Below are 72,089 nucleotides of genomic sequence, written 5' to 3' on the forward strand. Positions count from 1 at the left end.
TTCTTTAAATAAATAAATGAGTTTTCATGATTATGTCCCTCATGATTTATATGCATTTATGAAGAATTGTTTAAATTGCTCCATAACATGCCTAGTTGAGCATGCCTTGATGTGATCTTGATGTTGCATGATTATGCTTTTGAGAGAAATTGTAGGGTGAGCCTATATATGTTGTAATGAGCATGATATGCTATGGAGAAGGAAGTGCCTCCAAAGAAATGAGAAATGGTAAAGTTTTGTGCATATTGAGTGGTAGATGTTATTTCTACTTCTTTCAATATGCATGAAAGTCTTGTTGTAATCCTTTTTATGTGGAGTTGATGTTTCCTCCTTGATGTGTGCTGTAGTAATGATATTTCATTCTTGTTGTGGGATGCTAGTCCTAGAGTCTTTACTCTATAATGTCTGAAGTGTCATTCGAGGACGAATGTTCCCAAGTGGGGGATATTGTAACAACCCTCAAAATGAAATAGTATAATTAGAGCTTCGGATGGGTGTTAGTAGTTGATAAACCCGTATAAATGTTTGAAAATGAGTTTATAGGTAAGTTTAGTTGAGTTTGAAGTCAAACATCAAGGGACGACCAAGACGTTCGAAAATTAGTCTTTTACGTGTTAGTGTGTTCTAGTATGTTGTTCATGATTTTATGTGTTGTTTGGAGTCTAAAATCCGTGGAGGTGACCCTAGTGTCTTAATAAATGTTTTTATGGTCAAAAAGTTTGAGTACGACTCCCCGGGGAAACCCTAAGGGTCCCCGAAGAGGACCCCAACCTTAACCAAGCAAGCTGCCAATGCAGCTTGAAAATGTGCATGGAGGGAGCATGTCCGCATCACGGACTAGCTCCACCATGGGCCAAATTGTTGGTCCGCATCGCGGACTTGTTTCGCGATGAAAATGCAGAAATTCATAAATCGATTTTTACTTCATTAAAGGGTCCAACTAACTGAGGGGTAGTTTGGATACTTTGGGGAATTATTATAAACGGTTATTCTACCTATTTTAGGGTATTTTAGTTGATTAAAACTTCAAAACCTAGAATTAGGACTCATTATCCAAATTGAACCTTCCCTCTCCAATAAATTCTCTCTAGAACTCCATGGAAGATATGGATGAAGCTTCAAGCTAGGGGATGGGTTCCTACTGATTTCTCCTTCAAATTCCTAAAGAAATTAATTACAAAGGTATGGGGATTTCATTTTTGATTCTCCTTTCAATCAAAGAGCCAAATCAAAGTGATTTCAATGTTTTTCAATAACACTAAAAGCCCCAATTTCAATTCTAAGCTTGGGTTCTTGCAGGAAAGTATTTCAAATGATGATTTATGTTAATATTGATGGTAATTGATGGTTTTAAGATCAAAAACTCCATGAACCCTTGCATATCTTGAAATCCTAATTTTTGGGTCTAAAGTGGGTCTATTGATTATGATCTAATAATGTGATATTAATGTGTAGATTGTTATGGGCTATTGATTTATGTATTATTCTATATGGAATTATGAGGAATTGAAGGTCTATTGTGTTATATTGGATTTTGGCCTTGAAAGGGCAATTGTGACCTAAGGTTTATGATGATGATGAAGTTGTGAATAGATTATTGATTCTAGTATTGTCTATGTATATGTTGTAGATGTTAGAATTGTGAGGTTTGATCCCTTTCAAAGTGGGGAGGTGTTTACTTTGTAAGCATGTTGTGATCATGGCCTTGTAGGCAAAGTTGAATGATTGTTGTTTTGTGTAATGTTGATTATGTGAAGGTAATGTGATATGAAGTGAATTTTTGTATGGTCTAAGAGCATGAAAGGTGACCTTGTGTAGACACTTTATGTGTTATGCTTGGTTGTTGTATGTTTTGAATAACTTATGATGAAGATAAGGTTAGGATAGACTATGTTTACCTACTCTCACACCTAGTAAAGATTGAATGAAAGAATGTGAGAATGAATGAAAAGAATGGGAGTTAATGCTAATGAATGAAAGTTGGATCTATTGCAAGGATAGTCTCATAAAGTACCCCTTTAAATGAATGGAATTCCTAGATGAAAGGTTTTCTCATCTTTGAATCCAAGAGCTACCTTAATGAATGAATGTTGGGTTAGGATGAGTACTACTTCGTAAGTTGAGATGAGAGTAATTAGTAGCAAATCCTTATCCCTAGATGAATGAATGTTGGGTTAGGATGAGTACTCCTTCGTGAGTTGAGATGAGAGTACTTAGTAGCAATCCTTATCCCTAAATGAATGAATGAAAGAAATGTCCAAATTTCGTAGGGGAGTAATGTCTAGCACCGAGAGGATATGAAGATGGGTGGATACTCCTTCGTTAGTTGAGATTTGAGTATTTAGTAGCAACACTTAAGATGGGTGCCCCTTCGTTAGTTCAGATGTGGGTACTTACAAGCAATCCTTCTATCCCTTAACTATGTGCCCACATAGGAGTAGCTAGTGGTCTCTACCACGTAAAGGCTAAAAGAATGACCCTACCTTAGGCAAGTAGGGATCCCTCATTCGGCAAGGGTACTACCTGGATTCCATGTCAAGCTCCATGGTCTATGTCGATTAAGGCTCTTCCCCAACATTAATGAATGAATTAACTAGAGTCTCTTAAGGGTGTACTACTTAGGATAGGTGGTAGAATGGGACATCATCTAGACATTGCACAAGTAGACATTTAAGGGAGATCTTGGTGTTTCTTAGTAATGATAATGAATGAATTAGTTTAATTGGGATAATTAATGAAAGTGTTGGTCTTTGAGCATGCTAATGTGAAAGTGAGTCATAATGAATTGAATGTAAGTGCCTATGTTGAATTGAATGTATGTGATGATCTTATGTCATTAATGAATGAAGTTTTCTAAATGCATTAAGTTGAATGAACGATTTATGTTTGGATGTGAATGGAGCTTGTCTTGTGTAGCCTTAAGGATCACTTGGGTGTGGTATGGAGAGGTAGTATGGGCTGCCTCACCATGTCTTACTTAGGTGAGTCTTGGGATGACATTTGATGAGTGTTATAGTTTTATGAAGTGACTTGTTGGCTTATGTGCTTATATGTCTTATGTCATTAATTGGTGAAGGTTGAGGTACGTATGGTAAGTGCAGTTTGTGTGACCTTAAGGTGGTGCCTTAGTGTGGGTGATGGTATGGAATGTTGCCCATACATTGCACAAAGGTATTGCTTAAGGGTTACTTAAGCTGGAGGTCCAAGGCAAGAAGTTAAAAGGTAAATGGGTTATGTATGTTTATGATGGATTGTGAAGCATATGACTTTGTATTGTTGGTTGTGACTTATAAGGTGCCTATTATGTTGATGTTCATGAGATTTTATCAAAATGTCATGAAAGCATAGCTTCCAAACAAATGTCCTTTTTAGCATGTTTTGCATATCCTCATACTTAGTACGTGTGTTGTACTAACCCCTTTCTTCTATTTTACTACAAGTGTAGGTTGTGGTAACTAGGAGGAGATTGTGCTTTGGAGTTGCTTGGATTGCTTCACTCTTCCAAGTCTTTGGTATGTCCTCAAGATTCGAGGAATATGTTTAGAAGTTTCTTAGTCATTGTAATAGACACTTAAGTTTAATTTTATTTGTAAAGGGCCGTGTCCCTTAGTACGTTTTATGTTCTTGTCTAAGATTGGCTAAATAAACTTAGTAGTTCCGCTTGCGTATTGATGTTTTCAAATGTTGATGACTCTTGAAGTCTTATAGTTTTATTAAATAAATATTTTAAATTCTTAGTGATTTTTATGATCTATGCAATGAATGAATGTTAAGGCTTGTATAAGACCTCTGTGAGGTCGAATACGCATGTAATGGCTAGGGGGTGCTCTCGGGTCGTTACAAGGAGTGACGATAGCCAAGTGGGCCACTAAGGCGATATTGACGATCTTAATAGGGTAAATGACCCAATCTAATTGGGTGGAATTTGTGCAATCTGTCTACTGTCAAACGAAGGGATTGCTATATTCCATGTTACTAGCACTACACTCCATCTCTTTCAAATAAAATGACTTTATGGTTTATTGGCACACGAATACCCTCTTGAGCATATGCGGAACTTCATGGATGTTTGTAGTCAGGTTGTTCCAATTATCTTTGAAGGATGAAGCTAACAAATAGCTGGCTGAGTTACCGAAGAATTCCATCACATCTTGGGATGATCTTACTACGGTATGCAATGTAATATTCATTCCCCTGTTGAGGATGATGATACTCAAAGACAACATTCAAGGTTTCAAGCGATTGAAGGTGAACTAATCCACAAAACGTGGCTAAGGTTTAAAATCTATTTCTTCAATGCCCGACTCACGGACTTCCAAACAATGTGCTGCTACAATACTTCTATAGAAACCTTGACTCAGTAAATAAAGGAGTAGCTGATCAATTGGTTCGAGGATGAATAATGTTGCAATCGTTTGAGGTTGCTTCGTCTCTTCTTGATGACATGAAGAAAATAAATCAAGCATGGTACACTTAAGAAGACCAAGTTTCACCTTTTTGTTTTAGGATGATGCAATAACATCTTAATAAGGAAAAATAAAGGGATGAGCACATCAGTTAGATTTTATCCTAAATGGAGCTTCTACAAAAACAAGTACTAGAAAATGTGGACAAACCCTAAAAAGCAAGGGGAGTGTTTAGAGTTAAGGACGGTTCTAACTCGTGCTACTCAAATCTTGGGGAGAATCAAGGTTGGACCTCTCACAAAGTTGAGGGTTTTCACCCAAGCTACTTGAAGCAGGGTGGGAATCAAGGTTGGAACTCTCACAAAAAAGAAGAGCAGAAACGATACTATCAACAATGGGCCAAACAATGTGGCCATTGGAGAAAAGAAGATGATCATGAAGAGGACCACACACAATTGAGTGATAACCCAAAATCAAAGAGTAGTTCAAGCAGTCTAAGAGTGGATGCTTTGTTGTCTCGCATCTTTGACAAGGTTGAGGCCTCAGATGAAATGCTAAAAGGGATGAAAGTTGATTTCTCCTCATTAAACAATAGAGTTAACTCTCATGCTGATGTAATCAAGCAACTTGAAGGTCAGTTGAGTCAACTTTCAGCAGAATTGGAACCCAAAGTAATGGGGAAAGGCGAAGCCATATACATAACAACTTTGAGGGAAGATGGTGACATAAATCTTGTTGTGGTTACTCGAAGTGGAAAGGTAGTGGTAGGTGATATGAAGGATAATGATGAAGCACAAGCTCATAAAGAAGAAGAAGATATTGATGAAGAAGAAATTCCCATCCAACAAAACCTTGCCAAGGAGTTACAAAAAGATAAAGTAAAGAGCACCTTAATCCCAAAACTGGTGCGACCTCTTCCCAAAATAACCCCTCCATTTCCCTAACGTCTCAAGAAGAAAAATGAGGATGAGAGGTCCAAGAAATTCTTACTAGTGTTCAAGACACTCTCTATAAATCTAACATTAGTGGAAGCATTGTTTGAGATGTCGGGTTATGCCATGTTCATGTAGGAGTTAGTCACAAAGAAAATAAGATTGGACTTCGAGACAATTGAAGTCTCTCATAGTTGTAGTGAAATTATGACTAATGAGATGATTGAAAAGAAAGAAGATCTAGGAGCATTCACTATCACTTGCACTACCGGTATGCTCCAATTTAACAAAGCCCTATGTTATTTGGGGGCAAGTATAAATCTAATGCCATAAGCAATCTATAAACAACTTGGGCTGGGTGAATCAAAATCCACAACAATGAGCTTCTGATGGTAGACCAGTCGATCAAGAATCCCATGGGGATACTCTATGATATCTTTGTAAAGGTCGATCGATTCATCGTTTCGTCTGATTTTGCCATCCTTAATTATGAGATTGATGTTGAAATACCCATTATTTTAGGAAGACCATTTTTAGCAATCAGGAGAGCGCTAGTGCATGTTGAAAGCGGGGAGTTGAAGTTTCGGGTGAGCGAAGATGAAGTCACCTTTATTGTGTGAAACTCAATGAAGCACCCAAGAAATATTCATTTTGTATCGACAATTGATGTAATTGATGAAGCCGACGCTAGTGTAATCCATTTGATGTGTATGAGTGAGTCTATTGAGGTTGTGCTTGGAAACTACTATGAGACCGAAGTCCAAGGTTACAATGAGGTTGTAGTTGCCTTTTTTGGATTAGGGGAATGTTTATGGAACCCCTTAAAACTGGATATTGACCTAAATAATCGAGTAAAGCCTCTCGCCAAGATATCAAAGGAGGAACCACCAAAGCTTGAGTTGAAAGTGCTCACCACTCATCTTCGGTATGCTTTCTTGTGGGCAAATAATACCTTACCCGTAATCATTGTAGCTTACTTTCTCGAATGACAAGTAAAGTTGCTTTTTGAACTGTTGATAAGATACATCAAAGCTATTCGGTGGACTATCGTTGACATTATGGGCATTCCACCAGGCATTTACACTCAGAAAATACAACTTGATAGTGAATGTAAACCGAGTGTTGAACACCAAAGGAGATTGAACCCACTGATAAAAGAGGTGGTGAAAAAGGAGGCATCACGGTAGTTCCAAATGAGAAGGGGGAGCTTATTTCTATGAGACCGGTAACCGGATGGAAAGTATGCATGGACTACCGAAAGTTAAATTGTTGAACCCAAAAAGATCCCTTTCCCATGCCCTTTATGGATCAAATGCTCGATCGGCTTTCAGAGCGAGGATGGTATGCTTTTTGGATGGGTATTCTGAATATAATCAAATCTCTATTACTCCGAAGGACCAAGACAAAACCACTTTCACATATCCATATGGAACTTTTTCTTTCAAAAGGATGACATTTGGGTTATGTAATGCATCAACAACGTTTGAACGTTGTATTCTGTCTATTTTTGTTGTTATGGTAAAAGATTCAATGGATGTCTTTATGGATGACTTCTGAGGTGTGGGTGATACTTTTGAAGCATGCTTAGAATGCCCCAGTCTTTCAAAGATGTGTGGAAACATATTTTGTCCTAAATTAGGAGAAATATCCTTTCATGGTTAGGGAAGGTATAGTTCTTGGTCACAAAGTGTCACAAAAAGGGCAAGAAGTTGATAAGGAAAAGATCGAGGTAATTGAGAAGCTCCCACAACCAATCGCAGTAAAAGGTATTTGTAGTTTCTTGGGGCATGCTGGTTTTAATTGAAGGTTCATCGAAGACTTTTAAAAAATGCACACCCCTTGTGCAAACTTTTGGAGAAGGAGGTGAAATTCAACTTTGATGATACATGTATGGTAGCCTTTAAGTGCTTGAAAGAGAAATTGATCTCTACCCCAGTTATCATTAGTCCCGATTAGTCAACACCCTTCGAAGTGATGTGTGATGCAAGTGGTACGACATTAGTTGTCATGTTGGAACAAAAACACAACAAGCTATTCCATCCCATTTAATATTCAGTCGTGCAACGAATTTTGAGGCAGAAAGGTTCGTGACCCCTCCGCGACGTAGAGAGAAAAGTTTTGTTTCTGAGGAAAAAATCCACGTCACGGACCTGGTACCCTGTTTCTGCCTGACTTTTCCTTCTTCATTTCCGTACCCCCATTCACCTAAATTCGATTCTTTTTCTCAATTTCTCTTTAGATTAAGATACCAAGTATATGTGCACAAGAATCTAATCAAACACATCTCTAAAATCGACATGATTTCCTCAAGAACTCATAATTCTCATATTAAATCAAGAATGAAAGACAATTTCAAGAACACAATTCAAGAACATCAAACCTTCAACTTTATAGAACAAATTTAATGCTGAAATTCACATGATTGCCGTGTGGGTGAATGTCACGACCCAAGCCTAGGGCCTAGACGTGACCGGCGAATGGGGAACCCGAAGGAACCCCAAACAAGCCTCATAGCGTATCATTACACATCCTTGGTCGCGGAAGCAATTAAAATGACCATAAGCAATAAGCATAATCAAAGGGGGAAATCGGGACTAAGGGAGCAAGAGAAAAAAAGAAGAAATGGTACATAAATACCATAGATGAGTCAAGCTCAAGCATAATACACAACTTGTCCAACACCACCTCTAAACATGAGTACTTAGCGGGGGCCAAGACAAACTACCGGGCTCACCCTCATAGTCAAAACATAACTAAAAAGAAAAGTCTTATACATAGCAAAAGATCATGAGCAACGTCCCCGGAATGGAGGACTCACCAATAACCTTGATAGGAAATCGTATTAGCCACGCGGAGGACGAGGGTCAAGCGGTGCTCCGGTCCCTACATGGTGACATCATGTAGGCATAGAGTATGCGTTAGTACGTTTGAATGTACTAAGTATGTGGGATGCAATGCAATGCAACAAGGGATGGACATCATAGGCAAAATGCATAATCGTACCCGATAGATAGCATATTAATGAGATGATATGTATAATGATGCTTATATAAAAATCATATTTAGTAGGGCATAGTATATGTGTAGTGAGTGACCATCAATATAGTATTTCCAAGGCCTACCACCCCCTTGGAGAGGCGAAAGAGGTACAAACCCCTCAATGTGGTTACCCGGGCCTACCACCCCCCGAGCTAGGGACCAAGGTACAAACCCCTCGATATGGTTATACGGGCCTACTACCCCCCGTACTAGGCAACCAAGGTACAAACCCCTCGATATGGTTATACGGGCCTACTACCCCCCGTACTAGGCAACCAAGGTACAAACCCCTTGATACGGTTACCCGGGCCTACAACCCCCCGAGCTAGGCTTGATCGACTCACACACTATATAGAGAAAATCATATACATGTATCCATTTCATCATCATTTCAATACTTATATAATCATCCGACTCATAGGACGTACATTGGACCTTCCATTTCATAAGAATTCTATAAATGACATTTTATCAAACATATGGTGGGCTACTTGTTCATGTAAATAAAATCATGTATTTTAAGAGTACTAAGTCCAACCAATTTCAAAATCTATATAAAACAGCCCACCAACAACCTACATATATATATACATATATAACAACCTTCATAATTTGATCATGGAGGCATGAAAACCATAAACATCATATAATCATTCCTTTTCATGATAACATACAAGAATAGACCATAATAGGATGTGTAGTAATAATTCCATAATTCAAGAGTTCATAAATGATCATAAGGACCCATAAACTTGGAGTAAAATAGAGGATAAATGGTTGGGCTTGTGGAAAGGAAGGTTTCCACAATCAAACCCACATACCTCAACTTTGGAGAATTCTTGATGAAGATTGGAATGGAGAATTGCTTGAGATTGAATCTTGAATCCGGAATTAAAGCTTGGGATCCTTGAATTTGGTTGATGATCTTGGTGGAATTTTGGAGAGGGTTTAGAGAGAGTTTTTGGATGTTTGAGAAATGTTTTAGAGACTTGGAATGAACTAATGATATATAGGGAATATCATATGCCCTTTTGGAAAAAAAATTGTCCAACACTTAGAAAAATTAATGGGGCGGGTGAACAGTGTTTCGGCTTACTGGAAATGGCACTTTTCTGCCGGCGAGGTTTTACGAAAATGGTTATAACTCCTTCATCCTAACTCGGAATGAGGCGAAACAAATTGCGTTGGAAAGCTAACTCACAAAGCTTTAATTTTGATAGTTTGAGCTCCTTCCAGTTCCTTGTGTGCTGAGAGATATGCCCCTTTAAAGTTGACCCTCAAAATCGCATTTTTTTGCGATTTTCGAAATTTGATACGGTTGTTCTAAAATTCGGGTTAGACCCATTTCCCACTCAATTTGACCCCCTGAATAAGAATATGAAGTCGAATTTCTGAAATGATGCACGGATTTTGAGATATATGGAAATTACAATTTTAGGTGTTTCCGAAGCACATTTTCGGGCATTTTTGGGGTCGTTTCAATATCTCCCCCTTGGGAACATTCGTCCCCGAATGTTAAAGAAACATACATGAGAGACACAAACATGGTAATTTCAGCCAACATAAGGATGCAACAATGCACTTACACCTTATTTCAAAAACCTCAACATAATTGTAAAACCACAATGAACCAATTGTCAACTTAAACATGAATGTATGCAATGACATTATCATGTTTAGTGATGTTCAAGGAGAAACTACCTTCTCCTAGTCATAACACACCAACATCAACATTTCTCATGTTCATAGGAGGAACTACCTTCTTCTAGTCATTACATAGTCCATACATCATTAAGCACATATGCAAGTTTCCATGTTCAATAGCACTCTTTCAAGGAGGAACTTCTCAACTCCTTACTAAGACATGCTCATACCTTATTTTCATGAAGTACAATAGATCACTTATAACCAATGCACTACGACATGAGGGAAACAACTCATACAACTCATCTTTCTTCAAAAACACAAGTTTTTATGGAAATGCGCAAACCTCATTAATTCACATAAACATGGGAGGAACTACCTCCTCTACTCTTTAGGAAAGTTTCCACCACATAAGGAGCTAACATTCCATTTCATAAGAACACATTCAAGCATGTTCATTTAATTCACATCATCAAGTCAAGTATGCCATATTACACACAATGCACAACTTAGGAGAAAAAAATCTCCATTTAAAACACACATCATACAACATGAGAGAATAGGACTACTTCTACGAACTCAATATGCATGCAACTTAGACATATTCCGTTTCATTGGAGGAATTTCCTCCTTCAACTCAAATCATGCTTATCATATGATCTTCGGCCAATTATGCAATTACTTCTTAAAAGCACATTTAAACCATTCACCTCATGAATCACATAGGTTACTTACTCTAATTGCCTATCAACATGAGGGGCATGAAACATGAAAACTCATTTTTATCTCAAAACATGAATTCTCAAAAACATACCTTTCATAAGGAAATCATCAGAATATAAAAATCACACATGACTTCTAAAACATAACATAGGCCCATCTAGGAACTCTTGGTCTCAAGCTAGAATAGGAATGGAAGAAAGAGATGAGGATGTTGGGATTTCAACAAATCATGCTTTTTAAGCACACCATCCCCTCCTTAGGAGGAAGCCCTCACTACAACCCTCAAGAAAACTTTTTCCAAGCACTCCTAAAGACATAACCAAACTCACATTTTGCCATTTTTGCAAAAGTCTATGGTCCTCAACATCTAGCCATGCCACCCTTATATGACACAATCAAACACCAAATCCATAATAGGAAGAAATTGTACCCAAATGTCATCCTACTCAACAAGGTGATAACTAGTACACACTCAAGGGCCCCATATTCTTCTAACCATCCGAGCCCTATCATCAATAAAAACACACCAAGTATGCAACCCATCCATACTAAGAGTCACATCAAGGCTTAACATGCCAAGTTTCACTAAGTCAACAAGAGTATTCCTAGGGGAACAAGGTAAGAGATATTCTTCACAAACCCCTTTTTTTTTCTAACTTTAAACCACTAACCGGGGTAAAATCCGAAAAAGGTTCTATTAACTCATCCGGAGAACTCTAAGCCTCATAGCCTCATAAGGCATCATACAAGATAAGGTAGTACCGGAAATCAACATAACACTTACTCTCATATGAAATTACCACATACCGGTACCTTCATCCCAAAAATTCTTCCAAGTCAACCCTAGTAGCATCCTTTTCTAAGGCCGTCACTAGGATATCACTCAAGATCTCATATGAATCTACCAATTCGGGTCTAGATTGCTCCAATTCACTAAACCACATAAGGTGAGAATTCAAGCAAACCTATCTCATAAACATCAAGGACACTCAATAACCTTACCATCTAAGCATATTATCCCGCATTGGGGTAAGCCTAAACTATCTCATTACACAACATGATTCTCAAACCAATGAGGATCTCACTCCTACCCTCTTTAAAGGAGCTTAATCACTCAACATCTCTAGGTACCACTTAAGAATCACTATTCGTCAAAATCCAACACATCATAAAACTCATAAGGACTAAGTTGAGTTATACTAATCACTCACATATGGCCATAACTAAACCCATGAATATTAAGGACGACACAAAAAAAAAATTCGCGATATTCTCTTTATCAAGTCACGAAAGACAAGTATTACTAAGATTACTCCTACAAGGTTCATCACCTTAGATAACTCCTTTATAAACTCTAGAGGATCTTCCTCTATCTTTGGCCCATGGAATTTCCGCAATTCAATAAAACATAAAACACATACCGGAACCCTTAAGATCCACTATCACTCACTCTTTGAGACTTACGGGTAAACATCCTTTCTTGGTTAAACCTTAGAGGAACTTAGAGGAATTTTGACCAAGAAACCTTTCTCTTTTTCACTAAAGTTGGATTAAGACAACTCTAGACCATGTCAACCCTTATCACCACTTTTGGTGGGGTCTACCAACCAACTATGCCTAGGTATTATCTAAGCACCCTACTTAAGTGACCATACTTAAGATCAATCTTAAAATACAACAACTAACCCTTTGAAGTTGGTCAACACTTATACTTCTTATTCTTCACCTTAACTAGATGGTACATGCAACCCTCAAAGTCAACTTCAAAACACAACATAATCCCGACCTAGGGCATATAATTTCTTTTCCCATCTCCACTCTCGGATAGGCTCCTTTGGGAATCAACAATTTGACCATATGGGTTCTACCATCAACTAAACATAACCTCACAATTACCTTGCTAGGTAGACACACTATCTCCCCCTTTGGAGTAAGCCTACACAAGTTCTTCTAACCAACACAAAGACAATTATGAAGCATTAATCACACAAAATACAACTTCATAATCTATTCCATCAAAGCTCACAAGTCACATAGCCATAATTGGCATTACAACCACTCGCTCCTTCTAGCAAGAACCCTTCAACTGGTCCAACTTTAAACACCATAAGACAAGGAATAAGAGAGAGAGCTTATAGATCTATGGCACGACTTAGAGAATGAAGAAGTGAAACATTTCCTAAAACGTCTCATAGCCTCCTACTCATAGTTGTGGTGCACAACACAATCATGAATCGGACTCTAATCAACGCGGTGTGTTGGACTCCGAGGATCTATCAACCTAGTGCTCTGATACCAAGTTTGTCACGACCCAAGCCTAGGGCCTAGACGTGACCGGCGATTGGGGAACCCGAAGGAACCCCAAACAAGCCTCATAGCGTATCATTACACATCCTTGGTCGCGGAAGCAATTAAAATGACCATAAGCAATAAGCATAATCAAAGGGGGAAATCGGGACTAAGGGAGCAAGAGAAAAAAAAGAAGAAATGGTACATAAATACCATAGATGAGTCAAGCTCAAGCATAATACACAACTTGTCCAACACCACCTCTAAACATGAGTACTTAGCGGGGGCCAAGACAAACTACCGGGCTCACCCTCATAGTCAAAACATAACTAAAAAGAAAAGTCTTATACATAGCAAAAGATCATGAGCAACGTCCCCGGAATGGAGGACTCACCAATAACCTTGATAGGAAATCGTATTAGCCACGCGGAGGACGAGGGTCAAGCGGTGCTCCGGTCCCTACATGGTGACATCATGTAGGCATAGAGTATGCGTTAGTACGTTTGAATGTACTAAGTATGTGGGATGCAATGCAATGCAACAAGGGATGGACATCATAGGCAAAATGCATAATCGTACCCGATAGATAGCATATTAATGAGATGATATGTATAATGATGCTTATATAAAAATCATATTTAGTAGGGCATAGTATATGTGTAGTGAGTGACCATCAATATAGTATTTCCAAGGCCTACCACCCCCTTGGAGAGGCGAAAGAGGTACAAACCCCTCAATGTGGTTACCCGGGCCTACCACCCCCCGAGCTAGGGACCAAGGTACAAACCCCTCGATATGGTTATACGGGCCTACTACCCCCCGTACTAGGCAACCAAGGTACAAACCCCTCGATATGGTTATACGGGCCTACTACCCCCCGTACTAGGCAACCAAGGTACAAACCCCTTGATACGGTTACCCGGGCCTACAACCCCCCGAGCTAGGCTTGATCGACTCACACACTATATAGAGAAAATCATATACATGTATCCATTTCATCATCATTTCAATACTTATATAATCATCCGACTCATAGGACGTACATTGGACCTTCCATTTCATAAGAATTCTATAAATGACATTTTATCAAACATATGGTGGGCTACTTGTTCATGTAAATAAAATCATGTATTTTAAGAGTACTAAGTCCAACCAATTTCAAAATCTATATAAAACAGCCCACCAACAACCTACATATATATATACATATATAACAACCTTCATAATTTGATCATGGAGGCATGAAAACCATAAACATCATATAATCATTCCTTTTCATGATAACATACAAGAATAGACCATAATAGGATGTGTAGTAATAATTCCATAATTCAAGAGTTCATAAATGATCATAAGGACCCATAAACTTGGAGTAAAATAGAGGATAAATGGTTGGGCTTGTGGAAAGGAAGGTTTCCACAATCAAACCCACATACCTCAACTTTGGAGAATTCTTGATGAAGATTGGAATGGAGAATTGCTTGAGATTGAATCTTGAATCCGGAATTAAAGCTTGGGATCCTTGAATTTGGTTGATGATCTTGGTGGAATTTTGGAGAGGGTTTAGAGAGAGTTTTTGGATGTTTGAGAAATGTTTTAGAGACTTGGAATGAACTAATGATATATAGGGAATATCATATGCCCTTTTGGAAAAAAAATTGTCCAACACTTAGAAAAATTAATGGGGCGGGTGAACAGTGTTTCGGCTTACTGGAAATGGCACTTTTCTGCCGGCGAGGTTTTACGAAAATGGTTATAACTCCTTCATCCTAACTCGGAATGAGGCGAAACAAATTGCGTTGGAAAGCTAACTCACAAAGCTTTAATTTTGATAGTTTGAGCTCCTTCCAGTTCCTTGTGTGCTGAGAGATATGCCCCTTTAAAGTTGACCCTCAAAATCGCATTTTTTTGCGATTTTCGAAATTTGATACGGTTGTTCTAAAATTCGGGTTAGACCCATTTCCCACTCAATTTGACCCCCTGAATAAGAATATGAAGTCGAATTTCTGAAATGATGCACGGATTTTGAGATATATGGAAATTACAATTTTAGGTGTTTCCGAAGCACATTTTCGGGCATTTTTGGGGTCGTTTCAATATCTCCCCCTTGGGAACATTCGTCCCCGAATGTTAAAGAAACATACATGAGAGACACAAACATGGTAATTTCAGCCAACATAAGGATGCAACAATGCACTTACACCTTATTTCAAAAACCTCAACATAATTGTAAAACCACAATGAACCAATTGTCAACTTAAACATGAATGTATGCAATGACATTATCATGTTTAGTGATGTTCAAGGAGAAACTACCTTCTCCTAGTCATAACACACCAACATCAACATTTCTCATGTTCATAGGAGGAACTACCTTCTTCTAGTCATTACATAGTCCATACATCATTAAGCACATATGCAAGTTTCCATGTTCAATAGCACTCTTTCAAGGAGGAACTTCTCAACTCCTTACTAAGACATGCTCATACCTTATTTTCATGAAGTACAATAGATCACTTATAACCAATGCACTACGACATGAGGGAAACAACTCATACAACTCATCTTTCTTCAAAAACACAAGTTTTTATGGAAATGCGCAAACCTCATTAATTCACATAAACATGGGAGGAACTACCTCCTCTACTCTTTAGGAAAGTTTCCACCACATAAGGAGCTAACATTCCATTTCATAAGAACACATTCAAGCATGTTCATTTAATTCACATCATCAAGTCAAGTATGCCATATTACACACAATGCACAACTTAGGAGAAAAAAATCTCCATTTAAAACACACATCATACAACATGAGAGAATAGGACTACTTCTACGAACTCAATATGCATGCAACTTAGACATATTCCGTTTCATTGGAGGAATTTCCTCCTTCAACTCAAATCATGCTTATCATATGATCTTCGGCCAATTATGCAATTACTTCTTAAAAGCACATTTAAACCATTCACCTCATGAATCACATAGGTTACTTACTCTAATTGCCTATCAACATGAGGGGCATGAAACATGAAAACTCATTTTTATCTCAAAACATGAATTCTCAAAAACATACCTTTCATAAGGAAATCATCAGAATATAAAAATCACACATGACTTCTAAAACATAACATAGGCCCATCTAGGAACTCTTGGTCTCAAGCTAGAATAGGAATGGAAGAAAGAGATGAGGATGTTGGGATTTCAACAAATCATGCTTTTTAAGCACACCATCCCCTCCTTAGGAGGAAGCCCTCACTACAACCCTCAAGAAAACTTTTTCCAAGCACTCCTAAAGACATAACCAAACTCACATTTTGCCATTTTTGCAAAAGTCTATGGTCCTCAACATCTAGCCATGCCACCCTTATATGACACAATCAAACACCAAATCCATAATAGGAAGAAATTGTACCCAAATGTCATCCTACTCAACAAGGTGATAACTAGTACACACTCAAGGGCCCCATATTCTTCTAACCATCCGAGCCCTATCATCAATAAAAACACACCAAGTATGCAACCCATCCATACTAAGAGTCACATCAAGGCTTAACATGCCAAGTTTCACTAAGTCAACAAGAGTATTCCTAGGGGAACAAGGTAAGAGATATTCTTCACAAACCCCTTTTTTTTTCTAACTTTAAACCACTAACCGGGGTAAAATCCGAAAAAGGTTCTATTAACTCATCCGGAGAACTCTAAGCCTCATAGCCTCATAAGGCATCATACAAGATAAGGTAGTACCGGAAATCAACATAACACTTACTCTCATATGAAATTACCACATACCGGTACCTTCATCCCAAAAATTCTTCCAAGTCAACCCTAGTAGCATCCTTTTCTAAGGCCGTCACTAGGATATCACTCAAGATCTCATATGAATCTACCAATTCGGGTCTAGATTGCTCCAATTCACTAAACCACATAAGGTGAGAATTCAAGCAAACCTATCTCATAAACATCAAGGACACTCAATAACCTTACCATCTAAGCATATTATCCCGCATTGGGGTAAGCCTAAACTATCTCATTACACAACATGATTCTCAAACCAATGAGGATCTCACTCCTACCCTCTTTAAAGGAGCTTAATCACTCAACATCTCTAGGTACCACTTAAGAATCACTATTCGTCAAAATCCAACACATCATAAAACTCATAAGGACTAAGTTGAGTTATACTAATCACTCACATATGGCCATAACTAAACCCATGAATATTAAGGACGACACAAAAAAAAAATTCGCGATATTCTCTTTATCAAGTCACGAAAGACAAGTATTACTAAGATTACTCCTACAAGGTTCATCACCTTAGATAACTCCTTTATAAACTCTAGAGGATCTTCCTCTATCTTTGGCCCATGGAATTTCCGCAATTCAATAAAACATAAAACACATACCGGAACCCTTAAGATCCACTATCACTCACTCTTTGAGACTTACGGGTAAACATCCTTTCTTGGTTAAACCTTAGAGGAACTTAGAGGAATTTTGACCAAGAAACCTTTCTCTTTTTCACTAAAGTTGGATTAAGACAACTCTAGACCATGTCAACCCTTATCACCACTTTTGGTGGGGTCTACCAACCAACTATGCCTAGGTATTATCTAAGCACCCTACTTAAGTGACCATACTTAAGATCAATCTTAAAATACAACAACTAACCCTTTGAAGTTGGTCAACACTTATACTTCTTATTCTTCACCTTAACTAGATGGTACATGCAACCCTCAAAGTCAACTTCAAAACACAACATAATCCCGACCTAGGGCATATAATTTCTTTTCCCATCTCCACTCTCGGATAGGCTCCTTTGGGAATCAACAATTTGACCATATGGGTTCTACCATCAACTAAACATAACCTCACAATTACCTTGCTAGGTAGACACACTATCTCCCCCTTTGGAGTAAGCCTACACAAGTTCTTCTAACCAACACAAAGACAATTATGAAGCATTAATCACACAAAATACAACTTCATAATCTATTCCATCAAAGCTCACAAGTCACATAGCCATAATTGGCATTACAACCACTCGCTCCTTCTAGCAAGAACCCTTCAACTGGTCCAACTTTAAACACCATAAGACAAGGAATAAGAGAGAGAGCTTATAGATCTATGGCACGACTTAGAGAATGAAGAAGTGAAACATTTCCTAAAACGTCTCATAGCCTCCTACTCATAGTTGTGGTGCACAACACAATCATGAATCGGACTCTAATCAACGCGGTGTGTTGGACTCCGAGGATCTATCAACCTAGTGCTCTGATACCAAGTTTGTCACGACCCAAGCCTAGGGCCTAGACGTGACCGGCGATTGGGGAACCCGAAGGAACCCCAAACAAGCCTCATAGCGTATCATTACACATCCTTGGTCGCGGAAGCAATTAAAATGACCATAAGCAATAAGCATAATCAAAGGGGGAAATCGGGACTAAGGGAGCAAGAGAAAAAAAAGAAGAAATGGTACATAAATACCATAGATGAGTCAAGCTCAAGCATAATACACAACTTGTCCAACACCACCTCTAAACATGAGTACTTAGCGGGGGCCAAGACAAACTACCGGGCTCACCCTCATAGTCAAAACATAACTAAAAAGAAAAGTCTTATACATAGCAAAAGATCATGAGCAACGTCCCCGGAATGGAGGACTCACCAATAACCTTGATAGGAAATCGTATTAGCCACGCGGAGGACGAGGGTCAAGCGGTGCTCCGGTCCCTACATGGTGACATCATGTAGGCATAGAGTATGCGTTAGTACGTTTGAATGTACTAAGTATGTGGGATGCAATGCAATGCAACAAGGGATGGACATCATAGGCAAAATGCATAATCGTACCCGATAGATAGCATATTAATGAGATGATATGTATAATGATGCTTATATAAAAATCATATTTAGTAGGGCATAGTATATGTGTAGTGAGTGACCATCAATATAGTATTTCCAAGGCCTACCACCCCCTTGGAGAGGCGAAAGAGGTACAAACCCCTCAATGTGGTTACCCGGGCCTACCACCCCCCGAGCTAGGGACCAAGGTACAAACCCCTCGATATGGTTATACGGGCCTACTACCCCCCGTACTAGGCAACCAAGGTACAAACCCCTCGATATGGTTATACGGGCCTACTACCCCCCGTACTAGGCAACCAAGGTACAAACCCCTTGATACGGTTACCCGGGCCTACAACCCCCCGAGCTAGGCTTGATCGACTCACACACTATATAGAGAAAATCATATACATGTATCCATTTCATCATCATTTCAATACTTATATAATCATCCGACTCATAGGACGTACATTGGACCTTCCATTTCATAAGAATTCTATAAATGACATTTTATCAAACATATGGTGGGCTACTTGTTCATGTAAATAAAATCATGTATTTTAAGAGTACTAAGTCCAACCAATTTCAAAATCTATATAAAACAGCCCACCAACAACCTACATATATATATACATATATAACAACCTTCATAATTTGATCATGGAGGCATGAAAACCATAAACATCATATAATCATTCCTTTTCATGATAACATACAAGAATAGACCATAATAGGATGTGTAGTAATAATTCCATAATTCAAGAGTTCATAAATGATCATAAGGACCCATAAACTTGGAGTAAAATAGAGGATAAATGGTTGGGCTTGTGGAAAGGAAGGTTTCCACAATCAAACCCACATACCTCAACTTTGGAGAATTCTTGATGAAGATTGGAATGGAGAATTGCTTGAGATTGAATCTTGAATCCGGAATTAAAGCTTGGGATCCTTGAATTTGGTTGATGATCTTGGTGGAATTTTGGAGAGGGTTTAGAGAGAGTTTTTGGATGTTTGAGAAATGTTTTAGAGACTTGGAATGAACTAATGATATATAGGGAATATCATATGCCCTTTTGGAAAAAAAATTGTCCAACACTTAGAAAAATTAATGGGGCGGGTGAACAGTGTTTCGGCTTACTGGAAATGGCACTTTTCTGCCGGCGAGGTTTTACGAAAATGGTTATAACTCCTTCATCCTAACTCGGAATGAGGCGAAACAAATTGCGTTGGAAAGCTAACTCACAAAGCTTTAATTTTGATAGTTTGAGCTCCTTCCAGTTCCTTGTGTGCTGAGAGATATGCCCCTTTAAAGTTGACCCTCAAAATCGCATTTTTTTGCGATTTTCGAAATTTGATACGGTTGTTCTAAAATTCGGGTTAGACCCATTTCCCACTCAATTTGACCCCCTGAATAAGAATATGAAGTCGAATTTCTGAAATGATGCACGGATTTTGAGATATATGGAAATTACAATTTTAGGTGTTTCCGAAGCACATTTTCGGGCATTTTTGGGGTCGTTTCAGTGAACAAACCCAACACTATGAAAGCTTTCATACCTCTTAGGTATCAAACCAATGGTGAAAATCCGCAATAAAACTCAAGAACCTCGACGAGCGCTTTGATCATCTCCTCTTTTCTACTCTTTTCTTTTTTTTTCTCTTCTTTTATTCTCAACTAAAACCCTAGGAGTATATTAGGATTATAAAACTGAAACTAATCTGATTAGTCCCCAAAATCATTACTAAAAACGAATTAAATATGATTGTGTAGCGAAAAGACTAAAATACCCCTTACTATTTTCGGATAACTTTCCTTTACTGGACAACCTGACTTTAAAAGGGCATATCCCAGTCATCCAAACTCTAAACTTAGCATACTCGGTGGAGTTGGAAAGATAATTCAATGAACTTTCATTGGATACCTTGTAGCCCACCTAAAAAAATCTTGTACTTAGAGTTATGGTCGTTTGAAGTTTACCCAAAACTTAAAGGAACTTAGGAATGACTTGAATAAACTCTCTTTAGTTCTTCTTGGGACTCAAGGTGCTACATCTAGTGACCTTAACACCCAAGAAATATTAATTTCCATGGTAAAATCCTAATCACAATGAAGGATGGTTCGAATCTTTGTTTGAAAAAATTTCTGGGGTGTTACAATATCCCCCCCTTGGGATTATTCATCTTCGAATGACGACTGGACTTGGTATTGATTGGGGTTACTCTGACCAAGGTCTGATTCTAATGGTACGCTTTAACTATATTCAAGCTTAACCCAAATCCTTAAGTTCGTGTTCTATGCCTCTCTATAGGGGATATCATCCCAACACTATTACTCTCTACCACCACATTGGGCTCATACTAAGAACCACCTAATGTATCATCTCCCCCTTAGGTCTAAAGCTAGCACCTGAAAGCTATGGACCTATTACATCATCTCTAACTGGTTTACATCCTCTTTTACTCTAACACTCGGGAGAAGTTGATCTCATGACTTCCGAACTCCCCATAAGCAGGTACTAAGACCTCTTTTAAATTACATACCCTCTCGGTAAACATCTTACTGCTCTTTTTACTCTTGTGACTTAGCCACACTTCACTGCTCTTATCTAAAGGTTACGGTCTCTCACTTGTACTACTCACATTCATTGCATCAAAAATCTCAATTCCTCACCTACTCTATGTAAAGTCTTCTAGATCAAATCTCAAGACTAACATCATCACCCCCATGTTGCCATTCTTTTGATCATGACACTCATCTCGAATTCAAGCTTAATATTTATGACTAAGCTCGAATATCAATACGATTTCTCACCTACTATGTTATACACCACTACTTCATCAATTCTATATCCTTCTTAACATCATGACCCTCTCAAACAAATCATAATCCTAGCTTAGATCTCTCACTTCATAAATACTCTGCTCTATTATTCAACACATTAATTTAGTCTCCTCTAACATGATGACACATAGGTATCAACTCTATTCTGGTTAACAAATATATACTCTATCTCATCTTGATTATTAACTCTTACTCTACCAATAAGGAAAACCTCCTTATCAATACCTTAATGGGTGCCTGACTATAATAACATAGCATGCCTCATCACTATCTCCCGTTCTAGGATTACTAAACCTCTGCATAATTTCCTCTAACTCTGGGCCCTTTGACTACTACTACTCATGATCTCGTATCTCATGCTACCTTTTTGGGTGAAAATCTTACCCAAGCTCTAAACATATTCCTCACAAGGATCTAAGCCGAAACAAGGCTTAAGAAATAGAGTACAACTAGCTTTTGGCTCAAATGCACGATTCACATGAATATGGGTGCATTCCTCTTAAACTCAACACTTAACTCACTCATGGGCTTCTCTCAAGCCCCTCTGGAATTTTATGACTTCCTCATCATTGATAAAGAACTGACTTTGTTTTCAACCACCTCTAGAATGGATATGAGAACGCACGAGTTAGAATAAGACTCTATAACATAGCTCTATTGCATAATTCATAGTATGAAAGAAGGGAAACTTTTCCTAAATGTTTGTAGTCATTTATTTATAGAAGTGGGGCCCTCACAACCACAAATAAGATCCTACTTGACATGGCTTCATAGACACCCTAGGACTCTTGAACTCTGTTTTCAAACACAAAGTTTGTCACGATCCGAGTCTACCCCATGGACGTGGCCAACACTCAAGAACTATTGTTGGTCCCCAAGCGAACCCTTATCCTGACAGACTACAAGCAGAAGACTAACTTAAGCATGCAAAATCTTAAAAAGTGAATAAATTCAAATACTCAACTTTAAGATAATCTGAACAATACTTAATAGATAACTTTGAATAAAAATAATATATTCAACTCGCCATAAATAGACAACTTAAGTGTTTAAAACATTTTAACAAATAAACGAACAGACTTCTGAAACTTTATCGTCTATCTATGAAGCCTCTAACTGACAAAGATGGAAGTCGGCACAAGACCCACGACATCTTATCAACTGATATAATTGAAAGTACAAGTGGAACCCTCCGGAAGCAAGGAGACTTACCATAGCTAATTTGAACTGCATGCGGTATCAACGAAGCACCAGTTGATGATCCTGAGTACCTGTATCTGCATCATGAAACGATTATGCCAAATGGCTGAGTACATGGAATCTACGAGCATGTAATGGGAATTCTAAAGCATAACATAAGCTTGAACTTGTGGAATAGAAACATTCTTACCTCTTCTTAACTCACTCAACTCAACTCAAAGAACCATAGTTCAAATCAGAGAGAATAGGGCTCAACTCAATGATATGATATTCAATACAGTGAAATAAGGCTCAACTCAATTATAAGATACTCAACTCAATGAAATAAGGCTCAATATCAACAATAAGATACTCGACTCTGGGTACTCAACTCTGGATACTCAACTCTAAATACTCAACTCAATAGAAAGCAACAATACATATGCAATATATGGAAAACTTTTAAACTAGTAGAAAGCAACTCAATGTATTGAAAAATACAAAATAACTCTATTTGTATGAAAGGATACAATATAAACGGTGCTTGTATATGAAAATGCAAGGTAAACATTCTGTATATAGTAATATAATATATAACTGTGGGAGATTCTGTAACCGACAACTAGCATTCTGAGCTAGGTAATGATACAACGTTTTAACTCAAACTGCCAGGGCCGTCCTATACCTTTCCGGGGGTATAGAACCTAACTACTAAGTGGATCTACTAGTTTATGCTAAAAAGCACTAATGAATCATCTAAAAAGTATGACCCTTTTATACCCATGCTGGCTACATAGTTTATAGGGGCTGGAAGTTGTTTGAACTCTCCCTTATATCGGTGCTCAATATTACTCCAAAAATATACTAGCTCATATGTTTAAAAACATAAATCTGTGGTTTGAGATAATTACTCAAAAACTTGCCCGAACGCTCTCTTGGAAATCAGTGTTTCCTCTATTCCTTAATTGTGAAAGCATTACTCTTTACTGAAAACTAGCTCAAAGTCTCTTTTGGAAGTCTCAGTTTCCTTTCCTGTTGAAATGTGAAAACATTTTACTCTTTATTAATACATAGTCCCCATATACTCTTTTAAAGAAATGAACTTCTCTCTTTACTCTTTACTCAACTCAAAACTTAAGTCTTAAAACAAGTTTAAAGCATTTGTAAAAGACTTCTTAAAATAGGGTTCATGCCGAATTATGAGCGTGAACAACTCAATTCAAGGTTTTCAATAACCATGGATTAAACTCAATACTTGGAACTTATGAACTTCAATGATACTACTCATTTCAATAATGCTCAACTCACAGGGTTCATGCAGAATTATGAGCATGAACTACTCAACTCAAGGACTCAAAGATACTTCTCATCTCAAGACTGCTCGACTTATCTGGTTCATGCAGAGTTATGGGCACGAACAAGTCAACTCAATGGCTTCATGGGTAACATATAGTAGTCCCATGATTAGAAATATAATCTCAAAAGAATTATGAACTCTATACTCAAGACTTAGAACATGAAGATACTACTCTCAAAGATACTTAACTTATGGAATTCATGAAGAATTATGGGCATGAATGCTCGACTCAAGGGTCTACATCAACGATATGGACATCATGTATACGACTCTTCTCGTTTTCATTCGTAATTCCTTAAAACGTAGCTTTAGTTAATAGCTGAGCTCTAAGGATTCACAATTGAACTGAAAGACTTTCTTGAACTCTACTCTTAATTCTCTCTTGAATGTGAATTGTGCAAGTGAGTATGAGAGAGCGTAGAATATATTCAAGAGTTATGGTTGATGATGTGAAGGGTCTCGTGATGAAAAGTAGACTCATGAATATATTCTACGCTCTCTCATACTCACTTGCTAGAGTTTTGAAACAAGTTATTAGAAATTGTACAAGACTCCTACAAAAGACTCAAAGGGACTTTCTCAAAAATGTTCGAAAGAACTCTGAAGATTTGACTCTCAACTCTACCTTGAATTTGATTTATGAATTCAAGATTGTGATTTGTGATAGAATAGATCTTGTGATGTTTAAGAGTGTTTTTAGATAGTTAAACATGAAAAACGATCAAGAAATCACTTTCTGGAAGCAAGTTCGCGACGCATAGATGCATTTTAATACTTGGTCTTGACATATATTTTGAGGCAGAGGGGTCTGTCACTTCTCCGCAACCTGGAGAGAAAAATTGTGTTTCTGAGGAACAAGTCCTCGACCTGGTACCCAGTTTCTTCCCTACTTTTCCTTCTTCGTTTTCTAACCCCAATTTGCCTAAATTCGATTCTTTTTCTCAATTTCTCTTTAGATTAATATATCCAGTTTTTGTACACAAGAATCTAATAAAACACAACTCAAAAATCGACACGATTTCCTCAATAACTCACCAATCTCATCTTCACTCAAGAACGAAATCAATTTCAAGAACACAATTCAAGAACATCAAACCTTCAACTTTCTAGAACAAATTTATCGTTGAATCTAACATGATTGGCGTGTGGGTGAAGAAATAAAACACTATGGAAGCTTACATACCTCTTAGGGATCAAACCCATGGCGAAAATCTGCAACAAAACTCAAGAACCTCGACGAACGCTTTGATCCTATCCTCTTTCCTCTTCTTGAACTCTCAACAAAAACCCTAGGCGCACATTAGGATTATAAAACTGAACGTAATCATATTAGACCCCTAAAACATTACTAAAAATGAATTAAATTTGATTGGGTAAGGAAAAGACTAAAATACCCCTTACTATTTTCGGAGAACTTTCATTAACTTGATAGCCTGACTTCAAAAAGGGCATATCTCAGTCATCCAAACTCGAAACTTAGCAAACTCGGTGGCGTTGGAAAAATAATTAAACAAACTTTCATTGGATACCTTGTAGCCCACCTAACTTATCTCTACTTAGAGTTATGGTCGTTTGAAGGTGACCCAAAACTTAAAGGAACTTAGGAATGACTTGCACAAACTCTCTTTAGTTATTCTTGGAACTCAAGGTGCTACATCAAGTGACCTTAACACTCAAGAAATTTTAATTTCCTCGGTAAAATACTACTCACAATGAAGGATGGTTCGAGTGTGAGTTTGAATTTTTTTTGGGGAGTTATAGTCACGACCTGAGTCTACACCTTTGACGTGGCCGGCACTCAAGAACCATTGTTGCTCCCTAAGCGAATCCTTATCCTGGTTGACTACAAGCGGAAGACTAATTCAAGAATACAGAATCTTTAAAACTGAATAAAATTAATGAAGCTCAATTATAAAGCTTTAACTCAAATGATTTACTCTAAATATAAATAGTATATTCAACTAGCCAACAATAGGCAACTAAAGTCTTTAAAACATTTAATAAGATAAATGAAATAGACTTCTCAAACTCTATTGTCTATCTATGAAGCCTCTACTATTATAGAAGGATATCGGGACAAGACCCATGAAATCTCAAAACTACTAAATGTAAGATAAAGGTTAAGTCCTCCGAAATATAAGAAGGCTCACCAAAGCTGACAGGAATATCCCATGAACTCAACGAAACGTCCGCTGATGATCCTAAATACCTGTATTTGCATCATGAAACAATGCTGGCCAAATGGCTCAGTACATGGAATGTACGAGCATGTAAGGGGAATTCTAAAGCATAAACATAAGTACCAAAATATTAACTAGCCATGAGTGTGATAGGTAGGAATGCTAAAACTAACATTACTGATATTGCAGGCACGAGTATATATTAGTACATGCATCTACTAACTGTGATAGTAATGATTAAGTGTTATGCATTGATGTTAAAAAGTACTTTACGTGAAATGCAATGACCAAGCTAAATAATACGATAAAAGGATAAGAAAACATAAGTCATAATCATGGTCACTTAATGTAACGACCCTAAAAACTAACTAGTGAAACTAGAGCCTCACATGTGAGTTTGGAGTTGAGAACTTGATGAAATGATGAGAAATGAACGTGACGTCCAGAAACTAGTCATTTGAACTAGTGAGTTGTAAGGGTCAACTTTAAATGGTCATATATTTTAGCTCAAAATGAATTAGGTGGACCTTTACCTATCCAATTAAAGGTCTCTGAGTCCTCTTTCCAACGCCACCGAGTTTTCCCAATTCCGACCTTGGAATAAAAAGTTATGCTTGAAATAGTGAAGCACTGTCCAAAAGGACGAGTTTAGACGGGTTTAGTGAACACTTTTAAGTTTAACTTTGTGGGTCCTTAATTCTTTTCCTAAGTTGAGTTCCTATTATTCTTCGCCTTTCCTAGAAATTATAAAGCCCCTTTTTGACCAATTTTTTTTCATTTAAGTCACTCCAATTAGAATAAAGAAAGAAATCCACCTTCTCTCAAATATCTTTCTCTACAATCCTCCATTGAAGAAGGTCAAGAACTAGGAGCTAGGGTTTGACAATTTTAAGGTGGTTATTTCTCAAATTGCTTGGGGATTCTTAGTTAAGGTATGGGGACTCTTTATCTTTGATTCCTTTTTCAATCAAAGAGCTAATTCAAAGTATTTTCAAAGTTCTTCAAAAATCCTAAAGTCCTAATTTCGATTCTAGCATGGGTTCTTGCATAAAATAGGTTTTAAATGATGATTGACATTGTTATTAGTGATTATTAATAGTTTTTAGAAAGAAATCCCCATGAACCCATGTTTTCTCAAATTCTCTAAATTTCACCATAAAGTGGGTGTATTGATTTTGAGTAGATGATTATAAAAATTGTGTTTAGTATGGTATGGGCTGTTCATATATGGTATTATATATGTGAATTGTTAAGATTTTTTATTGAATTGAAGGATGTGGGATGTTGGCCTTGAATGGGCAAAAAATGTGAATTTTTCTTCATATTGATTATGGGCTAATGCTTAGCTTAAATGGTATAGTTAAATACCATGATTACCTATGATTTCTTTTGTGAATTGTTTGATCATGAGAATGGTGAAGGTGGCATGGAAAGGATGGTAAGTTGACCTACTTTATGAATAATGTTGAATTAGTAGGGAATTGAGTAATGTTGGTTATGGCTTTGGAGAATGGTAAGATGGCTTAATCTCTTAGTATTAAATAAAATGGTTATTGATTGGTTTGATCGACCTTTGGTGGAGGTGGTTATTTGTTGTATTATTGTGAATTGAGGCCATGAAGGGCATTATATGAATGTTATTATATTGTTGTATTAATATACACATATGAGGCTATATGTAAAGTCCTATATGAAGCTATATGTAAAGTTTTATGTGAATCTATATGTGAATGCATGATGTGAATGAGTTTATGTGATCTTATGATGATCTTATGTATAGTGTATAGCATTGTGATTTAAAGTATGATTTCTCATGATGTATATATGAAATGATGTTGGATTATGAAGTATGCTTAGATGATAATGTTGTGACTTGGTTGGTAGACTAAAGTGTCTCTCCTTGTTACTTAAAGTCTTGAATGCATTTATGTGTGAAGTGGGCTAGAACTAAGAAATGGCACCCTTTCTATAAATGCTAAAAGAGGAATTCTAGGCAAAGACTTGAATCGGCCGAACTAAGAAATGGTGCCCTTTCATAACTCTAGCTTTCCTAAGTAAATGTGAAACCTTGAAGTGGCGAACCCTAGGGGTAATGATATTCTTCTTGAGTGAAATGATAAACTTAGAGATGGATGGAGCCAGAACGACATGAAAATCCTTCTCTAAGAAAGTCAAATGAGCTATCCTTATGAACCTTGATTGGCCATAACTAAGAAATGGGGCCTTTCTTGGGAAGAGATACTATGAGTTGGTTGAACTAGAAAGGAACCCTGTCTAGTGCATATGTGAATGAAAATACTCTATGGGAAACAAGGCTAACACCGAATGGATGTGGTTAGGATGGTGGCCCTACTTGAGTATGAGACTAGCGCACAATGAACTTCCTTGGACATCCCCTAAACCATGTTCCTACATGGGTTCCTTACTAGTTCTACCTTTGGCAAGTAGAACAACCTCCACGGAGTAGGATAGACTCCAGATTCCATACCTAGCTAGTATGGTCTATGTCGGTTATGCCTATTCCCATCATGTGGGATGTGCACTCTAGTTATTGGATTGGTTCTAGAACGTGTAGGTAGCAGTATGAGATGCTATCTACACATGGGACGAGTATGCTTTGAAGATACTAAAGTGAGTTCCCTAAGTCTAACGACTATTATGTGAAAGTCCCCTTATGTGGTTGAATGTCTTCACAATGGTTTCTTAAAGAATGTTGGTCTATTGATGTTATGTTGTAAAGGAAATATCCTTATCTAAGGTAATCTTGGGGAATACTTAAGTGTGCTTGAAGAGGTTGTATGGGCGGTCACTTGTTGTCTCACTCAAGTGTGTCTTAAGGTTATATTAGGTAGAGGTCCTATGGTAATAAATTGACATGTGTTCTTTTAAAGATAAGCATGGGTTGTATATGGACATATGTTGAGTATATGTATGGTTGGCTATGGTCTTATATGTTAATGTTGACTTGTATTATGTCTCTTATACTTGTAAAGAGAAGGTTTTATCAAATGATATGAAAGCATTTACTTCCTTGAAAATGTCCTTTTTGGCATGGTCTCCATACTTAGTACTTAATTGTGCTAACCCCTTTCTTTCCCTTTTTGGACTAATGTGTAGGGATTTGGAGATGATGACATGTCATGGCTATTTGATAGGTTTCTAAGTGTTGAAGATGAAGACTTGGTGAGTCCTCATAGATTCAAGGACAATACCCAATATGTTCTTTTATGTCTTTTTAGTATTGTTTAAGTTGTGTATGGGATTAGTCCCGAATTTCGTACTCTAAAGTATTAGATGGTTTTGAGACATCATGTATAAAGTCTAGAAAGTCTTCCGCTTGCTATTTTTTTTATGAATTGTTTTCTTGTTAAAGAAAGTTTTTAATTCCTTATGGTTTTAGTGTCTATACGATGAATGAATGCTAAGAGGCTTGTATTAAACCTCTTCGAGGTCGAGTACGCCGGTTACGACTAGGGGGTGCTTCTGGGTTGTGACAAACTTGGTATCAGAGTATAAGTTTCTGGGATGGTCTTAGGTTGTCTCAAAACCACATCTAGTAGAGTCTTGTTCATAATGTGAAGCGAGCCACATTATTAATAGGAGGCTATTGGGTGCTAAGAAAGTTTCACTTCTTCATCCTTTTAGTTGTGCCATGGAATTTCTCTCTATAATGTCTTCCATATTTCCGTATGTGATGGTGATTTGAGTGTAACCTTTGAGGATGTTTTAATGTTGCAAGGGTTGAGGGAGAGAGAATGTTGGTTGTGATGCGAACTATGACTTGGTGACCTAGTAGGTGTGAGGTGAAAGATTGTGGTGATGACTTTAGTATGAATGGGATTCCTTTGGTTATGCGTGTTGTTGGTAGTATCTGGCTTAGTCATGAGGAAGTTTTGTGATGTGTTGAAGGAATTTGTGAAATGTGTGGTGATTTAGAAATGCTAGGTGTAATGAGTATAAAGCCTAGTGTTGTTTTGATCCAACCTTAGGATGGAAGGAGGTGAATTTGAAAGAACTAGTAAGAGTTTCTCCCAAGTTGGGGAAATATGTGGTTAGATGATAAGGTCTTTAAGTGTGGTTGTTGTTTATGAGTTAGGCTTGAAGGATGTTTTCATGACAAGAGGTTTAGTGAATTAAATAGTTGGGTAAGAATGGTTTTGGTAAGATTGATGGTATGTTGAGTAGTGAAGTTGTTGAGAAGTGTTGATATCCTTACCTACTTCTATATGTGCTTACTCAAGCCTAAAACAAAGAGTTCCTACAAGCTTGGGTTATGTTTTGGAGTCTTATGTGAAAAAGAGTTTTCCATGGTTTCCTTATGTCATGCATGTTTTCAATGAATTCTTGTTAAATGAGAAAAATGAGTTCTCATAAATTTATGTTCCTCATGTCGATGTGCATCTATAATGATTTGCCTAAATGTTGCATGAGTTGACTTATGAGCATGTTTAAAAGTGTTTTGATGATGTTGCCTAAAGTGCTTGTATGAGAAAGTTGCATAATGTGCATTTAGCATAAGTGGTCAATTAGCTTTATGAGGTAATAATGTGAGCATGCTTACTTGAGTTTTGGAGAAGGTTGCATGATATGCTTTAATGAGAAAATTGCATATTGTGTCCTTTGATGTTCTGATGTGCATGAGATGATTTGGGGAAGGAAGTACCTCCAATAAAATGAAATGAGAAATGAGAAAAAGGTAAAGATGATGCATAAGGAGTTAGTAGATGTTGTGCCTACTTTCTTGAATTGCTTGAAGTTGTGTGGGACTTTCTATGTGGAGTTGATGTTTCCTCCTATATTTATGCATTTGTATTGATTGTGTATGCATGTTGATGGGCTGCTTACTTGAGTCGTTACCCCTTATGTGTTTAAAGTGTCATTCGAGGACGAATGTTCCCAAGTGGGGGATAATGTAACGACCCTAAAAACAAACCAGTGAAACTAGAGCCTCACATGTGAGTTTGGAGTTGAGAACTTGATGAAATGATGAGAAATGACCGTGACGTCCAGAAACAAGTTATTTGAACTAGTGAGTTGTAAGGGTCAACTTTAAATGGTCAAATATTTTAGCTCAAAATGAATTAGGTGGACCTTCACCAAGGCAATTAAAAGTCTCTGAGTCCTCTTTCCAACGCCACCGAGTTTGCCCAATTCCGACCTTGGAATAAAAAGTTATGCTCGAAATAGTGAAGCACTGTCCAAAAGGACGAGTTTAGACGGGTTTAGTGAACACTTTTAAGTTTAACTTTGTGGGTCCTTAATTCTTTTCTTAAGTTGAGTTCCTATTATTCTTTGCCTTTCCTAGAAATTATAAAGCCCCTTTTTTACCAAAATTCTTTCATTTAAGTCACTCCAATTAGAATAAAGAAAGAAATCCACCTCCTCTCAAATATCTTTCTCTACAATCCTCCATTGAAGAAGGTCAAGAACTAGGAGCTAGGGTTTGACAATTTTAAGGTGGTTCTTTCTCAAATTGCTTGGGGATTCTTAGTTAAGGTATGAGGACTCTTTATCTTTGATTCCTTTTTCAATCAAAAAGCTAATTCAAAGTATTTTCAAAGTTCTTCAAAAATCCTAAAGTCCTAATTTCGATTCTAGCATGGGTTCTTGCATAAAAAGGGTTTTAAATGATGATTTATATTGTTATTAATGATTATTAATGGTTTTTAGAAAGAAATCCCCATGAACCCATGTTTTCTCAAGTTCTCTAAATTTCACCATAAAGTGGGTGTATTGATTTTGAGTAGATGATTATAAAAATTGTGTTTAGTATGGTATGGGCTGTTCATATATGGTATTATATATATGAATTGTTAAGAATTTTTATTGAATTGAAGGATGTGGGATGTTGGCCTTGAATGTGCAAAAATTGTGAATTTGTCTTCATGTTGATTATGGGCTTATGCTTAACTTAAATGGTATAGTTGAATACCATGATTACCTATGCTTTCTATTGTGAATTGTTTGGTCATGAGAATGGTGAAGGTGGCTTGAAAAGGATGGTAAGTTGACCTACTTTATGAATAATGTTGAATTAGTAGGGAATTGAGTAATGTTGGTTATGACTTTGGAGAATGGTAAGATGGCTTAATCTCTTAGTATTGATATAGTTGTTATTGATTGGTTTGATTGACCTTTGGTGGAGGTGGTTATTTGTTGTATTATTGTGAATTGAGGCCATGAAGGGCATTATATGAATGTTATTATATTGTTGTATTATTATACACATATGAGGGTATATTTAAAGTCCTATATGAAGCTATATGTAAAGTTTTATGTGAAGCTATATGTGAATGCATGATGAGAATGAGTTTATGTGATCTTATGTAAAGTTTATAGCATTGTGATTTAAAGTATGATTTCTCATGATGTATATATGAAATGATGTTGGATTATGAAGTATCCTTAGATGATAATGTTGTGACTTGGTTGGTAGACTAAAGAGTCTCTCTTTGTTAATTAAAGTCTTGAATGCATGAATGTGTGAAGTGGGCTAGAACTAAGAAATGACACCCTTTCTATAAATGCTAAAAGAGGAATTCTAGGCGAAGACTTGAATCTGCAGAACTAAGAAATGGTGTCCTTTCATAACTCTAGCTTTACTAAGTAAATGTGAAACCTTGAAGTGGTGAACCCTAGGGGTAATGACCTTCTTCTTGAGTGAAATGATAGACTTAGAGATGGATGGAGCCGGAACGGCATGAAAATCCTTATCTAAGAAAGTCAAATGAGCTATCCTTATGAACCTTGATTGGCCATAACTAAGAAATGGGGCCTTTCTTGGGAAGAGATATTATGAGTTGGTTGAACTAGAAAGGAACCCTCTATAGTACATATGTGAATGAAAATACTCTATGGGAAACAAGGCTAATACCGAGTGGATGTGGTTAGGATGGTGGCCCTACTTGAGTATGAGACTAGGGCACAATGAACTTCCTTGGACATTCTCTAAACTATGTGCCTACATGGGTTCCTTACTAGTTCTACCTTTGGCAAGTAGAACAACCTCCACGGAGTAGGATAGACTCCGGATTCCATACCTATCTAGTATGATCTATGTAGGTTATGCCTATTCCCATCATGTGGGATGTGCACTCTAGTTATTGGATTGGTTCTAGAATGTGTAGGTAGCAGTATGAGATGCTATCTACAGATGGCACGAGTAGGCTTTGAAGATACTAAAGTGAGTTCCCTAAGTCTAACGACTATTATGTGAAAGTCCCCTTATGTGCTTGAATGTCTCCACAATGGTTTCTTAAAGAATGTTGGTCTATTGATGTTATGTTGTAAAGGAAATGTCCTTATCCAAGGTAATGTTGGGGAACACTTAAGTTTGCTTGAAGAGGTTGTATGGGCGGTCACTTGTTGTCTCACTCAAGTGTGTCTTAAGGTTATATTAGGTAGAGGTCCTATGGTAATGAAATGACATGTATTCTTTTAAAGATAAGCATGGGTTGTATATGGACATATATTGAGTATATGTATGGTTGGTTATGGTCTTATATGTTAATGTTGACTTGTATTATGTCTCTTATACTTGTAAAGAGAAAGTTTTATCAAATGATATGAAAGCATTTACTTCCTTGAAAATGTCCTTTTTGGCATGGTCTCCATACTTAGTACTTAATTGTGTTAACCCCTTTCTTTCCCTTTTTGGACTAATGTGTAGGGATTTGGAGATGATGACATGTCATGGCTATTTGATAGGTTTCTAAGTGTAGAAGATGAAGACTTGGTGAGTCCTCATAGATTCGAGGACAATACCCAATATGTTCTTTTATGTCTTTTTAGTATTGTTTAAGTTGTGTGTGGGATTAGTCCCGAATTTTGTACTCTAAAGTATTAGATGGTTTTGAGACATCATGTATAAAGTCTAGAAAGTCTTCCGCTTGCTATTTTTTTTATGAAATGTTTTCTTGGTAAAGAATGTTTTTCATTCCTTATGGTTTTAGTGTCTATGCGATGAATGAATGCTAAGAGGCTTGTATTAGATCTATTCGAGGTCTAGTACGCCGGTTAAAACTAGGGGGTGCTCTCGGGTCATGACAATTAAAGCTAATCATATTTTTAAGAGCTATGAGATACTTTAGAAAGTAACTGTAGTTCATTATTGTTGGATGTGTACCATATAACCGACATAGACCATGTGAGCTATAACATGGAAACTGGTATCTATCCCACACCAAAAGGAGATATCCTAACTTGCAAAGGTATAAACCATGCATTTGAGCACATGGTTATCAGATAAGGATATTGCTTCTAGAAACCCAACCTCCACTAGCAGGTGAGTTTCCATCGCAATATCCTCTCGGTGTTCAATAGAAATAACACAAAATAGGTATTAACCATATCCATCTTATTATCTATGGAAAGGTATAATTAAGCAACCAATCTAAGATCGAGTTCATTTAGAGTAGCTCCTTAATCTTGATTCACCTTAGGTGATAAAACCTTTGAACCCTTATGATACTTTTATGAGAAAAACTTCAAAACAGCTACAACATTGATAGTTTACTCTCAAAACATCGTCAAATCATTAACATCAATTTCATCAAAGATCATGCATATCTTCATAAATTCATCTTACATAGTTCAAAAGCTTAATCATGTGTTCTTAGTCTAAAATTTATGGATCATGCATGAGTTCATATGAATTCAACTAAAAAAAATGTAATTACTTAAATGCATGCATAAATAGGTAGAAATCAATCATCTGAATCATACTTGAAAAGAACCCACGAAGATCGAAAAAAACCCTTACTTTAATTTGAGAATATAACTTTAAGAACTTGAAGATTTTAAGAACCCTATGGAGGATAATCACTCCATAGGTGAATACTAATGTATCTTGGAGTTCAAAGCCCAATTGTTGTGGTGAATTTGACGTCTTGGTGCTTCAAATCCTCATTTTGTTGTTCCTTGAGTTGAGGGAATTTAAAGGGGATGAACTTGGAGGAAATTTAGGGATTTAGGTTAATGATTTTAATGGTGGTAGTTTTAGGACATAAAAAGGTATTTATAGGGCTTAAGATTAATACCAACATGAGTTAGTTTAGGCTTAAAATAATTAGAAAAAGACCAAATGCCCTTTAAAAATAATTGTCGTAGCCCTTCTACAGTGGACCTACGGACTGTCCTCGTCAATCATAAAAATTATCAGAGACCTAAAATTTTGACAAACTTTTGACGGACATAGCCTGCGTTGCGTATGTCCTTCTACGGACTGAAGACACAAATCGTATAAACCAACCTTAGGCCTTAAGATTTCACTAAGTCTGCCAGCTTCCTATGAGACCAATCTATTAATAGTAGATCAGTTGACAGACTCTACTGTTCAACCATAAAAGAAGTACTGGGACTTGATTTTGAAAAAATTATTTCCCTCTTTTCTACGAATGCCATCTACGGCCCGTAGAAGTGTATATGATTTGTAGATGAGGCCCAAAGAAGTGTCTACAGTTTGTAGATGGGAAAGACCGAGGTGTTACAATATCTCCCCCTTGGGGATATTCGTCCTCAAATGGGACTTAAGCTAGCATGAAAAAGAAGAAGAGAAACTAGCAACACAACATTAATACAATCTTATAAATGAAGATATCGTAGGATGAAAATTGACTCCAAGTTAAGGTATTTTGAAAACATCATTTCATAAGGCCTACATGCAAATCATACTAAAATGAACCTAATCATGAAGCAAACAATCAAGCTAAATCCTATGTTCAAAAATCAGTTTTTTCATGAGCATGCAAGCATGAGGAAACATGAGAATGACTAAGAGAAATGAAACCAAAAGGATGAATCGTGAGGAGCTAAGTACATCAAGTTAGAGTAGGAATGCAAGGAAAAAGATGAGGATATCAAGACATCATATCTCCCTCGGCCTCCAAGTAACACCCTTAACCATTTGGTTTCTCCACAACACCTTTACGGATGTAACTTCTTTATTCCTCAACTTTCAAACTTGTAGATCCAAAATTTTGATCGGAACCTCTGCATAAATAAGACTCATTTATACAAAGACTCTCTAACGGTACAATAGATGTTGGATCACCAACATCCTTCTTTAACAAACAAATGGAAAATGGGATGCATTGACACTAACTGATTAGGCAAATCAAGCCCATAAGCAACTTTATCAATTCACCTAAAATATGATATGGGGCAACATATCGAGGATTAAGATTGCCTTTCTTAACAAACCTCATTACACCCTTCAGAGCTGAAATTTTCAAGTAAACCAAATTATCAACTTCAAACTCAAGATCTATTCTTCTAACATCGGCACTACTTTTTTGGACCCGTCTTAAACCTTTCTCCAATAAGTTAAACTTTCTCCATAGCTTCATGTACCATTTTCCGACCTATCAAACCAACCTCACAAACTTCAAACCAACCTATAGTAGATCCATACCTCCTACCGTAAAGAGCCTCGAATGGAGCCATACTAATTCTTGAATGATAGCTACTATTATAAGCTAACTCAATCAAAGGCAAGTGATCATCCTAATTACCATTGAAGTCAATAACACAAGACCTCAACATATCTTATAATGTCTAAATGGTATGCTCTGCTTGCCCATTTGTATGATGATGAAAGGTCGTACTAACCTTGACACGAGTACCTAGGCCCTTTTGGAAACACTTCAAATATTGAGAAGTAAATTGGGTATCACGATTGGAGATAATGGATAAGGACACTCCAACCTAACAATCCCCTTTAGATACAACTTAGCATACTCTTCCACCAAATAAGACACCTTGATAGGACTTAAATGAGTTGAATTCGTAATACAATCCACAATAACAGAGATTGAGTCATGTTTTTGCTCAGTGCGGGGTAAGCCAACAATATAGTCCATATTCAAGTGTTCGCATTTCAAAGTTGGAATACTAATTTCTTGGGACAAACCTATTGTCTTTGGTGCTAAAATTTTACCTATTATGCAATTAGGACACCTAGCTACATAGTCTGTAATATCCTTCTTCATCCCACTCCACCAATAGACATCCCGTAAATCACGGTACATCTTGGTGGCTCCCAGGTGAATGGAGTACCGATAACTATGTACTTCTGCCTAAATCTTCTCTCTGAAGACGTCAATATTGGGAACACACAATCAACCTTGATATCGAAGCACACCATCCCCCCTTGGAAAAAAGCCTCAACGAAATTTTTAAGTATCGTTTACTTTTACCCTACCAAAATCAGGTCAAGAATTTTTTTGTCATCCCAACTGACACAAAGGATGATTCTGAAATATTATGAAAAATAACACCTCATTCCTTAGCATAAACCAACCGGACACCAAATCGGGATAATCTATGAACATCACAAACCAACTCCTTCATATCTTCTCAACATGAGTAACACTATGCATTGATAATCAACTAAGAGCATCTGCCACCAAATTTTCCTTACCAGGGTGACAAAGAACACTGATGTCGTAGTCCTTTAGAACCTCAAGCCAACCCCTTTAGCGAAGATTTAGATCCTTTTGATTGAACACATATTCCAACCTTTTGTGGTCTGTAAAGACATCAATATGGACACCATACAAGTAATGCCTCCAAATATTTAAGGCAAAAACAACTGCCGCTAGTTCCAGATCATCGATAAGATAGTTCTTTTCAAGAATCTTAAGTTGTCTTGAAACGTGAGCAATAACTTTCCCATTTTTGAAAAGGACACACCCTAATCAAATTTTTGTAAGCATCACAATAAAAAAAACCCTTGTACCCTTTTGTTAAAGTCAACACCAGAGCGGAGGTAACTGATTTCACGTATCAAGATACTTCATCTAATACTAAGTGCCAATAATTGTTCAATAGTAATATAACCCAAGTATGTGAGTTGGGGTCGAGTCCCAAGGGAGTGGTTCGCAATTGAGAATCAATAGAAAAGCATGGATATGCTCAAGTCAATCATAGCTAAAAATGTTTACGAATAAAAGCATGGTTCAAGTTTGGTGTGACACCAGTGTCAAATATCAAGGGAATTTGGTTTCAATTATCAATTAAAACAACAAATAATATGAAAAATAGCAAATATGGAGATGGATTCTTGGGATGTGATTGAATTATGGGCTAAGGTAGACAAACGGGTAATTGCAATTAATAGTGAATAGCTGTAAATCAGTGAATAAGCTAGGCTTTAGTGGGGATAAACTTTCTCTTGAACAATTTACCTCGAATTAAATTATTTTTTCTCGAACACCAATAAATAGCAATTAAGCACAACTTTCGCTTTAGTCCATTCACTCTCTCCAGCTGAATGTGTGGAAAAAGGTTTCGGGTTCGCTCTGTCGAGCTTAACCCAAAACAACACAATACCCACAGACCATTTATTAAGAAACCTTGGTTTTGAAACCTCTCTCGAGCAAGCTAAAAACACGAAGTTAAGAATGTATTTGCAACTACAACCCATTAATTTCAACCACAATCACTGAACGAAATATCTTTTAAACAGCATTTACAGTATCAATTAACAATACCCAGCAGCTAAATCAACCCATAATCATATAATCACACCCCAAGAATTGGGGTTTTAACTAGACATCATAAAAAGGTAAAAATCGCTACCAAGTTGTGTTTCCATCAACTCAGTAGGATTGATATTGTCTTTACAAAGGTCTAAGATGAAGAATCTTCAACACCCACTTCCAATTTCTTAGAAATGGAAATATTCAAATCTTCAAAGCGAAGGAAAAATGTCTCCAAAAACCAAGTTCTAAGCTATCAGTTGAAAACTGAATAATAACAATGATAAATTCTGAAACTTAATTTTGAAAACTGATGCTAAACTAAGAATTTTAAACATATTTATAGTCGTCTAAAAATGCGCTGCGAAGGATCATTCGGCGCAATAAATCGGGATCGCCGATCCACTTTGAGATCCACCTTTTGGTCAATTCCTTCGCCTTTTTGCTTTGGCCTTGAGTATCTTCAGGTTTTGTACTTTGGGCGATATTGTATTGCATCCCGGAACCATTCAGCGACTCGCCGACTACTCCTTTCTATTGCCGACTTGATTTTCTCCTTCAGGGCTCGGTATACTGGAACATTAGGCGAGACTATGGCCATATGACAACTCACCCAACTGTTAGGCGATTCCTAGGTCTTCTTTTCTTCGTTCTTTTAGCTACGTTGTTAGTTTTTGCTCAATATTGTACATGCTTTGTTCCTCAATCTGAATACCTGAAATTCAAGGATTTACATCAGTTATTGGCACAAAATATGCATTTGAGGACACAAAATCTATTAAAATAAAGACCCAAATGAGTCCAAATCGTGGATTCATCAACACCCCCAACTTAAAATTTTGCTTGTCCTCAAGTAAAACTCAAGTTCAGCAGTTCATATTAGATATCTGAAATAGTGCTACAGAAGTCAATCATGAATGCACAAAAACAGACTCAACTTACTCATGCAAGGATCAATTCTGCACTCAAAGATTCAAGTTGTGACTCACCATTACGAAAGAATCGCAAGCTCACAATACATGCTTTAAATGCAAGTTCAAGCTCAACAAAGGTACTCAAATGCCCTCCCACAAAGAAATATTCCATATTCACACACAATGGTTCACAATTTAAAGCTCTGGAATAAAATGCAACGTTCACACTCACAAAGATGAACACAATGCATGATTTCACCCATAGGTTTGCCCGTATTTTCCAATCAACACTTACTTCAGCTCACTCAAGATCAATAAGGTCTTTTCAAAGCTTGTAATGGGGCTGAGTGCAAAAGTATGGTCATTTAGGCTCAATGGTTATATTCCTTATGAAATGTGGTGTTAACTACACTTCCTTTCCTTTTCTTCATCATTTTCATTCGTTCTCACATGTCATCCCATTATTCACTATCCATGGACTATTGGAAACACCATTTCTTTTTGCATTTTCCAACCTTATTCCACAACTTTTTCATTCTTTTTCTTTTTCATTCTTTTCTTCCTGTTCTCTTTTTTTTTTTTATATGTAGGGGTTCCATTTTTCTCAAACCGATGGATCAAAGGGGACTTTCTTGCACCTCTTGATTTATCTTCTCTTTTCACCACACCCCCATCTTAGTCTTTTGGCCTAAGTGGCTATTCAAACAAACCACTAATCATGAGGATTATGTGTAAAGGATCAAGAAAGGTCTCAATTTCATCAAGTTTCTTCCAAGAAAAGGTTATGGCTCAAAGGGTGCTCAAGCGGGGTTTACACACGCACAAGGTAGGCCACAAAAAAGGTACAATGTCAAATTGTTTCACAGTCTTTAAAGTTGCCTAAGATTATGTCAAGAGATTGCTTCACTTAGTCAACCGGACCAACGGGACAAATTCTAGGTGTCATTACACATGGTTCACGGTAAGCACATCACACAAGGCATAGACACCAATGTCAAACAACACGCCACAGTTTAGCTAGTGTGCAATGTTCATCACAAGATATTCAATTCGATACTTGGCTAGTCACAATGAGATGCAAAGAGTTCACATATTGTTTATGAAATTTCATTTGGCCTCATCGTAGCCGCACATTAATTTTTTTCGATTATGGTAACTATTAAAGTCATTAGTATTGATCAAAGCTGATTCTCAAATTTGCAAGAGAACAACCACATTTTACACAAACAAGAGGTGGCAAATTTTTTTTTTTCCGAAAGGGTCCAAAATTCATTTATCATTTAAAACAAAGAGCCACAAGCTCAATCATCCACAAAAGCAGTGTAAAACACAATTATAGGTCAAACCCCAATATGTAAAAAAAAACCAATATTCACAAAAGGTGGGCCTCACCCCACCACAAATAAAGTCATTTGTCCTCAAATGGAAACAAAAATATCCATAAGTCAAAATAAAATAAAACAGAGAGGGAGGTAAAGAAGGGATCATGTCTACTCAAGCACTCCATTTGTCTGAGAATCAGTGCCCGGTGCATCAATATGGAGTTGGGCCTCAGCTCTAGGAGTCACCTCAGAAGGAATAGCAGCTGAACTATGATCAACCAAGGGTGTATTCGCCAAAGAAGCCTGTATAACTGCATCTACCAGGGCCTCCTTAGTCTCAGTAAAGCCCTTAAATGAAGCTTCCTCAGCAACATCAAACATCTCCTCATCCGTCTCCGACTCAGACTCAGACTCAGGATCAGCTGCCTCCTCAACTCTAACCTCATCTCCGGTGGTAGATGGAGGCATAACTGGTACATCTGGGATCTCTACCGTCCCTAATATCATGGACATGTCGCTGGATTTCAGCTGATCCAACTCGCTTCTCAACACACTATAGCGACCTTTAAAGTCGTAACCTTCTCGGTGGTCCCTTGGCCACATTCACACACTACTATCCTAACTTCAAGGGTACTAATGGTGGCACTCAATGGTGTCACAGCATCAGCCAGAGTAGTCTGAATCATGCCCAAAATGGAGGACTCGAGTCTGGCAGCCCGACGATCAGCAGAATGAGCAAGCTGCTCCATGTGGAGTAATGAAGCCTGAGTGACCGACGTCTAGTAAGCAGTAGCATCGGCAGGTCGAGGAGGCAGTGTAGCAGCAGAAGAACCTGGAGTGTCAGAAGGTAGAGCATAAGAAGTACCTGAAGGCCCAGTGGTCGGAGTAGACAAGGTTGCCTCTGCAGGTGCTCTCCCTGCTTCTATGATTGGGGAAGAGTCCACAGAGGCTTCCTTCTTTTTCTCTGCCTCATCCTTCAAATATTCTGCCTCGATCCTTCAGATATAATTAGAGGATGTGGGAATCACTTCTACATCCTTCGTTGTATCTCTCAGAACTCATGCGTGTCTATAGAGCTCAGTGATCAACACCGGGAAGAGGAGTGAGGTCTGGCGCTACTTAGCCCTCATGACCATCTCCTGTGCTATAATGATCCCTAGATTTAGCCCTATCCCATCAGTGATGCAACTAGACAGGCTGCCTTGGTAAGGTGGAGAATAGACTCATTGTGGGAGGGCATGATTGTACTGCTGATAAAGTCAAACCAATACCTCACTGCTACATTTAAGTCTTTCTTTTCTATTAGAGCCCCTTCTTCCAACCACTTCGGAGTGCCATCACATATTAATTGAGCTAACCATTTTTTCACGTTGTCCAACGTCTTTGTCCTGATCATATGCAGTCAGTCATCTTCAAGTCTCGTAATGCACTCTAGGACAACATTAATGGCAGGAAAATCACATTGCACCCTAGACCCCCAGACAACTACTTAGTCAACCGATTTAAATATTGTTGCCTGCTTCTTCTTTTGTGGTATCAACGCATTATACACACTGTAGAACTCCCTAACCCAACTTGTAATATACGTGCCAAGAGGCTTTGTGAAGAGTTGGAACTTATGAGACTTTAGACAACTCATAATATCAGGGTACCTATCAATCACCCCATTCGTGGACAGACACTTCTCCTCAATGATCGTCCTCAGCCCCTCAGTCTTTAATCTATTCATAGAATTGGGGGCATGGAACTGGAGGAGAATAAGTGGTGGGCTGAGGAGTTATAATCCTAGATGGATCGTTCATTCTTTTTGAACGCAACTCAGCCCTCTGTGTTGCTACCAGCTCATCATCGTCAGAAGCTACAGTTTGAGGCTGCTGGTGCTCACCCTCACTGTCAGAATTTGTGAGGTGAGTGGTGTAGATGCCGTTACTATCGGAGCTGACCTCCGGTGATGCTGGTGCTTTTCCTTTTCCTTTTCTCTTCCAACTAGATGTGGGAAGTTTGGTGGCCTTGGATGTAGCTGCATCCTCATTTAGTGTTATCCCTTTATCTTTCCTTCGTGGTGGCATGTTTCTACCTACAACCTTAGGTCTAGCCAAGTCTGCAAAACATCGGGAAAAAGTTAGAAACATTTCAATCAAAGGCACAGAAAAATAATTGTAGACAAACTCGCCAATCCGATCGGCGAGTCACCGAATCACTTTGGCGTGCTAGGTCGGGATAACCGAAAGGATTGGCTCTAAAATTTTGGTAAGTCAGCGATGGGAAAGGCCTTTCAGCGAATCGCCGACAATATTCAGCGAGCAAGGATTTGCTTGCTGAAAGTTACAGTGTAAATTTTTTTTAGTGGTGCAGACATAGGGCGATCAAGAAGACTTTCGTCAAGAAGCCAAGTGCCATCGGCGACCTCAGGCTTCACGCCGAAAGTTACAGAACCCAATATCAAATAAAGCATGAAATTAAAGGTGAGATGGGGAATTTCGGTGAACCGCCAAGTGGTTTGGCGAGCTCGACCCAGCTCACCAAATGACCCCACGTGCCTATTACAACCCAAATTCTCAAATTCAACCCCGCAACCCCCGAAAACAAAATCAAAGCATGCACTAGTCGAATTAAAACAAGACCCATAACACCTATTACCCCAGGATACTCAGACTTCTCCTAATTTTGCCAAATTTGGCCATTTAATGACTTTTTCCCTTAAGAATGACGTCACCCGCTCTATCATTGGGCAAATTACGTCGTTTGGCACAAAGACGAATTACTCAAACTTCACCCAACTAGACCCAAAAATAGGCAAGCACAACCCCACAAGATTTAACCAATTTTAAGGCACAAATTTACGGTAATTCGACAATATACACAATACGGGCAAGATTATCTAATTAAAAAAAGGCATTCAAACATTCTAATCCTATCAGGAAGGCCCAACACATGACAACAAGATAAAATCATTTGCATAAGAGTACAAAATGCCAAAAGTAAACTCGGGGTTCGGAAAAACAAACCTTAAATGTTGATAAAGATAAGATTGAAATGCTAGGCAGCAATGTAATTCCGATCAGAGCACAAATCAATGACTAAAATACTCTAAAATTGCAAATATATAGAAACTAATGTGCGGGTGTTAGTTTGAGAAGTTCAAAAGTGAGGGAAAGTGAAAGAGTTGGAAGTTTAAACCTTTGGCCGTTAAAAAACTGTCTAGTTCTTGCCCATTCTACAAAACAGGTCGTGCTCGCCGACACATTCAGCGATACACCGAGTGGTAACTTACCTCACCGAGTTTTACAGGACCTCCAGTAAACCTGGGGTCCAAACAACGGGCTTGATCATGATCGCCGACCTCTTCGACGATTTGCCGACTGGAGCTTTAGGTCGCCAACCTATAATTTTCAATCACTTTCCACAGTTTGTCCTGCACATTCAACACACCATTATTGCAAACTTTAAAAAAGATAGAAAATAAAACTTGGGTTTCCTCCCAAACAGCACCTTAGTTAACCTCATGGCACGACTTCCCCACTCAATTGTGATTTGCGGGGTAGAGATGAGACAACACATGACCAATTTGGGACTCCAGCAGCTAAACAAATATGGAGTGGGAAGCAGGCATCTCATTCAGTAGTGAGAGGTTTTCTTTCATCTCATTCACCATTTTGTCGTGCTCTTCGACTTTATGGAAAATGAGAGAGAGCATCTCTTCCATTTGTCAACCCTCGTACAATTTTAGGCTTTATATGCTCGTGAGGGGGAATGTACCTATCTTTCTCTTTTCGACTTCAAACTGCAGAATCTTTTTGGTTAACTAATCTAGCTGAGTTAACAAAGTGGCTAAATGGAGATTCTTTTCCACTTCTTGGTTGGCCTCAGTCATGTGATCAAGGAGTTGGGCTACTACCACATAGGGTTGTCGTATAAGACCACCCGGGATAAGTTGATCAATCCATCCTTTGTTCCTGGGACTAAGACTCCTATAGAAGCATTTCAGTAGAACTAATCGAGAATCTCATGAGTTGAGCATTGCATTACCAGTGCTTTAAACCTCAGCCATGACTCATGAATTCTCTCACCTTCTAATTGTTAGAAGGTTAGGATGTTATTCCTGAGATTGGGGTGACCCAAGTGTGAAATATCAGGGGGATTTGGTTTCAATTATCAACTGAAACAACAAATAATATGAAAAATAGCAAATATGGAGACGGGATCTTGGGATGTGATTAGATTTTGGGCTAAGGTAGACAACCGGTTAATTGCAATTAATAGTGAATAGCTGTAAATCAGTGAATAAGCTAGACTTTAGAGGGGATAAACTTTTTTCTCAAACAATTTACCCCGAATCAAATTGGTTTCTCTCGAACACCAATAACAAGCAATTAAGAACAACCTTCTCTTTAGTCTATTTACTCTCTCTAGCTAAATGTGTGGAAAAAGGTTTAGGGTTCACTCTCTCAAGCTTAACCCATAACAACCCAATACCCACAAACCATCGATTTAGAAATCATGGTATTAAAACCTCTCTCTCGAGCAATCCAAAAACATGAAGTTAGTATTGTATTTACAACTACAACCCATTAATTTCAACTACAATCACTGAATGGAATCAGTTCTAAACAGCGTTTACACTATCAAGTAACAATACCCAGCAGCTAAATCAATCCTTAACCACATAATCACACCCTAAGAATTGGGGTTTTAGGTAGACATCATAAAAAGGTAAAAATCGTTACCAAGTTGTGTTTCCATCAACTGTATAGGATTGATATAGTCTTTACAAAGGTCTAATAGGAAGAATCTTCAACACCCACTTCCAATTTCTTAGAAATGGAAATCTTCAAAGCTAAAGAAAAATGTGTCCAAAAGTTCAATTCGAAGCTCTCATTTTAAAACTGAATAATAACAATGATAAATTTTAAAACTTAATTGTGAAAACTGATGCTAAACTAAGAATTCAAAAACATATTTATAGTCGTCCGAAAATGTGTTGCGAAGGACCATTCAGCGGAATAGGTCAGGATTGCCGATCCACTCAACGATCCGCCTTCTGGTCAATTCCATCCCCTTTTTACTTTGGCCTTCAGCATCTTCAAGTTTTGTACTTTGGGCGATATGGCATTGCATCGCGGAACCGTTCAGCGACTCACCAACTACTCCTTTCTATTGCCGACTCAATTATCTCCTTTAGGGCTCAGCACACTGGAGCATTAGGCGAGACTATGGCCATCCTGCGACTCGCCCAATGGTTAGGCGATCCTCAGGTCTTCTTTTCATCGTTCTTTTAGCTGCCTTTTTCCTTTTTGCTCAATAGTGTCCATGCTTTGTTGCTCAATCCAAATACCTAAAATTCAAGGATTTACATTAGTTATTGGAACAAAATATGCATTTGAGGACACTAAATCTATTAAAATAAATCCCTAAATGTGTCCAAATCGTGGACTCATCAGTAAGTCTATCTTTTAATTCTTGAAAACTCCTCTTCATGATTCCTAACATAAGAGCTTAACTTTTTTTTGGGTTAGTGCCTTCAATGGAGAGGAGATCGAAGAAAACTCTTCCACAAACCTTTTACTATAACTAACCAATTCAAGAAACTTCGGATATTCGAAGGGGATATAGGTCTTGGCAACCTTTTAACCGCATGTGTCTTCTTAGGATCTACCTCAATACCCTTATCGAAAACAACACCCAAAAAAGCCACAGATCATTGCCATATCTCGCATTTACTAAATATTGCAAACAATTGTTGGTCCTTGAGGACTTGCAACACAATCCTCAAATGATTGTCATTCTTATCTTAAATTTGTGAGTAAATCAAAATGTCAACAATAAACACAATCACAAATATATCAAGGTATTTTCTAAACATTTTATTCATCAAATCTATAAATACGGCAACAACATTATCAAACAAAATTACATTACCCACAACTCATAATGAGAATACCGAGTTTGAAAAGTAGTCTTTAGCATGTCATTTTCCTTACCCCTCTATCGGTGATAACGTTACCAAAGGTCGAGCTTAGATATTTAACTCGCTCCTTGGAATTGATCAAATAAATTATGTGTTCTTGGGAGAGGATACTTATTATTAAAGGTAACCTTGTTCAATTGTCGATAATCAATACACATGCAAAGTGAACCATCCTTCTTATGAATAAACAAAACTGGAGCACCCCATTGAGAGATACTCGGCCGAAGGAAACCTTTATGGAACAAATCCTTCAATTTCTCTTTCAATTCCTTATGTTTTGTCGGAGCCATAGGGTAAGGAGGAATAGAGATTGGCTGCGTTGATAAACTCTTAACTACACCTCATCCAATGCTAGGCGTAGGCGATCATAATCATGTATAAAACCCAACAGATGAGTTGGGGTCAAACCCACAGGAAGCGGTACAAGTTCGAATTTAGTTACAAAGTTATAAATATGGTATAATCAGTTATAGGAATAGAAATTATCGTAAACATTTAGATAATTCAAAGGGGTTGAATACAAATGTCAGATGGGGAAATCGGTTTGTCAATTAGAAACTAAAAGAAATAATAAATAGGGAAATCAACAAGTAGAGAGGAATTCTCGGGGATGTGATCGATTATAGGCTACTTTCCTTATATGGGTAATTGGAATTTACTAACAATGGGTAAATCTCGGAAGGTAAGATAGACTATAGATGCAATAGCTTTCTCTTGAACAACTAATTCGATTCACGTGAATTATCTTGAACCTTGACAAGCATAACAATATAAGCATCCCAAAACCTTAATGTATCTACTCTTTCGAGCTCGATAAGTAAGATCGAGTTTAGGATTCACTCTCTCAAGTTTTACCTACATCAACCCAAAAACTACAATCATTAATTGATAACCCTTGTTCTAAAACCTATTTCTCAAAGAAGCTTGAACACTAAGATAGAATTGCATTTGCAACTACCACTCATAGATCAATACATAATTATCCATTAAACCCACTTCAATAAAGCATTTAAATGAGTACACAACAATACCCATAATCTAATTAAGCCAATAATCACATGATCACACCCCAAGATTTGGGGTTTTACCCACAGATCATAAAAAGGAAGAAAGAATTACCACTTAAGTCAGCCATGAACTGGGTAATGGTTTCCAAGTAACTACAAGGCTTTTAATAAAATTAATTCAAAAACCCAATTACAATTTCTCAAAGTCATGTCTCAAAAGCTTTAAGTTCTATAATGGAAAATTCAAGATAACTAGATTTAGATTTTATAATTCTTGGAAAATTAATAATCTTTTCAAATTTCAATTTATAGTTTCCCAAATTTGGTCCTTCAAACCATTAGGCAAAGTAAGTAGTGCATCACAAACTAGGTTGGGGAAGCACCCTTTGCTCCAATCCTTTACCGGTTTTCCTTGGCTCTTTATCATCAAGGTTCTGTGACATTAGGCGAACAAGGTTGGTGTCGTTGAGCTGTTCGGCGATCCGCCGAATTTTCATTTTCGTCGTCAAGTAGGTTCTTCCCCAGGGCTGGCATATTGGAATTTTAGTGAGTTAAAGAGCCACTCAGCGGCTTGCAGAGTGGTCTTGGCGATCACCATGATCCCCTTCTTTCAACTTATTTAGCTTTTTCACTCTTTTTTGCCCAGTAATGTCCTTTCCTTGCTCCATAGCCTTCATTACAGCAATTCAATACTTTAACATCCGTTTAGAACATAAATTAGGAATTGAGGACACTGAAACTATAAAAACAAAGCCCTAAATGAGTCAAAATCCAAGTCTCATCATGCATTTACGGGAGAAGGTCAATAACAAAGTCTATTTCCTTTTTAGGAGGAGTACATGGTATATCATTAAGAAACAGTTCTTGAAACTAATTTATAATTGGGAGCGACTCAAGAATAGGGTTTTCGGAATGTGTATCTCTAACCCAAACAAGATGATATATGCATTCCTTAGAAATCATTTTCTTAGCTTTAAGACAAGAAACAAAATGACCATTAGGCATAGAATTTCCCACTTTCCACTGAAGGACGGGCTCATTTGGAAGTTAAAACTTAACCACTCGGGGTATATAATCAATATAAGTATAAAGCTCTACTTGGTCAATATTCGTGAATCCATGAGATAAAGATGCGGGTAATTTATATAGACTCTCTTAGCAAAAATAGATTCACCAATAGGTGTAGAGATTGAAAAAAATCTAACAACACATTAGGAGGGACATCAAATGTCATAGCCACAGAAGGCGTCACAAAATACAACGTAGCATACAGATCAAGAATAGCATAAACATCATGGTTAAAGACTTTCAACATACTGGTAACCACATCCTGAGTACCCTCTTGCTCTTGACGAGTTTAAAATGCATAATATCTATTTTGATTTGGAGTACTTGAACCCAAACTTCTAGGCGGAGCTTGCCCACTTTCTCTTCTCTAAGCAGTAACTGATGGACAATCCCTTATCTTGTGACAACTCTTTCCACAACCAAAGAAACCATTTGTACTAGCTAAGCATTTACAATCATGGTTCCTTTCACAACTAGCACAAGTAGGCAACAATAATCCATTCCCATTTTCTATTTGAGGCTTAGGGTTAGACACCTTATTATTGTTGAACTTAGGACTTGGAGCATTGGAGGAACCTTGACTAGAAAACCTTTGTTGGAACCTAGAATGATTATGTCCATTAGACCTTGAATTTGAAAAGTCAGAATCACTGGTCGTGTCCCTCTTTACCTCCTTCGACCTTTCTTTAAGCTTGCCCTCTTCAATTGGTTGATTGTAAATCATAAGATGAGGAATTTCCATTTCCTTGATGAGTATGGCCGTATGAAATTCCTTAATCACCATTTCAGAAACTCCCGAAACAAACTTGCTCATTTTGACCTAGAATCGATAACCATGGTAGGGGCATATCAAGACAATTGTGTGAATTTCAAGGCATACTCCTTCACACTTATGTTTCCTTGTCAAAGGTTAATGAATTAAAGTACCTTTGCCTCCCTCATCTCAAATGGAAAGAACCTATAAAGGAAAGGAACCTTAAAATTCTCCCAAACAAGAGGATCCACATCAACCACCCTCTGTTCCTTCCATTGGTTGAACCAAACTTGAGAATCACTCTTAAATTGATAAACATACAATTCTGTCTGTTCCATTGTCGTCACTCCCATGATCATAAAACCCTATACACCTCATCAATGAAATCTTAAGGATCTTCCTCAACCTTGGAACAATGAAACTGTAGGAGATTCATTCTAGTGAAGTGCTCTAGTCTTGTTGCCGCCGTACCTACATTTGGGTTTGTAGGGACCACATCTTTCCTATTGGCTTGTGCCAACACTTGTAAAGAAGCCTTAAACTCCGCATTAGTTACTTGTTTGGCAAAAGGGTCGGTCGGAACTTGAGGAGGATCGGGATATTCTCTATCAACATTTTCACCCACAGTCCTTCTAATGTATGCTCTTTGAAGGCCATATAATTCTATTGCACGACTTTAGAATTATCAAAGAAATGTAATTTCCTAAACATCTTATAGCATCTTTTTCATACATGTGGTGCGCTTCACACTCATGCACAATACTTTATTAATGTGGCTTATGAGACATCCTTGGACCTTTCTAAACCTTGTGCTTTGAATACCAAGTTTATCACGACCCAAAGTATACCCTAGGAGAAACTTGGCATATAGAACCTCGAGAGGCCCAACAAAAGCCACTTAGTATAGATCATACGAGATAATAGAAATAAACATTTCAAGAGAAACAATTTAATAGCATATAAAAAATTGACATGGCAGAAGTCTAACTTCAGCCTCAATAAGACATCTATTATATCACGAGGACAGTTATTGGCACCTAACTATACGTCACATATAAATGATTGAAAACTAAGGTAAAGAAAGCAATAAGGTGTCTCAGTCCTAGGAAGCTAAGGACTCACCAATCCTTGAATGCTGAAAGATCAACTAGCCACAAATGTAAGAAGTAGGAATGTCTAACGATACATGATGAGTTCTAGAATTTGACTCATTTATGGCCTAGTTTTCATAGTTTATTGTCCTAAAATGCCTAATTTATGCTCTAAACTGATGTTACACTATTGATATGCAATAATAAAGGCAGCAAGGCAAGAACATTACCAGGTAAATAGGTGCTAGAAGGATGAAAAAGGCTGAAGACAACAAAACTTGAGAATCGCCAAAGCCACTGGGCGACTCGCCAAGAGGAACTTCAACTAGCCTAAAGTTCCAGACTGTTACCTCTAGGGAGAAGTCAACTTGGTGATGGATTTTGACATTCGGTAGACTGCCAATTGGATCAACGACACATTTTGGATCATCTTAAGTTACAAAACCTTGAGGATTTAAAACCAAGGAAGATTGACGATGAGATGGAGCAATTGGCGTGTCGCTGACATGATCGGCGATGCTCGACTAACCTCGCCTAATCGTCCTCACAGTCCCACTATAGGAAACTATAGATTTAATTTTAAAAAGATTTTTAGTAATCTTGATTTAATTTTGTAAGTCCAGTTTTTGTTTTTGTAACACCCCGTATGCTAGAACTACAAAAATATAGGTTTCAGTAGTTGCAGTTGGCACCGACGGCACCACCCATGGACCGTAAGGGGACCCATGGTCTATTCTACGAGTCTGTGGTCTGCAACCCTTCCCTAGAACCCCAAGGAAAGTAATCTAAGTCCTGACACATGCCAGGACCAACGGACCGTAGGTCATACCACAGTTCATGGTCCAGGGCTGTAAGTCAGACCCCAGATTTCAACTCCCAAAACCCCATTAACGAACGGCCAGCAAGGACCATCGGTTCATCCACGGTCCGTTGGTCTGGTCCATCGGTGACCCTGACAACTTTTAAGTCAGGGGTCGTTCTTCTTTTCCTTATGTGTTGGACCCCTAAACTACGTAGTTTTGGTCAGTTTTAGCCTACCAACTTAATTAGAACTTACCCAAGTCAACTCATTTTCCAAAAAACTCATCAAGTTGAATGAAAAGAAGGAGAAATAGTCGACCAAGATCTAGTCCAAGAAGGCAACATGTTTTCATCAGTTTCAACCCCGAAATAGAAAGATTTTTTTGTGGAATTCTTCACCTAGTATGTGGGATTTCACTCGTGGGTTCCTTTCACACATTAGGTCCCTAGATTTCAGTCAAAATCTTGATTCCCTTAATATTATATAGACCTAGGGTTTCTTGAATGTTAGAAATTGTTGGGTTTTACTTGTTAGAATGATCCAAATAAGATTATCATGTTATTGCTAAGGTTCTCATAGTTGCTAATTGAAACATTCAAACCCCCCATCTGACATTCATTATCAAACCTTTGACTGGTTTGTTTAATTTCGACAATGTCTACTTCTATAACCGATTAGAGTCGCATATTTACATCTTAGTTGAATTCCTTACTGTACCACTTCCTGTGAGTTCGACCCTAACTCTTTGTTGGGTTTTATACTAGATAACGATCGCTTGGATGAGATGTACTTTCAGTGTTTATCAATACATTAATGAAATAATAAAGGCATAAGTATGCATTACTACATCGAATGCACTAAGTATGATAGCAATGTATAAGAGTTATGAAATCATGCTAAAAGGGACATTATATGACATGCAATGACCAAGTTAAATCACAAGATAAAGGGGTCAGAAAACATAAGTCATAGTCATAGTCAATGCAAGCTAGCTATTTTTAAAACAGTTGTGATATGCTTTAGAAAAAACCTTAGTTCCTTATTGTAGAAAGTGTACCAGATAACATATATAGACCATGTGAGCTATAACATGGAATTTGGTGTCTATCTGACACCGAAAAGAGATGTCATTACTTCCCAAGGTAAGAACCATACATTTTAGCTAAAGTGGATCCACTAGTGAATGTCTTATCTAATACAATTCTATGGTGGACCATAGTTATGGAATAAGGAGATTTCTACTAGAAACGCAACCTCTATGAGAGCTTCAATCTCTATGTCTACTCTGTGGTAAGTATAAATCCCGCGTAATAATCATTAATCTCATTTTATATTATATCAATAGAAAGGTACGATTAAGAAATCAATCCATCCTAGAGTTCATTTAGAATAGCTCCTTAATCTTAAATGAACTTAGGTGAGAAAACCTATCAACCCTTATAAATCCTTTTTGTGAGAAAACCTTTCACAACAACTATAACATTGATACTTTACTCTCAAAACATCCTCAAATAATTTGCATAAATTTCAACAAAGAACATGCATATCTTTATCAATTCATCTTTCATAGGTCATAAGCTTATTCATGTGTTCATTCTCTAAAATTCATGGATCATGCATGGGCTCAATTAAATTAAACTCAAAAACAAGTAATTACTTCAATTCATGCATGAATAGGTAGAAATCAATTAATTGAATCATAATTGAAAAGAGCCCATGAAGAATGAATAAAACCTTAACTTTTTTTTTAGAATCAAACTTGTGGAACTTGAAGATTTTAGGAACCCTATGGAGGAAAGGACTCCATAGGTGAATACTAACATACCTTCTTAGTAGACTTGAAGGCTTTTTGACAATCAATTTGGAGATTTTGCAGTTGGGTTTCAAATATTCTGCAAATTGAAACTTTGTAAAGGCTTAATTACTCTTACCCAGTTGATGGCTAATCAATTTGGTAGCGATTTTTACTCTTTTATGATGTTTTGCTAAAACCTCAATTTTTGGGGTGTGGTCATGTGATTATGGGTATTTGATGAGTCCAAGATTTAGACTCATTTAGGGCTTATTTATACTGATTTAGTGTCCTCAAATTCTTATTTTGTGCCAATAACTGTTGTAAAACCCTTGATTTCCAGGAATATGGATTGAGGAACAAAGCATGGACACTAATTTGCAAAAAGGAATAAATCAGCTTAAAGAACAAAGAAATGAAGGCTTAGTGATCGCCGAGTCCATTTGGCAAGTCACCGAATGGCCATTTGACCGCCTAAAGTTCTAGTGTACCAAGCCCTGAAGAAAAAGACCAAGTCGGTGAGTGAAAATAGCGGTCGGCGGATCACTGAGTGGTTCCGCGATGCAGTGTTGGATCGTCCAAAGTTACAGAACTTAAGGAAGCTGAAGGCCAAGGAAGAAAGATGAGGACATTGACCAAAGGGCGGATCACCAAGCCCTACTTACTTCACCGAGTGGCTCGTTGCAACACATTTTGGGCGACTATAAATACATTTTTGAACATATAGTTTAGTGTATATATTTTCTTTAATCAAGCTATCTTGAACATATCAGTTTGAATTGTTTTGAACTCTGAGTATTGAGATAAGTTTTCCTTAGCTTTGAAGAATTGATGTTTTTCACTTTTGAGAAATTGGAAATGGATCTTTGATATTCTTCTTTGGACCTTTGTAAAGATGAAATTAATCTTACTAGTTGATGGAACATAATTTGGTAACAATTTCTATCTTTTTATGATGTCTAGATAAAACCCCAATTCTTGTGGTGTGATTATGTGATTATAAGTTGATTTAACTTATGGTTATTGTCGATTGTTAGTTTAAATGATGTTTAGAAGTGATTTCAATCATTAATTGTGGTTTAATTTAAGAATTGTAGTTGCAAATGCAGTTCTACCTTCATGTTTATGGCTTGCTCGAGAGAGAGGTCTTAAAACCAAGATTCTTGATTGATGGTCAGTAGTTATTGTGTTGTCATGGGTTCAGCTCGAGAGAGTGAATGGACTAAGGCGTAGGCTGTTCTTTTTTGTATGCTTGTCGATGTTCGAGAGAAATCAACTTGATTCGGGGTAAATTATTCGAGAGAAAGTTTTACCTCCTCTATATTCTAGTCTATTAACTAATTTTCAGTTATTTACAAACAGTTGCAATTACCCATTTGTCTATATTAGTCTATAATCGAATAAAATCCCAAGAACCCGTCTCATTATCATATTTCCTATTGTTTGTTATTGTAGTTAATATTTTGAAACAAAAACCCCCTGTTATTTGACATTCGTGTCACCCCCTGATATGAGTTATGTTTTTATTCGATAATGTCTATTCCTATGATTGAGTTGACCATATTTGTACTTATTATTTGACTCTCCAACACGTTCCACTCCCTGTGGGATTCGACCCTAACTCATTTAGTTGGGTTATATACTAACTAGCAATCGTTGACACTTAGAATTGGATGAAATGTCCTTGAAACGTTAATCAAAATGGCACCACTGCCGGGGAGTGGTGATGGTTGAGAATCGTGTGGTGAAGTTGAATTTTGTTCTTTTTAGGTATATAGTTGAATCTACTTATTATTAGTTTTGGTTTGTGTGTTGCTGTTTTGAACAGAGGAAATGAGTGTGAACGGAAGCAGTGGTAGCCAAGTGGGCCACCAAGATGACATCGACAACCTCAACGATGTCAATGATCTGAATGTTAATGACCCTCATCTTATGGGTGGAATTGGTGTCATTCGCTTGCCTTTGACTGAAGGGAACGTTGTGTTCCATATTACAAGCACTATGTTGCAGCTCGTACAATTGAAATAGTTGTTTGGTGGGTTGGCTCTGAGGATCCCCATAAACATATTAGAAATTTTGTTGATGTTTGCGGGCCGTTCTCATTCAACAACATATCCTAAGAGTCGGTCCAGTTGAAGTTGTTCCCAGTTTCTTTAATGGGAGAAACATTTAAGTGGCTGGCTGAATTGCCACAAGACTCCATCAGTTAATGGGAAGAGCATGTCATCGAATTTCAAGTGCGATTTTCCCTCCATAGAAGATGATGACTCTTCCGGATAGCATCCAAAGATTCAAGTGTTTGTATGGTGAGCCAATTCATGAGACTTAGCTTTGATTCAAGAAGTTGGTGCTCTAATGCCCAACTGATGGTTTACCCGACAACGTTTTGTTGCAATATTTTTATTGAAGCCTTGATTCGGTGAAAAAGGGTGTAGCTGACCAAATTTCTCCCAGAGGTTTGATGCAATAAACTTACATTATAGCAACCCAACTTTTCGATGGTATGACCATACTTAATCGGGCTTGGTACACCTTTGAAGATCAGGTCTCCCCTCTCACTATTAAATTGACCAAGGAGCAGCTTGAGAAAGACCAAGAGAGACCAAAACATGGCCAATGAGGAGGTCAATGTCGTGAATGTTGGGTGTGTGAATCCCGAAGAAGCCTAGTTCGAAGCATTGTATAATGAGGAGGTGAATTTTCTAGACAACCAAGGAGGCTGCTATCGTTCAAACTACGTGAGGCAGGGTGATAATAAATGTTAGAACATGGATAAAGGCGGGAAGCATCGCGATAGAGATTGGAGGGATCGAAATCCCATTTGGAAGGCTGGGGAGAAAGGTAGGTATGTTCCTCTCCACGAGCGACCAAAGGCAAAGGATTCGGAAGGTGGTCAGTCTAAGGATATGTTGTCTCATATTCTTAACTAGGTTGAGGGGTTTGATAAAATTTTGAAAGAAATGAAAGAAGATGTGTTGACCCTTAGCCAGATGGTTACTTGTCACTCCATCTCTATCAAGCAGTTGGAGACCCAACTGGGTCAGATCTCATGTCATTTAAACCCGAGACAGCAAGGGGGTTTACCTGGTGACACTATGGCCAGCCCAAAGAATGATGTTTGAATGGGAACTTCTGTCGTGCCATGACATTAACTAAGGCACTGCTTGGAAGGCAACCCAAGTCTTTTTTATTATTTTGCTTTTTATTTTAAAATAATCGTGTGTTAATTGTGCAGGTTACAGTGTGAAATGTGTATGAAAAAGTAGATTGGCGAGATAAATGCCCAGTTGGTGATTCGTTGAAAAGGTCGGTGATCCCGACTTTGACCGCCATTGGACTCCAAAAAATTTCAAGGTTGGAGTCTGTAAAACTCAGCGAGCCCATGGACAACTCGGCGGAGCGCCGAACAGGTAGGTTACCCCAACTTTGTCCGCCGTTTGGACCCCTACATTAACTGGAGGTCCTGTAAACTTGGCGAAGTAAGTAACCACTCGACATGTTGCCGAATGGTTTGGCGAGCAAACTTAATGTCGCAGAAAGGTCAAGAACTGGACGGTTTTGAAGGCTAAAAGGTTAAACTTTCAAACTCTTTCACATTCCCTCAATTTTTAACTTCCCTCACTCATACCCGGACTATATTTTTCTGTATTTTTGTATTTTTTATCGCGTATTAGTCATCGATTTTGTGTTTGGAATTGTATATATTTGCCGCCTTGCCTTTCAACTTGTATATTCGGCATAAAATGTTGGATTTCCGAACCACGACTTCATATTTAGTAAGTTTACTCATTTACAATTGATCTTATCTTGGTGATGTGTGATGGGCCTCTCTGATTCATAAATGTATGCTTATTTCCCTGTTTTGAATTCATAATCTTACCTCAAATGATGAACTGTTGATTTCCCAAATTTTTCATATTTAAAAGTGATGTAAATTGTTGGGTTGTGCTAATTTTGTGTTGGGTCTAGTCGGGTGAAGTCCAAGTAATTCGTATTTATGCCAAATGACATATTTTGCCTAATGACGGAGCAATTAACGTCATTCTTAAGGGCAAAAGTCATCAAATGGACAAATTTGGCCAAATCTAGAGAAGTCTGAGTATCCCGAGGGCATGGGTAGTATGGGTCTTCGTCTAATTGAATGAGTGCATGGTTTAATTTTGTTTTCGGAGGTTGCGGGGTTGAATTTAAAATTCAAGGTAGAAAATAGGCACGTTATGTAGTTTGGCGAGCTGGGTCGAGCTCGCCGAATCCCCCTAGATCACTTTTAATTTCATGATAAAATTGAGTTTTGGTTCTGTAACTCTCGGAGATAAGACTGAGTTCACCGAGTGCACTCAGTGACTCGCCGATTGTTCTTCTTGATCGTCCTTTCTGCGCCTCTAACCATTAAAAATGCACTGTAATTTTCGGCGAGCTGGTCCTTGCTTGCCGAATGTTGTCGGCGATTTGCCGAAATGCCCCTCCCATCGCCGAAATCAATTTTTCAGCGAAATTTTGAGCCAATCCTTTCGGTGAGCCCGATCTAGCTCGCCAAAGTGAGTCAGTGACTCGCTGACCGGTTCGGTAAGTCTGTCTGCAACTGCTTTTCTGCAACTTTGTTTGAGCTTTTCCTAACTCTTTTTGATGTTTTTGCAAATATAGCTAGAACCAACTTTGACATGCCACCCTGTAAAAGAGCATGGGGCATTGCGATAAATGAATGGGGAGAAAATCCTCCCAAGAGGGGAAGGACAGAGCCTCCATAGGGAGGCGAGGGTAAGTGAAAGAGGCCCGTAACTAAGGTTCCGAAGCACAACTCCAATATTAAGGGCTCTTAGGCTGCATTCTCTGAGACGGATGACCACCAACCACTATAGTCCTGGCGGGCGGAGATTTGTGCTAGGTCTCGCCCAGACTCATCTAGAGTTTCAGCAGCCACTTTTCCTGCAGCAGTGCCAGCTCTGGCACCTCCTGTGGCTCTAGTGCCACCAGTGGTTCCTCCTTCCCAGGTACTTAACAGATCAAAAGTCGATGGGTTGAGGACTATTCTTAAGGAAAAGCTACAATCCATGGAGGGTTTAGTGGGTAGATACTCCAGCTTGATGGACACACTCCAGTACCATTGTTTCGAGCAGTTCACTAGGCCCGAGGCCCCTATATTCCTACATAGGTCTGAGAATTATACATAGCATATGGTGACTTGGTACCAAAGGGTAAGAAGAATGGCAGTGCATTCAGACTAGTGAAGTCTGTCAATGTCCGGGGGAAGGAAGTTGGATGCAACAACAAGTACATTAATATTATACTTGGTAGGTCTCTACATACTACACTTGCATATGAGGGGTTGCCTATTACTCAGTCTCTGAATGCGTTAAAGGGCTGTCTTGCACCCTTGATTTCTGATACCACCCCGAGGTGGATCGAGGCAGGATTCCCCATCGAGAAGAAAGACCTAAATATAGCTTCTCGATTCAAGTTTATCTTAATCAGCAACACCATCATGTCGTCCCAGAACGAGTTCATCCTCCGCCACCCTAGCGCGGCCTGCCTTGGGTCATCATATCTAGGAGGAGCATTAACCTGGGACTCATTATACAGAAAGAGATGGCAATGAGAGCCAAGCAGAGCCAGACATCCCTACCATTTCCTATGCTGATTACGGAGCTGTACTGGTGTGCTGGAGTTCCTTAGGACGTGACGCAAGATATTGAGGTCATTCTTTCATCCTCTACTGGCATCAGATGTATAAATGCTGAGTACACTCGGGAGGAGAAAGACAGGAGGAGAGCGACTCTGGTGGACACATCCTCAGAGATTGATTTAGAGACGATACATGCAGCGGTATCTTTCCCTACTCCTACCCCCAGGCCTTCAGCTACACCTTCTCCCAGGCTCCTGGCACATTTGCCACTGCCCCGCCCGGTAGGATATCTCATGCTATGATCCTGAAGATAGGGCAAGTAGCCCATTCGACTGATATGAGGGCTACCCGATTAGAGGTTGTAGTCCCATAGATGATAGAGAGTGCTATTCTAGCTGCACTGACCCCACTCATGACTTCTATTGACACTCTCACAATGAGAGTTAAGACGTGCTAGAGAAGACAGGGAGAGTCTTCATATGTGACGACTTTGAGAGCCGAGGATTCTAGTTTTAAGAAGGACATGGACTACTTGAAGTCCACATATTTCACTTCACTTTTAAAGGCATCGAATGATGTAGATGTACCAGCCTATGTTGAGATCCCTCCGGCCAACACCGGAGACGTACCTATGGCTGGCATGGCAGTTGATTAGTCGAAGGCAATGACCGAGGATGAGCAGATTGAGGTGCGAGAAGAGAGCATCTACAGAGACCTGCAGGATATGGAGTAGACGATTGTGCAGTCAGGGATTCAGACATCGCTGACCGAGACGAATATGGTGGACCCTGGTAGTTTGAGTGCAGCTGAGTTGACACCGCGCACTAATGCCACGACAGATGGAGTTACTATTTAGAAAGGACTTTTCTTTACCTCCCTCTCTGTAATCTTTATTGATATTTTTGGATGTCTTTATTGCATTTGAGGACAAATTACTTTTTTTTGTGGTGGGGTGAGGTATTTTCCATTCTTACCTCTTGTGAATATTATTTTTGTCTATATATTGTGGTTTGTCACTAATTTGTGGATGTTTGACCTTGTGGCTCCCCATTTTAAATGAAATTGGTTTTTTGACCGTTTTGAAAATATTATGCCAACTATTGATTGTGTTTGAATGTTGCTGTTCTTTTGCAAATTTGAGTATCGGTCTTGATCAATATCGATGACTTAAATAGAGCTCATTAATTTCAGTATTTAAGCTTTGGAGATTTTTTCAATTCTGATGGGTAATATTTTCGGTAACGATTTCTTGCTTTTTGCTATGATTGCCTAAACCCCACTTCCTTAGGGGTGTGATTATGTAATGGAATACATAAATCATCTTATGGGTATTGTTAATTGATATATTTAATATTTTTTTGAGATTGTTTCAATCATTTATTCATGTTTTAATCTATGAATTGAAGTTGCAAATTCAGTTCTAGTCTTAGCTCTCGATGGTTACTTGAGAAAGATGCTGAAACGACCCCAAAAAATGCCCGAAAATGTGCTTCGGAAACACCTATAATTGTAATTTCCATATATCTCAAAATCCGTTTCGTTTTTCGAAAATCCGACTTCATATTCTTGTTTAGGGGGTCAAATTGAGTGGGAAATGGGTCTAACCCAAATTTTAGAGCAACCGTATCAAAATCCAAAATTTCCAAGTGAAGCCTTTTTCGAGGGTCTACTTTGGAGGGTCATATCTCCTAGCACACAAATTATTTGGTGGCCAATAATATATCCATGGAAAGCCCTTTGAGTTAGCTATCTAACGCACTTCGTTTCACCTTATTCGGAGTTCGGACGAAGAAGTTATGCCCATTTTCGTAAAGTCTGTCCGGCAGAAAATCCAAATTCCAGTAGCTGATTTTACTGTTCATCTACTGTTCACCCGCCTGTTTTTTTTTCTAAGTGTTGGACCCTTTTTTTCAAAGGACTTATATTAATTCCTAGATACCATAATCCAATTCCCATCCCAAAAAAAAACATTTCCCTCTCTACAATCCTCCATTTAAGAAGAAGAAGAAGTGGGAGCTAGGGCTTTGGATTCAAGGCTTTCTTCATCAATTTTCGTGGGAGATCATAGCAAAGGTATGGGGGTCTTGATCCTTGTCTAATTTTCCATACAAGGAGCCAAATCCAAAGTTACTTCAAAATATGAAAAATCTAGGTTTTCACTCAATCTCATGGGTTCTTCCATCAAATGGTTTTAAAAGGTTTCTAATGGCACTTTATGGTTATATTGTTGTTGTATTGACGATTTAAGATGAAAATACTCCATGAACCCATGATTTCTCTCTATTCCTAGTTTATGCCTTTATGAAGTGGTTGCTAGATAATGAATGTATATGAATCAAACTTGTTTAAAGGTCTTTAGATTGTTGAAGTATGTCATTACCCATGCTTATTTTATGGTGTATTGTTGGTGTATTGGTATGTGAGGCTTATGGCCTTAAAGGCATAGTATGAGAAATTGGAGTGTTATCATGACATTATATGAATGAGAATCCAATGAAGATAATGTGATCATGTTATGAATGTAAAGGTGTTGTTGTAGGTTGTTCACTGTTTTGGTTGCATAATTACTACCCTAATTTCCATGCTCTTTGATTTCATTACATGCCTTCAAGGTGTTTGACAAAATGTCCAACTATGGAGAATTGATAAATTGATGTTTTAAAGCTTGAGTTATGAGATGTATGGAACTTCAAAGATGTGTTGATGACAAACTAAGCTTGTGTATATGTTCATTCCATACGTGAGATTGCATTAGAGCCTAATGAGAATTTCCTATATAAAGTGTTGCATGACCATGCCCGGTCCAGGGGAAAAGAACCGGACAACCATATGAGAGGTTTATATCTCACCACCTAGGATGTTTGGGGTGTGACCAACATCAACCATGTGAGAGGTTTATATCTCACCACCTAGGATGTTTGGGGTGTGACCAACATCAACCATGTGAGAGGTTTATATCTCACCACCTAGGATGTTTGGGGTGTGACCAACATCAACCATGAGAGAGGTTTATATCTCACCACCTAGGATGCTTGGGGTGTGACCAACATCAACCATGTGAGGGGTTTATACCTTGCCACCAGGGTGTCCGGGTGTGAACGGCATCCCCCATCCTAAGTTGGGGTTATAGATTGGTTGGATCATGCATACACATATGATATCTACTATTAGTATAGATTTACTTAAACATGTTTTGACTTCACTTTGATCATGCATCCTCATATTGTTATTCATAATGCCTATGAAACTATTTCTTGTATTTCGATTGTGTCCTTGTTTATTGTTGTGTTGCACCCCGCATACTTAGTACATTCCAAGTACTAACGCATATTTTGCCTACATGATGTCACCATGTAGGGACCGGAGCTACTCTTGATCCTTCTCTCCATTCACGTGGCTAGTACGACGCTTATCCGAGTTTGTTGGTGAGTCCTCAATAATTCGAGGGCTATGTTATGTTTCTTACTCCTATGTTTTGAGACTTTAGCTTGCAATTGTATTTTAACTATGAGGGGAGCCGGTAATATGTCATGGCCCCCGTCCTATCTATGTATGTAGAGGTGTGAGTTGGACAAGTATTTTGTAAACGAGCTTGACTCTTATTCTATGATGTCATTTTGAAATGGTTTGCCTTAGTCCCTATTTCCCGTTAATTAATGTTGAATGTACTTCCGCGACCGATGAAGTGTGATGACAAGTTTGAGAGGCTTGTTTGGGGTTCCTTCGGGTTCCTCATTCGCCATGTCACGTCTAGGCCCTAGGCTTGGGTCGTGACAGATGCATTGGGTCGAATGATTGATTGGTAATTGTATTGATTTAGATCATTACAACCCATCCTTAGAAAGTAGGTTTAATTAAGGAATTGGGTAGTTTTGTATTGTGAAACTTGTTGAGCATCGAGAAAACTCACTTTAAACATGATAACTGATTGAGAGATAACTATTATAATAAAAACCTATCCTCCCATTGAGATTCAACAAATTAAAGCAATTGATAAATTACCGATTAAGCGAGATTAGTGTTCAATTACTCACACATTCCTAAGGCCCTACTATATTTGTTCAATCTCCATTTTAGTTGTTTCTGTTAACAATTGGTTATTAAATTCTCGTGATATTGATATATAAAACACGTTGATTTTCTTTATGTTACGTAATTCATTACTTCTACAAGATATTAGATCACCTATACACCTCATACATGAATTATTTATCATATCACTCCTTGTGGGAGTGACCCCAACTCTTCGTGAGGTTTATACTTTTCAGTGACCGCCTACACTTTGAATTATAAAAGATGTAGTTGATCGTTATAAAAAATGGCATCGTTGTCGGGGAGTGTTGTTTAGAATTCTTTTGTTCAAGTATTTTTGTGAACTAATGTCACGACCAGAGCCTATACCCCAAACGTAACACGGCGTACAAGACTCCGAAGAGCCTCATAAAAGCCTCATAGCATTCATAATATAAGACATAAGAAAATGGTACATAATTTAAAGCTTTTATCCATGCAATCGAAACATTAGTTAAAAATAGTGGAAGTCTAAACATTGTGTCACATGGCCATCTAATACAACTTTAGAATCAAAGATAGGGTCACAGTCCTTCAACATAGTCTGAAACGAAAAATGACATAAAGGAAACTAGAAATGACAATTGTCATCCTTGAACCATGAGGACTCACCATCTAGCTTGGGAGAATAGACTATCCAAGCTTTGAACACTAGAAGTCACCTTAAGATCCTTAACCTACGCTTTGTTGAAAAATAGAAGAAATATGGGTTAGCACACAAAAATGTACTAAGTATGATAGCCATGCAAAAATCATGCTAACAAGGACATTTTTGTTGGAAACCATGCATTTGTCAACTTTAAGAATCATTATGTTAGTAAGAAAACATAAGACATAAGCATATTCAACATATATATCACAGTATAATATAACCATCATCTTAGGCAACCCTAAGTTATACATGTGCAATATGTAAATGGCATCCCATAATACCACTCATACTAAGTACCCCTTTGAGCCCACCATACACAAGGAACAATCATATTCACTAAGTCATGACAAGGAAAGTAACTCATAATAACATTTCCAAGATAAGCATTCACCAAGACATTAAGCCTTTAAGTCAACATTCTCATTAGCCTCATTATGAGAAAATTCTTTTCATTAGACATTAAGACATTAGAGAAACACACCATAGCCCTCTTTTAGCCTATTGGTGCAATGCATGAATGACATCACATACTACAACCCATACTTCATAGAACCTCTTGAGTAACCATAGCACGTAACTCATATGATGGGAATAAGCATTAACCGACATAGACCATGTGAGCAAACCATGGAATACGGTGTCTGTCCCACACAGTAAAGGGTTGGTCTACTTGCCTAAGGTAGGACCGGTAACATTTTAGCTTAGGTGGATCCACTAGCTAATAACCTATGTGGGCACATAGTTTTGGGATAAGGAAGATGTTCATTGAAAACCGACCTATTATTGGGAGAGCTTCCATCTTACCATCTCCACTCGGTGCTAAGCTTACATTCCAATAGAGTAGTTCATTTTCATTAACATTATTATAATTGAGAGAGCTACCACCATTAGGTCTACTGACCCAAAGTACATTGAACACATGAAAGGGCCACAACCATTAGGTCTACAGATTCAAGGTACATCATTAGGATAGCTCATTGAATAGTCAAGAAAGGGCCACCACCATTAGGTCTACCGATTCAAGATTCATCATTAGATTAGTAGTTCATAGACTCATCAAGAAGGGCTACCACCATTAGGTCTACCGGTTCAACACATAGCCTTAGAATACTTCATTAATCATTTATGAAAGGGTTACTACCATTAGGTCTACCAATTCAAGGTTCATTATCCATTACATGAAAGGGCTACCACCATTAGGTCTATCTATTCAATGTTCATTAAGTCAACACACTTTAGTTACACAAGAAGAGGATGCCCTAAGCCTACCAATTCAAAGTATAACATTACATTGAAGAAACATTTCACATATATCATCATCATTTACAAATGTACAATTGAGAGTAACCTTTCAATAATATCACAAGTGCATTGTAGTCATGATCACATTACTTTCATTGAAATCACAAAGAATATACATAAGCATCATGATTATCCATCACTATTAATAATTTTACCTTCAAAGCCATGAATCAATCTCAACCCAATCATCAATAATACTACATTAGATAAGGGGAATATGATGATTCAATAGCTCATTCAATGTAGACATAATCACTTAACATACTTCTATAATCAATCAACCCACATCATAATTTCACAATTTAGTATATTTGGGGATTCATGGGTTTATTTTTTAATCATAAATCAACATTATTTCATTAATTCAATCATAATCCCTCATAAATAAACCAATGAAAACGCTTTGAAAGAGAACCCGTAACTTAGATTGATACCCTAAATTTTGCGGAACTTGAAAGCTTTCAAATCTAGTTTGAAGGGACTCTATGGGTGAAGACTACCCATGGATGAAGAACTACCATACCTTGATTAATAATCTCCAAGAAATTTGAGGAAGAAACCTTGAATTCGTCAAACCCTAGCTACAATTCCACTCTTCTTCTTCTTCTTTGAGTTTTAGAGAGAGAAATATTGTGAGAAAGATGAACTATTTTGGGTTTTTGGGAATAATGAAGTAAATGTGATGGTTTATGAATTTAAATTATTTATATATGTGAAATAAAACAATATAACTCAACCCCATAAATTAACTAATTAATTTGGAAATTACCAAAAAGACCCTAACTAGGGAGCGCCTTCCCAGGCACCACAACCTCTTTCACGATCTGTCAAGGGCACCACGGCCCGTGGCCCCTTGACTAGTAGACTCCCCCATCATGACTACCCCCACGAGGATAAGGCAACGCCACAAGCCTTCCCATGGTCTGTGGTCTTCACCACGAATCGTGAAGTGGCTCGTGAAGGGAAGCCTTTTCTTCGGTATTTTCACCAAGCTACTGCCTCACCTACCAAGGATGGCACCACGGCTCGTGGTGGCCACCACAGGTTGTGAAGACTCTCATGGTCATGGTGGGAGGTGGCTAGGCATGTTTTAGGCAGCCTTGGCCCCCTAGCCATGGCCCTCACCAATAATCCATTGCCCTTGCTCTTAACCCTTGACATTAACCCTCACATTTAGGCTCAAGTTTAATCTACTAATTTTCGGGGTGTTACATTATCTCCCCCTTGGGAACATTCATCCTTGAATGGTACTTTAAACACCTTACGGAATTAAGGACTCAAGACTAGCAGCCCATCATGCATGACACATAAAAAATAATGCATAAATACTAGGAGGAAACATCAACTCCTTCTTAACATACTCAATGCAACACAAGGAAGTAGGAACTACATGTAACAACCCATTATGCACGAAAACTTCAACATTTCTCATATCATTTGACAAATTACCTTCTCCAACTCAAATCATACTCATCATAACATCATGAAGCAAATTGTAGAATTATTCTCAAAAGCACATTTAATCATGTTCAGCAATTCATCTCATGAAGCATATAGGAAACTCATACGAAATGCACATCAACATGTGGAATGAAAATCATAAAAACTCTTCTTTTTTTTCTCATTAACAATAATTTCATCAAGAACATGCATAACATAAGGATACCATGGAAACACATGACTCCATAACATAAAACAAGCTACAAGGAACTCTTGGTCTCAAGCTTGGATAGGAATAGAAGAAAGTGATAAGGATATCAAAACTCTGAACAAACTTACTATTCAAACATACCATCTCCCCCTTAGGAGTAAACCCATACTAAGGCTAACATTAAAATAACATAGGGAAGTCAATAACACATTCACAACCACGAGGAATTATCAATTTATCGGTGTTTTCATCTGGAAGGGATCCTTTGCCATCTGTAGCCCAAAGTGCATAGAAATGACCATGCTTTGGAGTATAAGGATCCGGGATACTAGGAAAAGCTTACTTGGCCTCTCTCCCCTTTGCTGAGAGTGTAGGGAAATCTTTCACATGATGATTACTCTTTTCACAACCATACCACCCATTTGTACCGGCTAGGCACTTCCCATGACGCTTCTTCCCACAATTGGTGCAAGTAGGTTTAGGAAATGGAGGTCCACTACATTTATCTTGGTTAACCCTAGGTGTCCTGGAAGATCTCCTTTTGAACCTTGGTTGACCTTGCTTATCGGACCTAGCTCTCTTCATCTCCCTATTCTTTTTCTTAAGCTTGGACTCCTCAATTAGTTAAGCATAAACAATAAGCCTAGAGATGTTCATGTCATCATGGAGCATTTCCGTGTGGCATTCTTCCTCAACTAGGTCGGACAAACCCATCACAAATCTACTCATCACATCCCTAGGATTCGACACCAAAGATGGAGCATACTTAGACAAAAGGGTAAATTTCAAAGAACACTCTTGAACATTCATGCTATCTTGCCTAAGGTTGATAAATTCTTCCACCTTCATTTCCCTCTTTTCATGGGAAAAGAACCTATCAAGGAATGCTTTCTTAAACACCTCCCAATCTACGGGACCCGCTCCTACCGGCCTATTGGTCTTCCATTGAGTGAACCAATCTTGGGCAATATCCTTCAATTGGTAAGCGGCTATCTCCGCTTTTTCTACCGAAATTACCCCTATAGCATCAACTACCTTATACACCTCATCCACAAATTCTTGGGGATCCTCTCCCACCTTGGAACCAAGAAATACCAGAGGATTCATCATCACACATACCCTCAACATAGAAGCCATAGTGCTCACATTAGGGTTAACATGTGTCTCAACACCCCTATTGGCTTGAGCTGTCATAGTTTGGGCTTGAGTAGTTCCAGCTTGAGCCATCATCAAAAGAGCCGACCTAACTTCCTCATTCGACATGGCCGGAGAATCAATAAAAACTTGGTTGCCTTAACGAACTTGAGGACATTGGGGATCTTGTGGAGGAACTCCCTCATTCACAATCTCATCTTCCATCATTTTTGCTTTCACCCTTATTGTATTTATATCCTATAGACACAAGATAAGGGTAAGGAAAAAGACATCATAGAGTTAAAACTCTAAGGCACGACTTAAAGAGTAATGAAAGAAGAGTAGTTTCCTAACGTCGTATTACCTCTCATTCATAAATGTGTAGCCCTTTATACTCATGAACAAGACTCTACTAGACATAGCTTGTGAGACATCGATCCTAAAGTCTGTCCCAACATTTTGTGCTCTAATACCATGATTGTCATGACCCGAACCTATACCCCGGACGTAACACGACGTACAAGACTTCGAAGAGCCTCATACAATCCTCGTAGAATTCATAACAGAAGACATAAGAAAATGGTACAATACTTAAAGGCTTTATCCATCCAATCGAAACATTATTTAAAAATAGCGGAAGTCTAAACATTTTTTCACATGGCCATCTAATACAATTTAAGAATCAAAGATAGGGTCACGACCCTTCAATATAGTCCAAAACGTAAAATGACATAAAGGAAACTAGAAATGACAACTACCGTACCCGAACCATGAGGACTCACCAACTAGCTTTGGAGAATAGCCGATCCAAGATTTGAACAATAGAAGTCACCTTAAGATCCGGAACCTACACTTTGTAGTAAAAGCGAAAAAATATGGGTTAGCACACAAAAAATTACTAAGTATGATAGCCATGGAAAAATCATGCTTAAAAGGACATTTTAGTTGGAAACCATGCATTTGTCAACTTTAAGAATCATTATGCATTTTTAGTACCAAAACGTAAGACATAAGCATATTCAACATATATATCATTTCAACATAATAGAACCATCATCTTAGGGAACCCTAAGTTATACTTGTGCAATGTGTAAATGGCATCCCATAAAACCACTCATACTAAGTACCCCTTTGACGCCACCATAGACAAGAAACATTTATATTCAATAAGTCATGACAAGGAAAATAACTCATAATACCATTTCCAAGTTAAGTATTCATCAATACATTAAGCCTTTAAGTCAACATTATCATTAGCATTATTATGAGCACATTCTTTTCATTAGACATTAACACATTAGAGAAACACAACATAGCCCTCTCAAAGCCTACTCATGCAATTCATGAATGGAATCCCATACTACCATCCACACTTCATAGAACCTCTTGATTAACCATAACACGTAACTTACATGATGGGAATAAGCATTAACCGACATAGACCATGTGAGCAAACCATTGAATCTAGTGTATGTCCCACACCGTAAAAGGTTGATCTACTTGCCTAAGGTAGGACCGGTAACATTTTAGATTATGTGGATCCACTATCTAATAACTTATGTTGGCACATAGTTTTGGGATAAGGAATATGTTCATCAAAACGCGGCCTAACATGGGGGGAGAGTATCCATCTTACCATATCCACTCAGTGCTAAGCTTACATTCCGGTAGAGTAGTTCATTTTCATTAACATTATTAAACTTGAGAGGTTTACTACTATTAGGTCTACCGACCTTAAGTACATTACACACATGAAAGGGCCACTACCATTAGGTCTACTGACCTTAAGTACATTACACACATGAAAGGGCTACCACCATTAGGTCTATTGATTCAAGGGTCATCATTACATTAGTAGTTCATAGACTCATCATAAAGGGCTACTACCATTAGGTCTACCGGTTCAAGACATAGCCTTATACTTCATTAATTATTTATTAAAGGGCTACAACCATTGGGTCTACCGATTCAAGGTTCATTATTCATTACATGAAAGGGCTACCACCATTAGGTCTATCGATTCAATATTCATTCAGTCAACACACTTTAGTTACACCAGAAAAGGATGCCCTAAGCCTACCAATTCAATGTATAAAATTACATTGAAGAAACAATTTACATATATAATCATCATTTACAAGTGTACAATTGAGAATAACCTTTCAATAATATCACATGTGCATTGTAGTCATGATCACATTACTTTCACTGAAATCACAAAGCATATACATAAGCATCATGATTATACATCAATCTTTATAATTTCCCCTTCAAGGACATGAATCAATCTCAACCCAAACATCTACAATAATACATTAGATAAGGGGAATATCATGATTCAATAACTCAGTCAATGTAGATATAATCAATTAACATACTGCCACAATCAATCAACCCACATCATAATTTCACAATTAAATATTTTGGGGTATTCATGGGTTCATGGGGGTTTTTCATCATAAATCAACATTAATTCATCAATTTAATCATAATACATCATAAATCAACCATTGAAAAGGTTTTTAAAGAGAAGCCATGACTTAGATTGAAACCCTAACTTTAGGGGAACTTGAAAGCTTTGGAATCTAGTTTTGAAGGGACTCTATGGGTGAAGACTATCCATAGATGAAGAGCTACAATACCATTATTAAGAATCTCCAATAAATTTTAGGAAGAAATCTTGAATTCGTCCAACCCTAGCTCCAATTCCACTCGTCTTCTTCTTTGAGTTTTAGAGAGAGAAATATTGTGAGAAAGATGAACTATTTTGGGTTTTTGGAAATAATAAAGTAAATGGGGTGATTTTTGACTTAAAATCATTTATATATGTGAAAAAAACCCATATAACATGACCCTATAAATTAACTAATAAATTTGGAAATTACCAAAAAGACCCTAACTAGGCAGCCCCTTCTCAGGTACCACGTCCTCCTTCACGATCTGTCAAAGGCACCACGGCCCGTGGTGGTTCCGTGGTCCCTTGACCAGTAGCCTCCCCCATCATGACAAGCCCCCACGAGGCTAAGGCAATCCCACGAGCCTTCCCATTATCCGTGGTCTTCACCACGAGCCGTGAAGTGGCTTGTGAAGGGAAGCCTTTGATTGGGCAATTACACCAAGCTATTGCCTTACCTACCACGGGTGGCTCCAAGGATCGTTGTGGCCACCATGGGTCGTGAAGACCTTCGTGGTCTTGGTGGGCAGTGGCTAGGCATGTTTTACGTAGCCTTGGCCCCCTTGCCATGGCCTTCACCCAAAGTCCTTGGCCCTTGGCCTTAACCCTTGACGTTAACCCTCACGTTTAGGCTCTAGGTTAATCTACTAATTTCTGAGGTGTTATAACTAATTTTGTTGTAGTAGAATTGTATTATTAGTGTCTTTTGTTGTCAATGGACTTTTTGACAAAACATGTCATGGGGGTGGTTATGAAGTTGTGAATGCAGTTGGTGCGAGTAATGGTGTGGGCCCGGTTAATGAACAATTTGAGGCCATGTAAAACAAAGACGTACAATTCTTGTCAAAAAGAGTAGGGGGTTCTCATCCGAGCTATCCAAGGTAGGGTGAAATAAAGGCTGGAACAACGATTGGGATGGTTGTTGGAGAGATCGGGATTGAGACAGGCGTGATAGTGGTGCAATTTGGAGAGACGGAGATTGTGATAATGATCGTTATGGCCCCCTCATGAACGTCCATAGGCGAAAAAACCAAAGGGTGACCCCGAAAGCTATTAGACCGAGGATATGTTGGCCCGCATACTTAACAAGGTTGAAGGAATGGATAAGGTACTCAAGGAGATGAAAAATGATGTCCTTTCTCTAAATCAAATGGTGAGCTCGCATTCGGTGTCCATAAAGCAACTTAAGACTTAAAGTGTAACACCGCGAGTCCGAAACAGGGCACCATATCATATTTTAGCAGATCTAGGTGCCATCCACGCCGGCCAACCATGGCTCGTGGGTTGGACCACGGACCCTTGGTGGGTCTGTGGATTTTCCACTCAAAACTTGGCAAGGGCAGGAACCAC

Source organism: Solanum verrucosum, unplaced genomic scaffold, assembly GCF_900185275.1.
Source record: "Solanum verrucosum unplaced genomic scaffold, falcon-dt-bn FXZP01000188.1, whole genome shotgun sequence".
Classification (NCBI taxonomy): domain Eukaryota; kingdom Viridiplantae; phylum Streptophyta; class Magnoliopsida; order Solanales; family Solanaceae; genus Solanum; species Solanum verrucosum.